Source organism: Meriones unguiculatus, chromosome 7, assembly GCF_030254825.1.
Source record: "Meriones unguiculatus strain TT.TT164.6M chromosome 7, Bangor_MerUng_6.1, whole genome shotgun sequence".
In the NCBI taxonomy this organism is placed as follows: domain Eukaryota; kingdom Metazoa; phylum Chordata; class Mammalia; order Rodentia; family Muridae; genus Meriones; species Meriones unguiculatus.
The window spans coordinates 83,973,858-84,044,611 of NC_083355.1; the positions used below are offsets into that span (position 1 = coordinate 83,973,858).

General features: G+C 47.1%; 1 protein-coding gene and 3 long non-coding RNA genes across 6 annotated transcripts in view; 1 reads left to right on the forward strand and 3 right to left on the reverse strand.

Annotated features, from left to right (window-relative positions):
• The window catches only part of LOC132655258 (uncharacterized), a 3,482-nt gene extending 2,628 nt beyond the window's left edge, over positions 1–854 (reverse strand). Inside the window, exons 1-2 of one of the 2 annotated variants that reach the window (XR_009593005.1) lie at positions 727–854; positions 1–69 (exon numbers count right to left, since the gene is read on the reverse strand). The exon at positions 1–69 is cut by the window's left edge and continues 1,217 nt beyond it. This is a non-coding gene — a long non-coding RNA (uncharacterized LOC132655258). The other variant, XR_009593004.1, reaches the window with a different exon arrangement.
• Positions 855–27,574: 26,720 nt separating this feature from the next.
• Positions 27,575–29,892, reverse strand: LOC132655437 (uncharacterized). Its single transcript, XM_060388447.1, has 4 exons — positions 29,723–29,892; positions 29,409–29,545; positions 27,964–28,472; positions 27,575–27,730 (listed from the first exon to the last, which is right to left on the reverse strand). Exons 1-4 carry the CDS (start codon positions 29,766–29,768, stop codon positions 27,712–27,714), a joined length of 711 nt encoding a protein of 236 aa, XP_060244430.1. The 5' UTR covers positions 29,769–29,892; the 3' UTR covers positions 27,575–27,711.
• An 8,206-nt stretch (positions 29,893–38,098) lies between these two features.
• LOC110547772 (uncharacterized) lies at positions 38,099–40,369 on the forward strand. 2 transcript variants are annotated; one of them, XR_002476365.2, is made up of 3 exons: positions 38,099–38,212; positions 39,347–39,525; positions 40,276–40,369. It is a non-coding gene; the product is annotated as an uncharacterized LOC110547772 (long non-coding RNA). The 2 variants fall into 2 exon arrangements; XR_009593006.1 differs by having other exon boundaries at positions 38,103–38,203.
• Positions 40,370–44,804: 4,435 nt separating this feature from the next.
• Positions 44,805–58,539, reverse strand: LOC132655259 (uncharacterized). The gene is made up of 2 exons (XR_009593007.1): positions 58,434–58,539; positions 44,805–44,908 (listed from the first exon to the last, which is right to left on the reverse strand). It is a non-coding gene; the product is annotated as an uncharacterized LOC132655259 (long non-coding RNA).
• Positions 58,540–70,754: the final 12,215 nt, after the last annotated feature.

Genomic DNA, 70,754 nt, shown 5'->3' on the forward strand with positions numbered 1-70,754 from the left:
CTAGGCTGTTGTGTCCCCAAGAGGTTCGTGACGCTGTGAGCGGAGTGAGACAGATGTATGTGAAACAATCTGAAAACAGCGAAGCACAGGGTGTTACCATTAGGTGCTAACATCCCACTCAGCCACTAGTGAATGCTGACTCACGCAGGGGCCCTTCTGCGCATCTCATTTTTACCTCACAACCAGCCTCCGAGGTGGGGCCTACCGCCCCTATTTTACACATCAGCAAACTGAGTCGAAAACAACTTGATTGGCCCAAGGTCTCAAGGCCAGTAAGACAAGCCGGATCTGTTAACCCCACTCCACACTTCCTATTTCTCATTATTATTCTGTTTTGCCTCATTGGGGATCGAACCCAGGGCCGCATGCCTTTCCGGCGGGCGCTCTGCCGCTGGGCTAATGTCCCTAGGCCCCCAATTGAAGCTCTCTATACAACCCCTGCTTTTACAAGCTCCGTGAAAGTGGAAGCTGGGTCTCTTTTTCCAGAGACCAGTCCTGGAAGCCACGCCGCACCTTTTACAGACAGGAGGCTCGACAGAAAAAGCTAGACCCCCTTCTTCAAGAGTCAGAGTGGGCGGGGCCCTTGACAGGTCCACGGGGTTGTTTCAGCTCGGTCGCCCCCAGCGGGGGAGGGGAGGGGTTTGGCCGCGAAAGAACAGAAAAAGGAAAGGAAGAGACACAGACGAGGCAACAAAGAACCCCCCCCACACACACACACACGACAACCTGAGCAGCAGATAGCTTAGTGCGACTGTTGTCTCTGAGGTCTCAAATCCAGTCTTGACAGGTACTCGCTACGGCCCAACACCCAAGCTGGCCTGCTTTCCTGCACGAAGTCTGAGTCTCCCACAGCCGAGGGCCCCAGAGAACAAAGGTCGGCTTTACCCTAGTTTTGCAACCCCCCCCCCCCCCAGGTGAGCTGCTCCTCCGCAGCCAGTGTTCATTAGAGTGAATTGAAATTAGGAAGTGTCCCTTGCTGCTCTCCTTCCTCTCTTCTCTGTGGGTTTTTTTTTTTTTTGGGGGGGGGATGGCTATGATACAGGAAGAAAGAGCGGTGGAGAAGCCCCTTGATTGTTTGCTATAAGCAGAAATGTCAAAGTCCTAGATTATATTCTTATTCTTTAAAAGAAAGAAAGGAAGAAAGGAAGACTCGAGGCGACCTCTTTCTTTGAGGCAGCCTGGGGGATATGCTTCAAAGGGGACTGAGGGGGAAATGTTCAGTTTTACCCAGGGCCCTTCTCTCCAGGACACTGTTTAGTTCGCCGCCGAGTGAAGCAGAAGATGAAGACCAGGTGAGCAGCCGGCTGTGTAAAGCTTTAATGGGCCTGGCACCCCTTTGGGAATGAGGCAAGGCTCTTGTGGGCGCTCGTTCTCCGCATCTCTTTCAGTTCAGCGGGCTTTGTTTTCACAGTGGGGATTTAACTCCCTCGGGTGGCCCCGGAGATGGAGGAATAGCTGTGCATCAAGAGGAATATCCATCCAGACGGAGCCACAACAGCTTCCAAGGGAACCAGAGCCGCTGCTCCCACAGGGACCCTGGGCTGATGCGGAGCGGGGGACCTGGAAATTGTAAATCCCTCCTGGGTTGGAGGGTTGGCCTGTCCTATGACTTGGGAGAGAGTCGGGCTGGGACTAGCTCCGGTTTCCCAGCGCAGCAGCTGGGACTTTCCCAGAATGCGTGGGGTTCTGTGCTTGTGTGGATCTGGAAGGCCTAGGGCGCTCTAGAGCAGTGCCTCGCGTGGAAACAACGGGCAACAGCTCCTTAAAGCTTTTGGGCTTCCTGGTGCAGCGTAGAAAGTCAGTCCTGGGGATGGCGACCGCTGGGATGACAGGAGAGTATCCCTATGTAATAGTAATAATGAGGGAACAGGCCGGAAGGTGGGCGTTCCTCATTGGCTCTGCACCAGTCACGTCCTAGGTGCCCTATTTAGTTTTGTGCTCTTTCTCGCCAACTCTGGTCCTATGCTTTTAAAAACAGAGAATCTTGGGGGCTTGGGAGAAAGCCCAGTGGGTAAAAGTCCTTAGGGGGCAAGTCTGATAACCTGAGCTTTCCACCCCCAGAACCCATGTAAAAAGCTGGCTGTAGCAGCTCAAGTGTCTGTCATCACAGCGGGGTCCCTGCATGGGATGGAAGGCAGAGACAGGAGACACTCCCAAAGATGTCCAGCCAGTTAGCCTGGCATATGCAGCTGCCGAGAGAGTCTGCCTCAGAGGAGGAGGGAAGATGAAGACCAGCAAGGGAAGGCTGTCCCCTGACCTCTGCATGTGCATTATGGCACATGTGAACACACACAAACACACACACACACACACACACACACACACACACACACACACACACACGAAGCTAAAAATGAAGGAGCTGCCGAAAGGATATAGAGAGGGCAGGGTGTGAGGAGGATCATGCCTGGGCAGCTGCAGAGTCCTCCCTTGTTGTGGACAATGCTGGTAGGGAGCAAGGTACCGTGAAAAGGTAACGATGGGAGATGAACTTCCTTGGAGTTGACCTACGTAAACAGATACGGGAGTGAAAAGCTGAAGACCTGTGGGTTGGGAGTCAGGTGAAGTGCAGGGCACTGGTTAAATCTGCATTTCCCTTTAGACAGCGCATAACTCCTGTAGGACACAAGTAACTTGTCAGTGCAAGGATTTTTTTAAAATAAGTATGATCCAAATATTATACAGGATATATTTATACTAGAAAATGTTATATATCTGGAATTCAAATTTACTTATTCTTTTATACTGCCTGTTTTATTTTTATTTTTATTTTTCTAAATCTGGCAAGTCTAGCATGTAAAATCTCACGGGGTTTGTACCAGAGTAGTTGGTGGGTGGGGCCAAGGGAACTGGATAAAAGAAGAAATGATATTTGATAAATGTTATGTGTTAGAAGCTATATTGTTGGGGGCTGGGAAATAAAGTGCTTGCTGTGTAAGCAATAATCCCGGGTCTGGAGAGGCAGAGACAGGAGCATTTCTTTTCTTTTCTTTTAAATAATTCTATTTTATGTGCACTGATGTTTTGCCTGAAAGTGCATCTGTGTGGAGGTGCTGGAATTCCTGGAGCTGGAGTTACAGACAGTGGTGAGCTACCTTGTGGGTCCTGGAAGTTGAACCTGGGCCCTTTGGAAAAGCAGCCAGTGCTCTTAACCACTGAGCCATCTCTCTAGCTTCAACAGGTGGCTCTTGAGTCTAGCTGAGTTAGTAAGCTCCAGGTTCTGTGAGGGCCCTTGCCTCAAAAACTAAGAGGAAGGAAGAAGAAAGACTGTAAGAGTCAAAGGGGTGATCAATGACTCCAAGGAAATAGTGTCTTCCAGACACAACGGGACTGATGTGCATGCTGAGTCCTCCCCAGGATTCCTTTCAGATAGCCTGTTGTTGCCGTATGTCATGGAGATCCTGCAGCGTCAGTTCTGCAGGACTGGCCCTGTCACGTGCTCTAGCAGTTTGTGGAGTAGATGTTGGCGTGGGCCGGCTCAAAGCCCTGGATCTGGGCCTGGGTGGAAGCGGAGTTATTCAGCCCAAGCCATCAGGGCCAGCTCTTCTGCCCTCATGCCACGGGGCGGGAGCAGCTCTCCTGCACCACACTGCCCAGGCTGAGGGCAAGGGCCAGCTCTCCCAAGGGCTGTAGGTGGTGAGGGGTGGGGCCAGTTCTATGCAGCCCCAGGTGGCAGCCCAGAGCAGGGATGTCTGCATGGCCTCTGGTGGGAGCATGGGCCATGGACATCACAGCCCCCTGCTGCTACAGGGCCATAAACCCAGACATGGCTCTCAGCAGCAGCCCTGGCTGGGGCCTCACCATGGCCTCGGGTGGCAGAGCAGGCTACTCGCATCAGGCTGTTCCTCAGCACCCTCGAATTTTCAGTTCTTCCTCTCTTCCTAGTGCACACATCGTTTTGTTTCTCTTTCTTTCCCATCTCTCCTCCACGCGCTTGCTCATGATAGTGGCGCCCACGCACTGCTGTGTGGCTGTGGGCATTGTTTATCTATTCATTCATTTGTTTGTTTGTTTATTACATCCTGACTGCAGTTTTCCCTCCCTCCTCTCTTCCCAGCTCCTCCCAGCTCTCTCTCTCTCTCTCAAGGAGAATGAGACCATAAAGTTGAATGGGTTGGAAGGCGAGGAGGCTCTGGGAGAAGTTGGGGGAGAGGAAAACATGGTCAAAATATATTGTAGAAAAAAATTTTTTAATTAAAAATAACTAAGAGGAAGAACAATGGAGGAAAATACCTGCTGATGACTTCTGGCCTTCACAAGCACAGGAACCGGTGAGCATGACTGTAGACACACTGTGTGTGCACACTTATACACACACACACTTAATAAAATACAAGGATTGCCAGGCATGTTAGCTTACACCTCTAATCCCAGGACTTGGGACCACCTCAGATTTGAGGCCCCTATAGAATGAGAACCTATATACAAACAAACAAACAACCATACAAGAAATAAATAAAAAACCCAAACAGGTTGGATTTTCTTTATGACTTTTGAGTAGAAGACATTGCGAGTTATGCTTGATTTTTAGAAATGTTTTTCTCAGAGGTAACCCTATGCAGGGACTGGGCGGCATAAACGCTGGTTTATGGCTGGGGTACTTACTTTTACATTGTGTCATATTCCTCACAATGCAAGGTAAATGACATAATGCTTGCTTTACAGACAAGGAAATTTAAATTCAGAGAGGCTGAATAATTTTGCAAGGTCAAACAGGGAGAGCGGAGCTGGGTCCCGAGTCCGAGTTCATTTAATCTCTTGTGCTGTAAAGCTGAAGTCTAAAGAGCTCTTGTCAGACTGAATTGTAATTCCACAGAGCTAAATGCCATCGGTATTTTTAAAAGCAACATAAGAACATCTAGAATAGACTCTGATTGTCAGCATTCCTTCTTCTTCAGAAGAAACAAACACCAGGCGTCAAGGCTCACGTAGACGGGCAGTTAGCAGCAGAGCCAACATGAGAACCCGGATCCATCGAGAAAACAAGAACAAGCAAGATCCCAGGAGACAGTTACTACATGTAAAGCAGGTAAAGCCAGATGGGCCTTTATCTGCCTCTTTCTCAGATCCGCCCATCCCCTCTCCTCCTCCACCCTTCTTCGCCAGATATTGAGCTGGCCCCGCGTCTACGCTCTGAGCCAGCCGTTATAATCCCTGCAAGGTGTTAGCTGATAATAGGCTATGGAGGACCATAAATGTTAGCCCATTGGAGGACATCAAGAGCTAAAGAAGTCTGAGAGCTTGTGTGCGCTGAGGTGGTGCCAGAGGGCCTGGCCACCAGGGGGCTGTGCATGGTGGAATTTACCTGTGGCATTTACCTTGAGGCATCTGGTCATCCTCTGGTTCCCCGGACTGTCCGCAACCCGGAAAGCCCAGACACTGTTTCCTGATGCTCCAGATGCGACTGGATACCGAGATGATGATTCATAGTAACAAGCTCTGAGCAAAAGGCAAACAAAAAAGCTGCCTGATTACCTCACTGTCAGATGCAAGCCGGCAGAGCTGGCTTCAGCTGCAGTGGAGCCTTTCTGTGGTGGAACTGGAATGTGTGAGAGGAGGTGCTGCTGGTGTTCAGGGCTCCTGGAATCAGTGCAGGAAGCGCTGGCTTTGAAGAGAAAAGCAGGGGCTGGGGAGATGGGTCAGCAGTTAGGAGCACTTGCTGCTCTTCCGGAGGACCCGAGTTTGGTTCCCAGCATCCACATCTGAAGGACTTACAACTGCCTATATCACCAGCACCAGGAAGGAGATCAGATGCCTCTGGCCTCCACGGGGAACTGGATGACTCGTGTGGCATATCATCCCCTCTGCTCCCATACATACATGAGAGAGAGAGAGAACACACTTGAACTCTTGGGTCTGATCTGTCCCCTTTCCCACAGAGGGTGACAGGCCCAAGAAGGAAGTAAATGGCACTCAACCTGGAAAAGCAATTGGAGAGAGCATAAGGATTCTTTCCAAATGTATTTCCAAATCCACAAGGGATACTGAAACAGCCCTAACCTAGCAGCCCTGGCTCAGCAGCTGCGGGGGCATTACTCTATCAAGAGCAAAAGGAGGAAACAGTTGCCAGAACTTGGGGACAGCTACAGCCACGGTGTAAATTTAGCAGTGCATTTACACAGGAGCTACTTCTTCTCTGGTGGCTCTGACAAAGCATAGTTTAGCAGGGAGGGGACCTGAGGAAGAAGCACCTTTGCTCAGCTGTTGTCCTCTGACCACGCTTGGCTGCACGCAAGCTAGAGCCAGAGGGCTCAGCTAGCATAGTCAGCAGATGCCGGCTGCTACCATTTTAGCCAGGGTAGAGGAGTGGAAAGGTCCTGCCTGGAGGAGCAAACAGACATCTGGCTTGGGGGTCTCTAAGCCTTGTGCTCCTCATTCTAGGCTTTCGTGCCAGGCCTCCTTCCCCCTGCTTAAGGGCTTGCAGTCTAGAGACTCGGAAGATTCTGTGGCCTCTCTCTAAAGCGACTCTAAGCATCTCTGTTTTGATCAGTTAAGTGATAGGGTCTCATGTATCTCAGGCTGTCCTGTAACTCACTCAGTAGCTGACGGTGACCTTGAACTACTGGTCCTTCTCCTCCATCTCCTGAGTGCTGTGATCATAGGTGTGTGTCACCACACCAAATTTATACCGTGCTGGGATCTAACCCAAGGCTGCATGCATGTCAGGCAAGCACCCCATCAGGTGAGCGATGACACCAGCCTGCCTCTCTTTCTCTTTCTTTTCCTCTTTTCTCTCTCTCACTTTTAGAGTCAGGGTCTCTAGATGTAGCACCACTGACCTTGAACTCACATTCTTCCTGCCTTACCCTTCCAGGCATTACAGGCCTGCACTACCATAAGTGGCTTTAATATAATCTTACCACTGCATTTTTTTTCTCACTCTCTCATGGTTTGTTGGGCTAGAGCAGGGCACTGCACGCATAAGGGCCTTCCCCAGTCAGCTTAACTCAGCCTCATGTCAGAAGAATCAAAGATAATGGAGCCCATGAGTGAGCTAAGACTCTCAAATACTCTCTTGGCATTAGCTTCACCAGGAGCACTTGTTCCCCATCTCCTACTCCCTGATTCTGGGGATCGAAGTCATGGACTCACGCATGTTAGACAAATGATGCTCTACCCCTGAGCTACAACTTCAGCCCCAAGCATGTAAAAACAAACAAACAAACAAACAAACAAACAACTTAAATATGGGACATATAGGACCCAAAGGAATGCCTCCCAAATGGAAGGCCTTAGTTTAATAGTGAAGAGCTGTGAGCATCTAGATAATGCTCCCCTCAGTGTGTGCACATCTTGGGCCCCAGAACCTGACTGTGTTGACTTGCGTGGGAAAAGGGACCACATTTATGTGATTATTAGGGATCTTGACACATGGAGGTTACTTTGCGTTTTGGGTTTGAGTGCAGGCTCTTGGGTCGTTAGAGCAAGGCAGGAGAGTTGGAACAGAGAGCTGATGTGATGACAGATGCTGGGGCTGACTGACACACTGTGGCGTGGAAGGGAAGGAGCCCAGATCTAGGAAATCCAGCAGGGCTCTAGAATAGCGATTTCCAACCTGTAGGTCATGACCAACGCCTCTTTCACAGAGGTCACCTAAGACCATCAGAAAACACAGGTATTTACATTACAGCTCATAGAACAGTACCAAAATTATAGTTATGAAATAGAAATGAAAATAATTTTATGGTTTGGGGGTCACCACAACATGAGGAACTGTATTAAAGGGCCACAGCATTAGGACGGTTCAGAGCCACTGTAGAAGATAGAAAAGGCAATGTGACGGTTCGCTCTAGAGCCTCCAGAATGACATGGCCTTTAAGATCTAATAGACCCGTTCTAGACATTTCACCTCTGTTAGATCTTCTATTTGTGTCATTTTTAGATGCTTGATTTGTAACAGAAAGCCTAGGGAATTTAGCGGGAAGATATCTGGAAGAGAGAACAACTGTTAATCTCCAAGGCGGGGGAGGGGCACACTAAGATCTTGCCCTGGGCTTTTCAATAGTTTGAGGGTGTGGTGGTATGACTGAAAATGGCCTCAATAGGCTCTAAGGGAGCGGCAGTGAATGAAAGGCTCGGGAGGTGTAACCTCGTTGGAGTGGGTGTGGCTTTATTGGAGGAAGTGCATCACTGGGGGTGGGCTTTGAAGTTTCAGAAACTCAAGCCAGGCCCAGTAATTTGATCTATTTTCCTGCTGCCTGGGGATCCAGTAGAACTCTCGGCTCCTTCTCCAGCACCATGTCTGCCTGCGTGCCACCATGTTTCCCGTCATGATGATGATGGACTAAACCTCTGAATCTGTAAGCCAGCCCCAGTTAAATGTTTTCTTACATAAGAGCTGCAGTGGTCACGGTGTCTCTTCACAGCATAGGGTTCTGGAGATATCAACAGACTGGCATCCTAAGCACAAAAGCTCCCTTCGTTACCTGCCTCATAACAGGGTCAGTGTGTGCCAAAGCGGATCTCTGCATTACTGCGTTCTCAGACTGCTCTTTGCTGCCCCATGGCTCAGGCCTGACTGAGGCCTGACCAGAAGGCCCTGAACTCCTAAAAAGGCAAGCAGGGTCCAAGGGAGGCTTCTCCAGACCAGACAGGGGCAGTTCTTGAAAAAAACAAAACAAAACAAACCAAGGCGTGGCACCAAGGATGCCCATCCTGGGCCTTCAGTGCAGAGCCCAAGGAAAGAGCTCACAGTTGGTTTTGCACTGGAATTAAAATTCTTAAACAAAGATTATATATATATATGTGTGTGTGTATGTGTGTGTGTGTGTTATGTGTAATATATATGAATGCATACACATATATAATGTGTTATGTGTGTTTAAATTTTCTATGTGCACCTACATGTAGGTGCCAACAGAAACCAAAAGAGGGGTCAGATCCTGAGAACTGGAGTTGCAGATAGCTGTTAGTGACTCAGTGATGGCTAACTGCTGAGCCATCTCTCCAGCCCTGCACTGGAACCAAACACACCAGACCACATGAGCTTTTCAAGCTTTAGCAACTTTTCTTTAGTTCTGCCCACCCCAGCAGTGGAGGGGTCCCCCCCCCAAAGCTGTTTGCATTCTCCTCCAATTAAGTCCAAGCCACTAAATGGAAATGAAGAGGACATCCCTTGAAATGCACCTTTCCAATGAAATGGGATATGAAAAGACTGCAATCCATTTCCGAGACAGCCTCTTCTGCCAGGAATCAATAGAGCCCTTTCACTCCACCGTGTGCCAGTTCATAAAGTGAGAACGGCTCGAACTCTCCATTTAACATTTTCAAAGCTGATATTAAATTCCAGATTTTATATCTGTTGTTGCCCGTTTAGGGCTGAGTTATAAATCTGAAGTCTCTCCCTGGCTCATGAGTTTGACAGGGCTCGATAGAAACTTTTATAATCAAACTCAATAAGGAATCACAAATCTCCACCTTGTGAGTTTAGCTTACAACAACCTTTGTAAATAACGTCTTCCAGCCTTGATGTTTGTCAATATTTGTCATTTTTAAAAAGGGGCAAAGTAGAAATACTCTGGAAACTCTCACCTCCTGGATGGAATTCAGTGAAGGCTAGATATGGCGATACATGTTCATCATCCCAACACTTGGGAGGCTGAGGCAGGAGGATCCCCACAAATTCAAGAGCATGTGGATGTGCCTAGTGAGTTTCAGGCCAGCCAGGGATACATATTGAAATCCTGGCTCAAAAACCAGAATGCAGTTAGATGTCTTCATTGTGGCAGCTATAAAGAACAACTGTGAAGACCAGAGGGTGGGCGGTGATGTCTGTGGTCAGCTACCATCACCACGGACAGGGAAACAGAACCCAGGCCGTCGTCTGGAAATCTTAAAAAACAATTTCCTCTTTGTCCATCAGCATTTACCTCAGTGCTGAAATGGAAACCCAGGCCCCATCTCTCTCTAAATTACCCTCAGGCTAGAAACAGAGGAGTCAGTTTCAGCTCCAAGCCTCCTTTCTATGAGTTCCTTCCACAGAGCTAGAATTTTTTTTTTTTTTAGTGTTAAAAGATATATATATTTTTTTCCAAGCAAGCTGGATTCTGGGTTCTTTGCTTTTCTAGCTTTTAAAAGGGACCAGAAACAACACTCCATGTGTATCCAGCTGTCACTTGAGCTCTGTAGCTAATTTGTGCCAAAATCCCTTGAGGACACCCAGATCTCCAAATTTAAAGACCCGTGGGCCCCTATGTAAAAGGTCATAGGATCTATCTGTAAACTACACAGTCCCCTTGTGTGCTTTAAGCCAACTCTGGGCTATTTGTAATACTTAATGTGCAGTAAATGCTCTGAAAGTAGTTGTTCTGCATACTATAGGGAATAATGATAAGAGATAAGTATATATATTAAGAACAGATAAAAAAAATTCAATCTGAAGTTGTTTGAATCTGTGGGCACAGAGCCCACACATACAGAGGACCAACTGTATGTTTGTGTGTATATATATATATATATATATATATGCCATATCACATACATATTATATACAATACATATCTATACTGAAATATGTGGGGGGATGGTAGAGATCATGTTCAGGACAATGATCTTTCTTTCTGAGGACGAGAAAGGTGATATGAGAAATAGGATACCCAGAAAGTATAAAGGAAATGTTTTTTGTTTGTTTTGTTTTGTTTTTGAGACAGGGTTCTCTGTGTAGTCCTGGCTGTCCTGGAACTCACCTTTGTAGACCAGGCTGGCCTCAGAGATCCGCCTGCCTCTGCCGTCCAAGTGCTGGGATTAAAGGCACAGCACAGTCAAAATGTGTTTTTATTTTGTCAAACTGAACAGAAATTTTTTGTGGCTTAAAAAAAAGATTTATTATTCTATGTTCATGAATGTTCTGCCTGCCTCTATGTATGTATGTATGTATGTATGTATGTATGTATGTATGTATGTGCACTGCATGCACGCCTGGTGCCTGCAGAAGCCGGGAGAGGGTGACAGATTCCCTGGCACTGTCATAGAGTTGCATACCATTGTATGGGTCCTGGGAACCAAACTTGGGTCCTTTGTAGGAACAGCAAGTGCTCCTAATCACCGAACAATCCCTCCATCCCTGTCAGGACAAAGTTGAAAACAGGGCCTAAAGTTGGCACATCAGAGAAATGGGAAATGATATGACATGTCTGCATGTCATTCAAATTCCACATGGGCCCACCACTAGGTGTGGTACCATGAACTCACACTTTTAGTTCCAGGACTCAGGAGGCCAGCGTCAGGGCATTGCCATTAGTTTCAGGTCAATGTAGGCTATAAAGAAAAAGAGAGAGATAGAGAGAGAGAGAGTGAGAGAAAAAAGGAGAGAGAGAGAGAGAGAGAGAGGTAGACAGGTCTCTATGAGTTTGAGGCCAGCCTGGTCTACACAGTTCTAGTCCAGTCAAGACTCCATAAAGAGATCCTTCCTCAAAAAAACAAAAACAAAACACTCAAAATCAAACAAAACAAAACAAAAACCTCCCAAACGAACCCAAATCAAACCAACCAAACTCCAACAAAATTATACAAAACAAAACAAAAAAAAAACCCAACCCTACATATTGAAGATGGTTCTTTCACTGTCCTCAGAGTTGCTCTGGGGCTCACTGTGGGGACAAGAAGTATGGCCGACAGTGAAAGGCAGAGAGAATGTTGCCTTGCGCCAGCTTCTGAAAACCGATGATTACATTTACAGGAGTTTTGTAAGCCAATTTTTAAACACCCATTATTAAAAATTAAAGTATATACATTTACAACTAACTGCATTATATTAAAAAGGTAATGAGCACTTAAAACTCCTCACACCCCAATTACTTAACCACTGCATTATTCATACCTTTAGCTGCTGATACTAAAACAAAACAAAACAAAACCTGAGTGAAAGTAACTTAAGGGAGGGAAGATCTATCTGGGCTTGTGGTTCCCAAGGGTGTTGAGGATTGGTTTGGTGCTCTGTATTCAAATAATGATTTCAGTGTCTTGAGATCTGGTTATCGCCCTGGTATGGATATTGTTACAGTATTGAACTATCTCCTGTAACCCTGTATTGAGAAGGATTGTTCCCCAATTATTCCTGATTGGTTGGTTAAAAGGCCTACACTTGGGCAGGGCAGAAAGAGGTAGGTGTGACTAAGGTTCCTGGGCTTCGGGGGACAGGAGAATCATCAGAAGGAGACAGGAAGATGGGAAGAGAGGGCTAGGTGGAGAAAGAGCCATGTGGGCGGTGATGAAGGACTCCAAGAATGGCGTGGAAAGGAGTGATCCAGATGAAAAATACAAGCAAGTATCTTGGGATTATGGACAGGAGGCAGCCCAGATAGGAATGATTAAATCAGATGGAAAGGAATGTGGGCTGGGAGATATGAGATGGCATAGGTGGAATTATCTGCCCAGCCCAAGGTATCGTAAGGCAATGATAAACTCTAACAGGTGTCTGTGTCTTATTGAGTATACAGCAGGTTAGTTAATGCCGCCATGATGACTATACAGGGCTAATAATAAACAGATTTAGCGTGACACCCTTTTATTTCCAACAATACCAGGGTCTGTACATCATGGTGAGGAGGGTGCGCAAAGGTATGGCAGGGCAGTACAGCCCACATCGTAGTAGGCAGGAAACAGGAGAGGGAGCGAGAGAGGACAAATGAGAACAAGAGGAAGAAAGGTAAAGAACACGCCTGAAATTGGCCACTGTGGAAGTATTCGCACCATGGAGATGTGCAGGGAGCTCCTCCCCAGCTCCCCGTTCCCTGTCCTCTTGAGCACCTCTTGTTAGACGTCATTAGCACACACCGGCCAGAACACAGCTTCTTCAGTGATTCCTAGATGCCACCTTCATTTGAAGCTTTCCGAATTGCCAAGAGAAACTCCCCCTTCTATTTCAGTTAGAAGACTTCTGGAACCCCAGCTGGACAGGTACGGGAAGCAGTAGGCAGCTGGGCAGAATCTTCAAGAGAGAGTATTCTGTGTCCCTCAGACCTCAAAGCATCAGTGTTTCTCATTGTCCCCAGGCAAGCGTGCATCTGCCTCTTGGGCTGTTCTAACCCTGGATGGCACCGCATTGTCTTTGGAGATCTCAGCTCTTATTTTTCACTTTTGGTCAGTCCTTGCCATCTTCAGCTGGCAACTCTCTGGAGGGTTGAGACCTTGACTTATCCAATATGAGGTAAAGGAGTGGGGTGCTGGCCTACAGAACCTCGGACACACACACACACACACACACACTTTTGTTTGCTGGCCAAATTCCTTGCCAATTGGAAACCACTGCTCTTTTGGGTTGTGTCCCTGTTCTGGCAGCCCCTAGCTGTCTGGAGCTCAGCCAGAGCAAGTAGAGGCTTGTCTGGGGCAAGTAGAGGCTGGCATAAGATGGGACTTTCTGTCCCGAACTTCAGTAGTTCCCTGGGGTAAAGGTCTTGGTCACTGTTGTAGAATGCAGTCATCCAAACAAGGCAGCCATCATCTTTGTCAGCTGTGCCTACTTGAAAGAGCTGCTGAATTCCTGAAGAGAGGAGGTAGGGAGAGAGTGTCACTGCATCTATAGATGAGTGCTGGGACTCCCTTCTGTGCCTCCCAGCCATTGCTATACAGCTCTGCCCTAATGGCAAGTGACTTCTGAATCTTGGGGCTGCATACATGCTACAAGACTGGGGAAGACTGACTGAAGGAGACTCCATCCATGCATCTGTGGGGAAGCCATGCTACAGGAAGACTTTTCTGCAGGACAGCTTCCATGAACCCCTGCTCCTGTAACCAGGCAACCCCTCGCTTTGGCTCTGTAAGCAAACCCAATAAACTCATTGTTTTCCCAGACTGACCTTCGGTGGACTCAGACTGTGGTGAGTCTTTGGGACCGTATAAGGAAGGAGTAGGTGTCATCTCAGTCTCCTCAGGGAGGAAATTCGACACAGCCACAGTCAAAGGACAGCCTCAGTTCTGGAGGGGAGGCTGTTCTTGTTCCAGGGAGAGAAGATGGAAATTATTCTAGGAGGCCAGAGACATGCTCCTAAAGCTGTCACAATAGTGTGTCAGGTCTTGAAGATGGTGTGTTTTTTTTTTCTCTCTCTCTCTCTCCCAGATATTCTCCAAGCATTTAAAAAATAAGCTCCATGGAAAACCCCATGCTAAATATCCAGTAGCAGGAGCTAGATTAAACTTGCTCTATTTTAAGAAGGAAAAGTATAGATCAATAAAATTTATCTTTTGTTTTGAATCATGTACCATAATAATGTAACCACCACCTCCTCTTCCTCCATCTCCACCATGAACACCTTCTCCATCACCACCACCACTACCTCCTCCACCATCACTACCTCCTCCTCCACCCCACATCCCATTACCACCTTCTCTTCCTTCATCAACACCACCACCAACCTGAACTGCAAGGAGTTAAGTTGCAAAGGTCACGTGGTCTATGAGAAAATTCCCTTCTCTGATTTCCTGCTATAATGAAAAGAAGAGCTGGTTTATTCTAGATAAATCAACTCTTCTTCTTGTGGTTTAGAATAAAAACAGCAAATAGATTTTGTGAATCTGCAGTGCTGCTTTTGAAATAGTTTAGACAGGGAGGGAAGGTGACATGCTCCAGAAAACTGTGAGAAGACCTGTCACAGTGGTCTGAAGATGACCTGACATTGATGCGGAAGACATGGAGAGAGTCTGAATGCATGACGTCCTGCTGTGAAAGCGGAGAACTGCCTCTACCTTGGTCTCCTGTTTCACAGAGCGCACAGTTTTAAAGATGTCTGCTCTGAAAAGAAAGCAGAGTTCAAGTTGAAAAACATGTTTTAGAACAGCAGTGACACAGAAAAGAAAAGGTCAGGGCAACTGGAAATCAGTACAAAATTTTTTGGTATATAAAGAATATTCAACCGTAGGTATAAGCATGTGTAAAATAAGGATATGGAAGGAAACCCATTAAAAATAATCTGAGAGGTTAAATTTGGATCTGAGATTACTAGCAGCTTCTATTTTCTTTATTGGGCATTTCTTCATTTACACATTATGCCTTAATCTTCTTTATGTCTTCAAAACCTTATACAATGAATTGTCTCTAGGACAAGGAAATGAGCCCTCATTTAATTTTATCGACTAATTGATTGTGCTGCAGATTTAACTGTGGGCTTATTCACACTAATTGCACACTCTACCACTGAGCTACCCTAGCCTCAAGGCACCTTAACTTTAAAAACTAGATCTGCACATCCCATAGATAAATGATTAAAGAAGTCTGGTGAAGTGCACGCTGGAGATCTCAGCACTTGGGAGGCTGAGGCCCATGGATTACAAGTTTAGCAAGGGCCAGGGCCTGAATGCTAGAATTGTCTATCTGCACCAAATTCTTTTTCTTTTTAAATAACTTATTTATTATTATTTTATGTGCATTGGTGTTTTGCCTGAATGTATGTCTGTGTAAGGATCCCCTGGAACTGAAGTTACAGGCAGTTGTGACCTGCCACGTGGGTACTGGGAATTGAACCAGGTCCTCTGGAAGAGCAGTCAGTGCTCTTGACCACTGATCCACCTCCCCAGTGCACTCTCTAATCCTTTGTTGTGATTATCCGTAGGTATCAGGAGTGGAGGCTGCTGGGATGTAATCAGGTCACAGGTCAGACAGAAACCTGGTGAAAGGAGTTGGTACTTTTACAAAAGAGGCCGGACAGCTGCCTTATCCTTTTTTTCTAGGTGAGGACACCATCAGAAGATGCCTCACGCGCTGGAATGTGGGCTATCACCAGACAGCCAATCTCTTAGCACACTGACCTTAGACTTCCCGGCAACCGGAAGAGCAAGAAACATTTGTAGTGTTTAGATGCCATCCTGTCTATGTTATTTTGTTACAGCAGCCTGCGCTGACCACCGTACTATTTGATTTCACTTGATATGACCACCGGTGGTCGCAGGATCCTTTTTATTCCACTCCCATGCACCAGTATTAATCTCAGGTCACACCATTTACCTGTGTGACCTGATTGTATATAATGTGGGTATACATATTTGCTACAGAATAACAACAGACGTGTTAAAGGGGCTACAGGTTCAGAGACGCTTTCCCGAAGGCTAGAAAGGAGAGCGGATACAAGCAGAGTCGCTGCAGGTAGTTAAGGCGTTAGTGAACCTAGAGACAGAGCTGTTGGAGTTGGGCAAGGATGGGCATAGAGCTTGCCCCAGGCACAAAGCTAGGTCAGGACAAACGGCTGTTGAGAGCAGGTCACGTCAATAGGTGGAGCGTGTTGAGCTGCAGCTCTGAGAACTGGTGGTCTGGGTGGGTGCCGTGTCCCAGCGTGAGGTGTTCGTGATGGGGGTTGTGTGTGCACGGATTGTTGGGTTGTTGTGGGTTTTTTTTATCTCCTGACATGGTTTGGATCTGCCCATGTGTCCACGTGTTCCTAATTCGGTTTGACCAGCATGTGCAAATGGGGGTTTCCATCTGTACCATGGTCTGTGCTGGACAGATGGTGACTGATTGTCCACTTGTGTAAATGAGATGTAGCATCCTTCTGTCTCAGAGCTTGCACTCAAAATGGAGCACGCTGAAATCACCCAGGGCCTGAAAGCTGCAGTTTCATACCATACAGGGTAAGTCAGAGCAGGGCATGGACTGATCTCGGCAGTCTCTTAGGATGGGCGTCCCTCAACAAGCTGAACTCGGAAATGGCACAGTTTAATAAACAGTAGCAAAAAACCCACCATTACCGTCACTATCATGAAATGCCGGAGGCAGGCTACTTTATAATGAAAAGAGGTTAATTTTGAACCATGGTTCTGGGAGTGCAAGGCCAAGGCGTTGTATTATCTTGTGACTGTATTTTTCTTTTCTGAGACAGGTTCTCAAGTAGCCCAGGCTAGCCCTGAAATCCCTACGTAGCTGAAGATGATTTTTGAACTCTTGACCCTCTTGCCTCCACCTGGGTCCTGAGAACGCAAGCTTGTGTCACTGTATCTTGTGTCGCTTACATCTTCGTGATCACCTTTTGGCCCACACGGTGGTGAGTTCAGCAAGGCACATTGCTGGAAACCACAGTGCGTCTTCGTGGCTGGGGCGCCCCCTAGAGCCAGGAAGAGGAAGTGCCTCTAGGATGAGGGTGGGACTAGCCTGCTAGCCTTCCGATTGCAAAGGACTCCCTCCAACCTTCACTCCGAAGAAGAGAGGGAGGTGAAGGCTACCAAACACGCCAGGGGGTGGGCTTGGCGCCAATGAATCGAGGGGATAAGGCAGCAGAGGCCAGGGTGTCTGCTAGCCGGGTGGGCTGGCATGAGGAGGTCTCCACCCTGCTTTCTGTTTGGGCAGCTGCTCTCTTGGGATCCTGTGCGGCTTGGCCTCAGCTGGACGGCTTCTCCCAGGTTTGGCTGGCAAGGGCTCTCTTCCGAGCTGCTGGCTTGGGGAGGAACCCTGGGGCAGCTGCCTGGGCCGGAGATGCTCTCCCCGCTCTTCCTTGCAGAGAGAGGCTGTCTGGCTTTCTCCTCCTTCACCTCCACACACCGCTCGGGCGAGAAACCGGGTGGGAGAAACTGAGACCAGAGAGAAAGAAAGTGTGAAGCGCAGACCGCTCATGTGGAACCAGGAGGACGGTCCAGAAGAGGATGCGAGAATGCGCTGTGTGTGCTGTGCCAGCGCCAGCTCAAGCGTTTGTTTTTTTCTACTCTTTCACACAGCTGGGCCTGGCTCCAGTTCGGAGACTGGTTCCAGTTCACTCGTTTTCACTTAATTTGGGTTAACCTCTGTGATGGTTAAACCCTAACCCAGACGGTGGCTCAGCCTGCTTTTGACTGAAGGATGAGGATGAAGGGGCCAGCGGTGCAGCTCGGTGCTTGCCTTGCCTGTGTGAGGTCCAGCGTTTGCTCCCTAGCACTACAAACACACCGGCCCCCCAGCCCCCACTCTCCGCATGCCAAATGCTGCGCTATTGCGCTCTTTCCTTCTAAATGAAAAGAGGAGTAGAATGCCTCCTTCAGAACATTTTGACCCCGGGGCACACGACGCTGGGCACGGAGGCTGGTGCCCTGTGTCCCATAACCGACTTTGATATTGACAGTTATGACCTTATTTCCCAGACTCTAAGATGTGCCATTAATTTAATAACTACTTCTGAGAGGAGAGAAAAACCTGGCTACAACATATCTTGACTGAAACACCTATCTGGGACCATTAAAATGAAGACATATAGTGTGTCTAAAAACCTCCAATATAGTTCTTTTCAAAAAAAGGAGCAGAATTGGGTTGGAGAAATGGCTCAGTGCTTAAGGGCACCTGCTGCTCTTCCTGAGGTCCTGGGGTTTAGTTTCCAGCACCCGCGTTGGACAGCTCACAACTGAATGTATCTCTAGGACCCTCTCTGGGCTCTAAGGGGCAGCTAAACTTGCACGCGCACCTTCCCACACATAGATATGCATGCGCACGCAATTAAAAATAAACCTTAGGCCCACACAGGCACAATGGAACGAGATCAAACAAAACCAATAGTTTCTGCCCATCACCATGGCAGAAGGCAACGCTGAGTGGGCCCAAGGCAAAAGTAGCATGTTGGAATCTGCCTCCTCCTCCTGCCCCATGTAAAGCCTTTGTTTCTGCCACCCGCCATTTTCTTTGGTGTAAAAACTATTACGTTGGCTGAATTCAAGGTACCATCTGCTGGGTGTGTAACAGTTGCCTCTGGAGCTGGTCTGACTCGGCCACCGTGTACCTCTGGCTAAGGACCATTGTTCAAACCAATGAGCATTTTGGGGCAGGAGTGGGTTTTGTACATTTTTAAGTGAAGCCTGCAGCATACCGGTGAACCAGCAGGTGTGTGCAGAGTTTGGGAGAGAGCTCGCCCTCTGTTTCTCCACCTACTAGGAGAATGAACCCTTTGCTGCACCCCAGAGGCAGAACGCATGCTGCTCTCCCCTCCCCTCCCTGACCTCTCTGAGGGTCACAGAAGAGGCAAAGACCAAGGTGCCGCTTCAAAGAGGCGAGGCTGCCTGACTCCTGCTCAGAGGGACCCTTAGTGGCGGTGGTGAAACCATAAGATGGAAAGGGAGAAAAAAACTCTCCAGTTAAACATGAGTGAAGAGAGATGAAAAGGATTTCTGAAGTGAGTTGAGGGGCCAGGAAAAGCTGGAGAGAGAAATACCTAAAAAGTGAAAGGACTGGGAAACATGCAATCATTTTGTCGGACAGGCCAGGAAACAGTTATAAAGCAGGGGCTACAAACTCAGGTACCTATGCGAGCCAAGCAGGCAGCTTCAGTGGGCATTTAGACATGGTGAGAGAGAACAAGACTAGTGGAGACTGTGGGAAAGTGGAGGTTCAAACCCTGCAGGAAGACACTGCATGCCCTCTCTCTTTCTTCTTTCCCTTCCTTCCTTCCTTCCTTCCTTCCTTCCTTCCTTCCTTCCTTCCTTCCTCCCTCCCTCCCTCCCTCCCTCCCTCCCTCCCTCCCTCCCTCCCTTCCTTCCTTCCTTCCTTCCTTCCTTCTTCTTCCTTCCTTCCTCTTTCCTTCCTTCCTTCCTTTTTTTCTTTCTTTCTTTCTTCCTTTCCCCTGTCTCATGAAGCTCTCCAACTTACTATGTAGCCAAGGATGACCTTGAACTTACGATCTGTTTCTATCTTCACAGTTCTGATTATAGGTATCATTTGACAGATCCGGTCTGAAGGGCTTTTTTTTTTTTTTAAGTTTCGTTTTTCAACATTGGAAGTGAAATGAATAGGTCTGTCTGCCGTCTGGATGCAGGCCTCTGCTTTGTGAATGGTCACGAAGTGTCTGCTCAAAGGGTCTTGATTTAAAAAAAAAAATTAGGGAGTATGAAACAGCATTTCACTTGGTAGCCCTGGGTGGCTCTCTAACTTGAGTTCCTTCTGCATCAGCCTCTGGATGCTGGGGTTAAAGTTGTGTATTTGCACGCCTGTGCCTAGCTTCCTTTGAAGGCCCTTGAAGGTTGGTTCCCATGTAAGCTTATAGCACCTGTCCCTCTTCTCTGAGGCACCATGGTACAATGGATTCGTTTGTCTTAGGCACAGGCGGTGAGGGATGAGTTGTCTACACCAAAATTTAAAACAATAATCCAACTAAGTTCAGCACACACCCCTCCCTCAGTCTTGTTATGTAGAAGAGGCCAGCCTTGAACTCACGGTTTTTCTGCTTGGGCTTTTAAATCCTGGGATTACTGGTCTGCACCACTGTGCCTGGCTCAATATGCTTTTTATTATCACCATGTGCTTCCAATTCTGATCAAAATATGCCTTCTTGGTAAAACAAAACAGAAAACATCTGTCGCTGGTCTAAGTTCTAAGTAATTGCCGCCGCTGCTGCTGAGCCTCAGCAGCGCACACGCACGCGTACTTCTATGCGTCTTGAATGAATCCATTTAAATAATGGTGTGAACTAACAGTGTTTTCTACACAGAGGTTAATTTGGAGAATTAACCCCCGATTCAAGTGTTTCACCGCAGCCTTTGTTTCCAGAGTTAGAAGCTAATGAAATGGATCCCCTCAGTTCCGAGCCCCGGGGAACCCCGACTCTAGCATTTACTCAGCAGATTCCAAATGAACAATGCTTGCCTGTGATTGTATGTGGGGAAATGGGTTCCCTGTTGCCCTCAGTTGTGTTGTTCCGTGTGGCCATTGCCAGAACTCAAAAGCGACGTCTGAAACGCCGTGTTTTCAGCAGGAACTGGATGTCTGTTCAAATCAACATACCCAACTTGGCATGGCGGTGCAAGACTCAGGAGGCAGGAGAATCAAGAGTTCAAGGCCAGCCTTGGCTACCTGCTGAATTCCCAGTGAGTTCTCCTGAGATCTTGTCTTAAACAGAACAGCAAAAGACAAGAGTGCTGGATAGTAGGCTCAGCCGCGCTTACTGCTCTCGCAGAGATCTGAGCTTGGTTCCTGGAGCCCACGTGGCGCCCAGCAGTCACCTGCAACTCCATTTTTAGGGGATATGGCCTCCATGGAGTCCTGCACTCCCACGGTGCGCACGCATTTGCAAGCAAACACAAAACAGAAAGAGAATAAATAATAAAGGAACCTTAAAGAGCAGCAACAACAAAATCAAATACGCCGTGTCCAATCACACCAGCGTTTACGGCCACAGCCATTTTCTCCGTTACTGCGGGAGAATCTCAGAAGTTTACACATGACAATAGAAATTTACAGTGTTCTGGGGAAGTTACATTAGCCCGAATTTCTGACTGTGGAGATATTTCAGTGAATACAGCTAGCCGCGCTAAACTGTTGACGGAACATCAATATGCTAAGATCAGTTTTGACACAGTCACTCACACATTCACTTAGAGACTCAAGAATAGAAATTTTGGCAGTGTTATTACGGTGGGCGGATTCCAATAGGTGGGTGGGCTCCAGTTTCGAAAAGTACTTAAGTAATTGAAACACAGGAATCCATCCCTGCCATTTTTTTGGTGTGTGTTTTAACACTAATTCATTTTTACTGGCTTGAATATATACATATATACACATATACATAGAGCACAAGAAAAGAAAACATGCTGTGTCCTCTCCCAGCCATTGTTGTTCCAATGGCTGACAGTTGTCCTGAAGAGGAAGGGAAGTTAAGGGGCCTCTCTGTTCAATGTCTCCGGTGTACTCTACCCCCAGCCTACCTCAGTCTCTCAGGCAGGGACCCCAGTAACTGGAGCTCCTGGACCGCTAGTGTGTGTATATCATGCTGGCAAACGGTCCCCGCCACTTCATTTAAAACTTAACCTGCTGCAGAGATGGTTTGGGAAGCCGGCCCCAACTGCCCAACGGCCTGGTGTGGGAGTCCTTTGGGCTTTGCAGGGACGGTGGAATTCTCGGTTTTACAAGTGTGAGCTTGTGGTCAAGAAGTGATTGGGGCTTACACTCACTTGAGCATGAAAGCATCCAGGGGTTTTTTCAGTCCCCTGCCTACATGGGTGACTCTTGTTTCCAAAGGCCTGACATTGGCTTTGCTCCTCTGCTGGTTCCTGGTCCTTGCCAGAGCATGTCATTGCTGGCTCCGCACTGGGCACACTTTACACAATAAGAAGGTGAAGAGTCTCAGGGTTTCTGTGATGAAACATTGTGACCAAAACAACTTGGGGAGGAAATGGTTTATGTGGCTTCTACAGCACTGCTTATCATTGAAGGAATTCAGGACAGGAACTCAAGCAGGGCAGGAACGAGGAGGCAGGAGCTGATGCAGAGGCCATGGAGGGGTACTGTTTACTGGCTTGCTCCCATGGCTTGCTCAGCCTGCTTTCTTATAGAATCCAGGACCACCGGCCCAGGGATGGCTCCACCCACCATGGGCTGGGCCCTCCCCCATCAAGCACTAATTAAGGAAATGCCCCACAGGCTCTCGCACAGCCCAGTCTAACGGAGACAGTTACTCCATCGAGGTTTCCTCTTCTCAGATGACTGCATCTGTGTCAAGTTGACATAAAACTAGCTAGTATGTCGAGGCAGTACAGCCTGAGCAGGAATGGAGTGAAGTCAACGAGGATGAGCCCCTAAGACAGACAGACAGACAGACAGCCAGGGCAAGGTTTATTTCTAATGCCACCAGCCCTGGGAGGGTCGGATGGTGACTCTCTGTTGTGTAGTAATATAAATAAAGATGCCACTCACAACGGATCTGGAATGAAGAGATTTAACGTGCAGGGGTGGGGTGGGGTGGGGAGTGAGGAGACAGAGACATAGATACAGAGGGATAGAGACAGTGGGAGAGCATAGGAGAAGAAAGAGAGGGGGATGGGTGAGGCATCTCAGAGAGAAAGAGAATAAGCAGGGAGGGTAAGAGGGGAGGGAGAGGAAAAAAGAGAGAAGTAACAGGCAGGGGTCCTTTTATCCTGGGCCGCTGTGACCAATGATGACATCACAGGTTGCTCAGCAACCTGGGAGTGGGCTCTAGTGCATCGATTTGTGAACTGACCTGTTGGACCTCCTCCCCTCAAGGCATGAAATTCTCACCACTGCAGTCCCCCTACCTATAGGTTATGAGCTCTGTCATGGCTGCTTCAATTTTAATCTGCCTCCTAGACAGCCTTACAGACACAGACGTGCTAAAAGGCTCTCACAATGGCAGGGAAGACACCTCACTAGCCAGTCTGGTTAGCTGAGGCCCTGAAAGCCAGGGATACAGAGCAGGGCGGGGAATGGCAAGACTTGGGCAGGAAGAGATCTAGGACGGATGGACAGAAGGGCTCTGTCAGGGACAAAGGCCTGAGCTGTCTACGTGGAGTGGGGCATCCAGAGATGGCCCAGGGGTTTTGGTTATCACCTCTTTGCCGTGCTCTGTCCGGTGTCTAAAGTCATCCTGTGGCTGGGATAGCAGGCAGCAGCATGGAGACACTCCAACAGCAACGGATCTCTTGGAAGCCGTTAAAGTTATTGATTTAAGTCATGACAGGCTCAAGGGCACTAAGAGAGTCTCTCGAAGAGAAATCAAAGTGTTTCCCCAGGTGACTCCTGCTTTTTATTTAGGCAGAGGTCTAAATCTATTGAGGTGAATGCAACAGGGTCTCACCTCTGGGGCAATCCGGAGAGACCTATAAAGTTTATTGATTTGACTTACTTAACTTAACCGGCTAATACTAAAACAACCAGGCCCATCAATCACACCCCAGACCCCTCAAGAGAATGATTACAGAGTGGATTGATTCCTTCTTGGAGGTGACAGTTAATGGGGAGCTCTCCAAGGGTGTCGGGACAGTAAGTACTGCCTTGAGCTAGGGCTTGGCTGTCCCTTTGCCTAGCACAGTGACCTTCTAGAGGAGCGCGCCAGGGAAGCCACCTCTCTGGAAGGCAGCCAGGAGTTCTCTGAGAACAGGCTGCCGTGGCCTCTCACAGTTGCATCGGGAGGGCTGTGGGAAGCTGCCAGGTTCCTCTTGCCAGGCAAAAAGAAGAAGAAAGTCGCCACAGGGTGAGAAGGAGGGTGGTTTCAGAGGGACAGCCAGCGAAGGTGACTGGGCAGTGCAATGGCCTTGAAGTCCAGAGCGGGCCTGCCAGAGGACACGCTGCTGATACGCGTTAGTGCCAACACGAGGGACCTGCAACGCCGGGCATTCCCTGCTTCACCGTGTTTTCTTGCTTCAAGAAGCAAGGTTACCCTCAGACTGGGTGGAGGGACCACCACAGTTTTCCATTTGAATGACACATGAACTGACTCCTTGGATGATAAGATGCTGGTTAGTGGCTTGGTAAGTGTGGGGGGGAGTCAGGAGGAAGGGCACCCTGTGAGAACTCAAAGGCTAGCGAAGGTGTCAGAGAGATCAAACCTGAAGTAGGCTTCCCTAGTTCAAGAAGAACATAGGGGAGTTGATGAGTAAATCCATCTCCTTGAAACATGGCATTCAAGCCGGGCAGGACAATACACACCTGCTTGTAATCCTGGCCCTTGGGATGATGAGGGAGGAGGATCAAACGTCCGTGGGAAGCCTGGGCCCTGTCTAAATGGAGGAAGAAGGCAGGAGATGATTACTGTATAATTTGCATAAAAATACCTAAAGATGAGGGCTGGGAGCACTTGGAAGTGTGCTCTCCTTGCACCATGAAGCCCTAGGTTCCATTCTCAGTGTCACACAGTCTCGGTGGTAACACCTATAATCCCAGTGCTGGGTGAGGTACAGGCAGGAGACTCAGAAGTTCACGGTCATTCTTAACTGCATAGGGAGTTTGAGGCCAGCCTGGGCTACGTGAACTCCTATCTCAAAAACAGACAGACAGAAGAAATACGTAAGACCTGTTATATAATGTACAGACTGGTTAGTCATGGGAGCTTTGGAGCCAGGGTTGGGGTTTAAACATTGTCTCCACCAATCGCTATCTATGCGAGCAAGTAACTTAATGCCTGTAGTACTTAAACTCCTCACTGCCAAATGGGACAGAGATTGTACCTAATAATGCTGTCTAACACTTTTTCCCTTCTTTTGTCAACTTGAGGCAAGCTAGAGTCATCTGGGAAGAGGAACACAAAGGAGAAAAATGCCTTCGTCGGATTGGCCAGCAGGCAAGTCTATCGGTGAATGATTGCTGCGTAGGGGCCCAGCATACAAGGGGCAGACCCCTGGGCTGGGGTCCTGAGTTGTCTAAGAAAGCTTTGAAGAGCAAGCTAGTTAGCAGCACCCATCCCAGGCTGATGCTTTGGTCCCGAGATCTGAGTTCCTGCCCTGACATCCCCCAGCGAAGTCAGAGTGTGACCTTGAGGGCTGTAAGGCGAAATGAAATCTTTCCTCGCAAAGTTGCTTCCGGTCACAGCGTTCATCACAGCAACGGAAACTAACCAGAATAAACTGGACTAAATAACACTAGTGCTGGTATAGCAATGCCAGCGGCAGTGGCGGTGGCAGCTAAGAATAGAGCCTGCACTGAAGAGTAGTGTGATTCTTGAATGAGTCTAGTGCTTATAGAGCCCTTGGCACAGCATCTGGCACTGCGGAAGCGGTCAGCAGATGCTAGTCACTGCCGGGACTGGCATTCCTGTGAACGGTCATACAGACAGTTTTCACATTATTACCAAGCTGGGGGGAAGTGCTAGCTCCTCAGAGACTACCTGAAGAATGGACGGAGGGCAAGAAGAGAGTCCTTGTCCTGAGGGAGAGCACAAAGGGAATGATTTCCAGTGTCTCGAAGATGCTCCGTGGACTTCTACGCTCTATGTTTTCTCAGGCCTGGGGCACTCTCCCTCCCCTTCTTCCTTTTGGAGTTCATCCAAGGTCCACTCCTCACGGGGGCTTTCCTTATAGCTTCAGCCGCAGGGCACTTTTGTCCACTTAACCTCGTTACCCTTGCTTCTCCTTAGGCCACAAATGAGAGGGCTGACTCCTGCACGGCTTGAATCTCCGTTAGGGTAGGCCGTGTTTCTCTCCTAGTCGTGTGTGCATTTCTCACAAGTAGGGTCAGAGTCTGGCACACACTCTGTGGGTGACTGGAAGTTCTCTGCTGCCTCAGGCCTGTGCTTGTTGCTCACTTCCCGGAACCCAGGAGTCTGGGCTCTTTTGACCTCTGTGTTCTTCCCCTGGGTGCTCAGGAGTGAGGCACTCCCTGGGTGGGAATGGTGCCAGAGGGGAAGGCTGGGCTTCATGGATGAAGGAAGGGGAATAGCCAGCCACCTCTAGGCCCATACTAGGATCAATTTCTGGCCTCCTCAGGCTGCTCCCAAAGAGGTGCTACCCTGGTGCCAAAGAGTAAGTTTCCATTTGAGAAATCTGAGTCCCAGTCAAACCTGATAGCTGAGACAGATTGGGATCTGTGCTGGGAGGCAGAAAAGAACACTCCTTATCCTCCTCTTGTGGTTTTCCTCAGGGTTGGGAGTTCCATCTAAATCATTTGTGTGTGTGTCCTTGTTTCTTTTTTTTTTTTTTTCAAAGTCACCTGTCGGAAGCAGAGCATCAGAACCATATTTGTCCCTCCCACTGCTTAGCTAGATCTCCAAAGTGTGGGTACAGGAGAGATTAGCCCAGAGATATATTGCCAGAAGGTTAGAGAGGCCTCAGCTCTGAGGAAGGAGCCGGCCGCAGGGGTGGGAAACACATCCAGAACAAGTCATCCATAAATATACATCTAGTCCTGTTAGGGAGAGCAAACATGGGGGTTGTCCCATGGGGGAGTGTTTGCTGTGCGGAGGAGACACTGGCTACCACGTGGTAGCGATGACTCTCTCTCTGTAGGCTGCTGTCCTGGTTGACAGATGCTTTTCTGAATTACACATGTGGCCTCTGCCTAGAAACCAAGAGGCCCAGGAGAGCTCGGAGGACAGGGGTATGTCAGTCATAGCCAATCCTCTTTGCACCTGCAGGCACGAGATAGCATTCCTCTGACTTTCAGGGCCTCCAGTGACAATGAGACCCGCCCAAGGACACCGTGGTGTGCTCAGTGGCACATGTGTGGGGGTGAGGATATAACTGCAGCCTGAAGCCTTGAAATAGCCTGAAGAATAAAAAGACTGAAGAGCGGCAGAAAAGGCAGTCCCTCCGGGCCTATCTGACCCCACGGACTCTGCACAGCAAGAGTTCACAAAGGGACCACGGACCCTCTGTGACGTGAAAAACAAACCCTTCTCTATGTAATGCCCGAGTACCTTGGATGATAGCTGCAACCATCCTCTGAGCTGGACAAGGAGCCAGGGTCCCTCACTCACTGCTCACCAGTGCCCTTTCACACTCCCTGTGCAGAAAAAGGCTACAGCCCCCAGAATTGGAATTTATGGGTGGATGGGTGGAGCGGTAGAAGTAGGAGTTCTTTATCTGAGCTGGCGAGACTTGGTTGGGGTGTCAGAGATCAAGAATGGCAAGGACTGCTTCCATGTTTTTAACCTGTAAAAATTATTTTATTATGTGTATAGGTGTTTCGCCTGCATGTATGTCTATGCACCACACATGTCCCCCAGTGCCTGTGAAGTTCAGAAGAAGGTACCACATCCTGTGGAGCAAGAGTTGCTGATAGTTGGGAGCCATCATGAGGATGCTGGGAATCAGACCCAGGTCTGCCAGTGCTCTTAGCCACTGTGCCATTTCTAAGCCTCTGTTTTCATTTTTAAAGAAAAGGAGAGTTAATATAATAATAGAAATACGATATTTTTTGAACTTTGTACTTCACAGCCAGCTACATTTTATCACCAAAGGCAAACTGAACTATTCATAAGACAATAACAGGACATTTATTTATTTTTTTGAGAGGAAGTCTCACTCCATAGCCAGGGTGGTCTGTAACTCTGATCTTCTTTCCCAAGGCTCTCAAGCGTTGAGATTACAGGTGTGTGCTACCGTCTTCAGCTTTCAGACAAAGAGCGTAATACTAATGGGGGGGAAAAACAAAACAAGAACAGCTGTTCATCATGACATTTTCATACATGTAGCTTTAGAAAATCATGTGCCCCACAACAGCCTCACTTCGTGATGGAGACGCATGTTCCCACACGCGTGCATGCACACACACACACACACACACACACACACACACACACACTGCCAAAGATTTCATCTCCACCTGTTTATCAGACACCCCTGAGAATCACCTTGGAGGCTCACCTATTACTCCAGTTCTCTGGCTCTGTGTAGGGAGAACTCCAAGTGACACTGTGGCTGGGGACCGTCGTGGTATTACACTCGGGGGACAGAGGTATCATGGGAAGCTCTTTGACCTGTAGCATGTGGAGCAGTGGGAACAGGGTCCATGCCTTTGCGCTGAGATGTTTGCACACAGGATTGGACACTGCATCGGCTGTGGATGCGGCTAGCTCAGCAGCACAGCTCTGCATTGGCTCTTTTCCAGCCTCTGCCCTCCCAGCTGGCTCACTTCCGCTCCCAGGAGCACATTCTCCATGAAAAAGGGCTTCAGAGCTCTTATCTCCAGCCATAATTGCGATGAGCAGTGTCCCAGTTGTCTGTTCTGCTGTCCCAGGCTCCTGCTTCCCGGAAACCCGAATCTCTTTCCTTGTAGGAACCGAGGTACGCTTGGCCTTCCCAGGCTGTTCTTTTGCAGTTGGTTTTTTTAGTCCAAATTGCAGACTATGACACTGAGACGTGTTACCTGCCATCTGTGGGAATGTTTACAAAGTTCTGCAGGTGCCATTTATCAGTGCGAGCTGCCCTTCTTAGCCTTGAGTTATCTACAGATTTGCCCGTTAATTTATTGGCTGTTTAAAAAAGGCCATCAGTGTAACCTTACCCCTCATTCTGGCCCCCCTGATTGCTTCATGCTTACAAGGCTCACCTCTTCACTGGCACCAAGGGCCAAGCCTTCACCCCGAGGAGGGGCCATGTTGTTATTCTTTCCGTGTGAAATCCCCTTTCCAGAGGCCCCTTCACACGAACACCTTTTCGTTCCACATGAAAGCTCAGGCTGACATGCAGCTCAGTTGGTAGGGAGCTTACCCAGCATGGACAAAGCCCCTAGTTCTATACCCAGCACTATAATAAACCAGGTGTGCACTCCCATAATCCCCAAATCCAGGAGGTGGAGACAGAAGGATTCGGAAGTTCAAGGTCAGTCTCCTCTGTACAGTGGGTTTGAGGCTAGCCTGGGCTACATGAGATCCTAACTCAGTCAATCCTCCAAACCCTCCAAAATGCAAGTCAGCTTAAAATAAATGTCTCAAAGACACTGCCATAACAGGTATCCCGAGCCACAGGTGTCACGCTGCAGGACCAACTTGCATACTTTTTTGGTCTGTTTCCTTAATGAGAACCACATGTTCAGGACAGTAGGAATGTCATCTCTTTTTCCCACTGTGATACTCCAGCACCTAGTCCAGCACCCAGCACTTGGCAGGAGCCTATCTGACCCATCCTCTCTCCTCACGGGTGAGCTGGATGCCAGGGCCTTTCCCCATTCAAGGGCATCTTTCTACCAAATTCTCTTCTCGTTCCTACTCCTGCCTCAGCATCCTTTCCCCTTCTTTCCAGAGCCATCGCCCCCGGCAGCCAAACCGCTGTATTTTTCTCCCCTCGAGCAAAGCAAACAAACAAGTTACCTCCCTCTGCCTGTGACCTGGTTCAGCTGTCCTACGTGTTTTATTTATGCGCCGTCTCCTCTCACGGAGAAGCATCTCCAGGAGGGAAGAGCTTACGTCTGCTGTGTCTGTTGCTGGTTCCTTCTCATCCAAAGTTTCTGGCACAGAGCGAACAATAAAACATGTGTCAAACCTGTGAGTCATTTTGTGGAGTGGATGAACAGAGTAGCGGAGCCAGAGAAAACAGCAGCCTATAGCTTGAGCAATGTCTAAAATAATATTTACCAAAGAAATGAGTACGATGGCCCTGTAGGGGACGGGAGATGGTTACTCACCCTGTAGATTCATGGATATAAAGCTCTTCCGTCCTCCATGCTCCATTGAACAGGAAAAACTCAACAGTGCTGATTCAAAAGAGGCAAATTTGAGGCCCCGAGACGGGCACCCTTCTCAAACACTGTTGTTCTCCCTGCTAACAGCCTACGGTACAAAAACCCAGATTTAGAATTTGAGTTTACTTCCTTTCTGGGATTGGGCATGCAATAAGAGTGTCTGCCAGGAGGTGGCGATGCTTCTCTCTCTTCTCTCTCTCTCTCTCTCTCTCTCTCTCTCTCTCTCTCTCTCTCTCTCTCTCTCTCTCTCTCTCTCTCTCGAGGACTACACTCTAGGCAGATTAAAGGACACAGAGAAAAAAAGGTTGGGAGCTGGCCTGATCAGCCAGGGGCCCTGGAGGAAGGAGGGCCAAGAAAACAGGGCTTTGCCTCAGAATACCTCATCCCTGTTGGCTGGGTTTCAAAGCTGAAAAAGCATCGCTGAAAAAGCCACATTTTGAAGGCGTCAGATGTGTGAACAGCTACAAACCCAGTATGGCTGGCAAGCCTACACTCCGGATTTTTATCACACATTCAAGGACTCTGAAAATTTAGGCCAGCAATTTGGCAACCTAGTGCTGACAGAGCTTTTGTTCGACTTTCCCTAGGCTTGGGCGATAGCCTCTGAGAACCAAGAAGGTTTTCTTCAGGATGCAGACTCTGCTCAGACAACATTTTACTGCAGAACTACGACCTGCCCTCAGGCAGCCACCAAACCTTCCTCATGCTGCGACCCTTTAACACAGTTTCTCCGGTTGTGGTGGCCGCCCCTCCTCCAACCACCAAATTGTTTTCGTTGCTACTTCATAATTGCAACTTCGCTGCTTTTATGAATCATCATGTAAACATCGCGCTTTCCGCTGGCCATAGGTGACCCTTGTGAATGGGTCACTCGACCCCCAAGTTGAGAACCCTAGCTCTCTGTGTATAATAACATTGTGGACCAGAGTTGGAGGTACTTGAGTGACAGGTACACAGGTACGCATACTTCCTGGAGTGAAGGCTTTTTTTTTTTTTTCTTTCTGTTTGTCTGGGGACTCCAATGACTCAAAACACACTGGGGACCCAAGTTATGGGGTGGGGTGTACCTTAGCGCTGGAGCACTTGCCTAGCAAAGAGAGTGAGTCCACCGTCTAGCACAGAAAAGCTAAGGGAAGAAGGGAAGGCCAGCCGGCCACGCCCATTTCCTAGGAGGCCTCATTAATTTCTCTCTTTAATCCCAAGTGGTTCCCAGAGGCGGTCCTATTCTTCAGTTTTCATTCAGGAGCCTCTTAGTCAGCGCCTGCCCGGTGGCAGGAAATATTGTCAGGTATTTGAACAGAGAGGGCACAGGCTGTATTGATGAGAATGAAGCTGTTAACTGCAGCAGGACTCCACTCTGAGTGCTAGGCGTAGGGAGGGCTGGGCTTCAGTAAAATGTAAAACCCCTGACTCCGAGGCTGCTCTCTCTGAGCTGGAGAGGGGTTTGTGGAACACGGGGGGGGGGGGGGGGGGGGGAGGCATTCTACCAGTGCTGGGAATTTAAACTGCCCTTAAGGGAGCGCTCACTGCAGGGCCAAGAAAGGAGGCTAAGGTGACCCTGGCAGGAGCAGACAGGATGGAACCAGTCCTTCCTTCCTCCGCCTGGCACAGTCTCACCGTGGAGAAGATGTCCCAGGGAGCCAGCTGGCAAAGCAAAATTGTGGTTGGCAGAGTCTGGGCTCCGGTAGCACCCAGGCTCGGCTTGGAGCAGAGAGACTGGAGATTATGAAGGTCTCCCTGAACTTTCTGTTTACTGAACCGTTCACCACCACTCTCCAGTCTTTTCGTGTGGCTCATCGGGCAGACTCTGTAACGCAGCAGATGGATTTTCAGTAGAGTTTGGTACTTCCAACGATCAGTAGTAACAGCTTTAAAGGTCTTATAGCAGAGAATCTTATTTCCAGTTTTATGTCAGATTCTCCTCTAATTTGGGTGGGGAGCAGTGGGGACTTCCAGATTATGGCTAATGGACGCTGTGGGCACTGGTCTATTTAGGTAGCTGGTCTTAATACCTCTACTGAAGTCCGCTGGGACCCTGACTCAGAAGCCATAGTCCACTCTCTCTGGACACTAGTATATCTCCCAGTATTGGAAATGCAGCTTCTCATCATGCTGGACAAACATGACTCAGCAAATACAATTAAAAAGCAGAATTGTTTTGGTTCCCCACCGTTTTCTTTTCTCTCCTCTGCTCAAGGCAGTAAAGTGAGAGCAAGCTCCGTGATGTTCTGGTTCTACTAACAGCATTAAACTACACACTATAAATTTAACAGTTAAACTACCCCGTCCGTGCTGTAGTTTGAGCGTGACCTTCCAAGGCACCGTCTTCCAGGTGGTGATTGATAAAGTTGCAGGTGAGCCAGAGAAGGAGAAGGAGCCAGGAGATTAGAGTAGGTTGCCAAACAGGACAATTCAGAGGCCGAGAGAAAAGCCAGGTTGTGAATAAGTCAGCTGGGAGAGGAGTTTGAGCCAGAACAGCTGAGTTGAACCAGTCAGCCCAGAGCTCAGTAAGACAAGAAAGGGTGAGTTAAGTCTCAGAGGCTGAAAATGTTCTAACTCGTTCTAGGCCTAAGTTAGATTGTATGGAGGCTAGAAGGTTCCAGAACTAGGCCTAGCTTAACAGACAGAGGCAGTAAGCCCCGGAGACTGCAATTACCTCAGGAGAATAAAAGTTACCTTTACAGTGGGTCTTAGAGAGAAAATACAGGGCTGGTTCTTTCCCACACTCTGGCTTCCTGCCTCCTAACTGATCTCTCTCTGGTGCACATGCTCCATAATAATGTGTTGTGGCTAAGGGAGTCCTTGCCAGAGCCAGCACTATGCTGTTTGGATGTCTACTTTCCTAAATTGTGAACTAAATAAGAATTTTTTTTTTCTTTATAAAACACCCAGCCTTGGGTATTTTGTTATTGAAATGGAAAATGAGCAAAAACGCTCATAACTTTTTACTTGAAAATTGGTTTCTCTCTTGTCTCCTAACTCAGGAGAGATGGTTAGAAGGGGGCTTGGAGGAGGGGTACAAGGTCAGCTGCAAATAATTCTCTATTATCTATAAGTCCCAACTCTGAACATAACTATCATGCCGCCACTTGGGAAACTGGGGGCAGAGAATCCAGCTTCTAAGGCCAGCCTTGGCTGCGTAGAGAGGTCTTCTCTCAGAACAAAACAGAGAAATAGAAAACAAAGTTGGATTTCCAGCTATGAGAAGTGGCGTGAGGGCTGAGGGCTTGCTTTCTTGACTGTTTCATGTTCTTTCTTTGGACTTCACAAATGTTAAAAGTTGCTTTTCTGAGTCCCTTTGTGCTGGTCTTCCCTTCTTCTGAGGATGTCCTCCTCATAGCTTGCTCCCTGGGACGAATCCCTCTGTCCTAGCTGCTGTTCAGCCTCTAGGAATCCCATGAGTCCTGGAACCTCTTTCTGGGGTCTGTCTATCCCTCAGCCCAACCCTAGGGACAGATCTGAGACTCTCTTTCCTTAGACATGGCTCACACTTGCACACACACTTGCACACCCTCAGTTGGGGTGAATTTGGGAAGTGGGTGTTCCTAGTCCCCTTCCCCTTGACCTCTTTTTATTCCAGTAAAAAGCTCCTCCCCTTTAAAAAAAAAAACACAAAAGAAACCCAAAACTGTAGTCAAAGCCATGGTCAGCCTCTTATTTGCTCCTTAGATTTTTCTAGATGGAAACTGGCCCCATGTATTTCCTAAACTTCACAAGGAATGCGTATTAAGTTCCCACAATGGATGACTTGAGGCCCCTTTTCGTAAGCTTTCTAAAGTAGCTACACTGTCCCGTCACTCCCATAGAACACCAGAAACTATCCACAAATCTTCCTCATTTATCTCCAAACTCAGAGCCCTTTTATCGCCGTGAGCGAGTAGTTGGAGTCACAAATCTAGTATCCTCTCTTGTCCTTTCTCCTAGATTCTGCAGGATGGTTTGAGGCCTCATCCTGGAGTGTGAGTTCTGGTGTCTTTGCACCTTAGCAGAATTTTCTATTTTAGTGTCTTGTTACATGTGTGTGTGCTGAGCAAAGAAAAAAGTGTCAAGGAGCTGGGTTGCTTTACTCTAAAAGCAACAGCATTCTGAAAGCATCCAAACACAAAAACAACGGCCAGAACAGGGCTCTTCATGCTTCAGAGGGCTTGCTGAGGTAAAGGGAAGATGCCGTAGAGTTTCCCCCAGGGTCTCGGAATCTACACAACTGAAATCACCAAACTGTTTATAATCTTGTTTAGAATGCTTGAAAGCTGTAGGAGAAACCTGCTCTGGAGGGCTGCCTTTTGCCTTGCTGCTCTGCTGTGGGGGATTAAATATCACACACACACACACACACACACACACACACACACACACACGCACACGCACCCTCTCTCTCTCTCTTTTGTAACCATGTCTATTGGAGGCTTGCACAGACATATGTGGGATCGTCATGACCACAGGGACCCCGTGGAGTTGTTGAGTACTGGCTTTTTTGTGTTTGGGTGTTTGGTGCTGGGTTTGAACCGAGGGCCTTGTGTATGCTAAACATGTACCATGCCACTGAGCTACACCCCAGCCTGGTTATACAGAAATCCTGAAGCTGCTGGTAATCTGGCATTTACAGCTCCAAGAGGAAATTTTACTCTTCATCGCTAGATCCAGGGCAAACAATTGGGCAGCTTGGCGAAAAGGGAGAGTGCGTGGAGTGGGAGGTGATTGTAGCTGTCAGTTGGAGTTCCACCCCTCATAGTGGCCCACCCACTCCCAGGTCACTTAGCTGCTCCTGCCCGTCTAAGTATGTGCTGTGCTGGGTTCTTTGAAGAGCTTGTCCCAGGAGTGATGCATGGCCATAGCTGCAGGGCTCTCAAAGACCGTTCTGAGGAGTGTGTCAAAAAGGCATTTACAGGCTAGCAAGATGGCTCTGCAGTTAAGAGCGCTGGCTGCTCTCCCAAGCGGACCTGGTGCAGCTAGGTAGTACAGCACCTGTCAACATCCACGTGGCAGCTTACAACTGTAACTGCATCTCCAGCCGGCGGATCCAATGTGCTCTTGTGGCCTCTCAGGCATTGCACATACATGGCACACAGACACGCGTGCAGGCAAAACGCCCATACATACGAAGTTAAAATAAAACAGAAAGACAAATTGACAGGAATTTTTCCCCCCCAGGCTTTTTCTCTTTTTGAGACAGGTCTCCTATATCCCTGGCTGGTTTTGATCATCAGCCAGCCTTCACCTCCTGATTTCTGGGATTACAGGTGTGTGCTAACACAAACCATTTATGTGGTGCCGGGGATGGGACGCAGGGCCTTACACGCAGAGAGGTTTGTGCAAGGTCTCTGGATTTGTAAGTGTTTTGAATCCAAGCCTCTAAGTCTTACCTCTACGCTTGTTCTACTATCCCTGTCCACCTCAGCAGTCCCCGAGGCAGGCCTCTTAAAAACCACACAGGGAACAATGCAAAGCTCCTTGGGCTAAAGGCCAAGCCCTAATTTAGAGCTCTTAATTTGGCTTTATCTGTGGTTCCGGAACCAGCTAATGCTTCGCTCAGCCAAATAAAATATGTGTGCCAATGAGCCAAGCAGTAGAGTTTAATTTTATGGGTATAAAAGCACTGGGGAAAAAAAAAGCTAGAAGAAGAAGAAGAAAAGGAGGAGGGGGAAGAGAAGGGGGAAGGGGAAAGGGGGCAGGACGAGCAGGACGGGGAGCAGCAGTAGCAGCAGAATATACTAGTCATTTCAAAGGTACTTTCCTGGTAAGAGGGGGAGTACAGAGATTAAACCAATACAAGAAAGTTAACTTTTTTGGTGATCTGCCCCTCCCCCCTGAGTCCAGATAACAGCTTAGTTTTGGTTTAGTGATGGAGGACTTCAGTTTGACTTCAGTTTTCCTTCTGGTCTGTTGGGTCAGTCCAGGGCTTATAGTTCAGAACAGCTGCCTCCTGGGATGTTCGTGTAACATTTCTGTCCCTGCCTCCCTTTCCGAATTCTCTCACCGAGCTTTCTGGGATCACTGACCAAGGCAGCTTCTGTCCTCAGACCTTTGCTCCAGTGTCTACCTTGCGTGCGGTGGCTTAAGGAGTGAAGTCTGGAGAGCCTGTCTCTAACAGGAAAACATAAACTCTGCCGGCTGAAACCAGTACTCCTCTGTAAGTCCAGCTATTGGTGACAGCAGAAATCCTTAACAACTTCCGTTCGCTGACAGCTTCCTTGATAGAGAGTGTGACTCCAGCGCCTTCGGCAGCACCCCATTCACAGCGGTCTTAGGGGTCACACTGTGTCCCTTATCTTCTGGTTGAGGAGATGAAGACATTGAGGCAAAGGCACATGAGTTGCTGGTGCCACAGTTGATATCTGACCTTGGCAGTTTGCTTCTGGAGCTCAAATTCTTGACCACTTCCCACGCTTTATAGACTATTGACTAGAAAGGAGTAAAGGGCTGGGGAGAGAGGTCTGCACAGTTCATTGTGTGGTTTTGGGAGGCCTCTGGGGGATGGCTGAGATGGTAAGACAGATGTAGGGTTAAGAATTAGAAGCCTACATTAAGAATTCAAACTGTCTACAAACCCAAGGGTCAAACCACTTCTCTGCACTGATGGAAGCCACTCCATCACAGCACAGCAGTCTGGTTTACGTTCAAATCCCACACATCTTACCAAAGAAAAAGATGAAGATAGCAGAAGCCATCAAGGAGCATTATAACAGCATCAAAATATGTCCGCAGCAGTGGATGTGTACGGAGACTGTACTTACAAACAAAAAAGAGAGTGCTTCCGAATCTCAGATCGAACAAAGTCAGTGCGCGTTGGGGGTGTGGAGTGTGGGGTGATGTCCTCAGCTGAAGAAGAGATGGGGAGACTAGTTAGACCTTGTGTAGAGGTGCAGGCAAGGGGTGGGTCAAGAAACAGGGAGGAGTGGGGAGAAGTGGGGGGAGTAACAGCCTTCAACACTGTTACAGGGGGCTGAGGAACTGATTCTCCACCCTGCCCCACCCAGGGGCTCATGGGAAGGAGCCTGAAATGCTTAGGAGGGTCTTATAAGTGCCTTTTGGAAACTCAGCACTTGTTAACTTGTCACCGCAGAAAGGCAGGAGAGAAGCTTGACATGTTTTTCTGACGCCTGAAAGGGAAAGAAAAAAGGGTTCTTACTTTCACGGCCACATCCTGAATGACAGGGGTCAGTGTGTGCAACCGATCCGTGTGGGCGCAGGCTTCTAATTATTTCCTGGATAACCTGTTATCTATTATCCATCAGGCTCCTTGCCAGAATATGCTAACGTCCCCAGAGTTCCTGCTCTGGAGTCTGAGGAACGGTTTGCTTTCATTTTTAAAGGGGACGTAGGAGTTGAGCGACAGACAGCAGTTGAGTGTCTACTGTAGAAAGGCTGGCTGGCCTCTGTTGGGCCTCTGCCTGAGCTGATGGGAAGCAAAGGCCGCAGGCCCAAGCCCCGGGCCTGGCCACAAACAAAACCTTTCCTCCTCGGGACTCCTTTCCTCCAGCTTCTTTGGGAGACTTGGCAGAATCAGACATGTCTGGAAAATTTTCTGAGAAAGTTGTGTTTTCTTGGGCTGAAGTCATTTGCTTGACAGACAAGGAAACTCTTCAAATAGCCTTCTGCTGGGAGTTAGGGAAGGGAGGATGTCAGGTTTCAATAGTCAGAACCTGGCTGTCACCCAGGTGAGCTGGTATCATCAACTATCAGACACACCCTGGCCTATATTTGTACTAAGGCACAATGAAATGTCACTCAGTGGGAGGGGACCACAAATATGGGACATTGTTCTGTTTTCTAAAGATAGCGCCTGCTCATTTATTTAAAAAATTGGAAAGTCCAGAAGAAAAACAAAAAGGCTCAAAGTTGATTTCTCAGAGGTTGTATTGTCATTGGTAACATGTTTGGGGTTATTGTACTGTGTACTCCCTCCCGACATGCTAATTTATGCCGACCCGTGGAATCCAGGGCTTTTAAGCTAAAAATACAATGCTTCCCTTTCATCCTCTGGAGGCACGGGGAGGGTAATGTGTCTTTCAGCACTAAGTTTGAGGTCAGAGCTCTGCAGCCCTCAGGAGGCCCATGTTGCCAGGTTAAGGGTGAGCGGGGCTCACTGGCCAGCAGGGTCCGGGGTGGCGGAAATCCAGGGCCTTTTTGTTTCAGGCAGAGCAGGAGGATTGAAAGAGCGTTCCAGTTATCAAGAGCCAGCAGATGTGGGACCAGCCCTCCGTGGAAGCTTCTAGAAAACTAGAGCAAGGTGGAACAAGGCTTTCGAAGGTTCAGAAATTTGCTGAAAAAGGACAGATGAGGTAAATTAGTTACTAGATGGTCCCAGATTTCTGCCTTCAAGCAAATTCCAGATCAGAGCTCAGGCATGGAAAAGCAAGCAGAATTCTCAGCGGAGGACACAGGCCAGGAGAAGCCTGGTGGTTGGGATTCGCCTAGCAGAATGTAAGGGAGGTAGGAATTACACAAAGACATCTCAAAGGTTTGACAGGAATATTCTGCTGAGCACCTGGCTATATGTGCACAGAATCATAGGAAAGGCTCCATGAAACTGGGTAAAAAACAGTTCTAGAGGCATGTACAAAAGTTATATATATATATATATTTTCAGATTAGGTTCTGATTTTTTTTTAAAAAAAAGATTTTATTATGTATGTGAGTGTTTTGCCTACGTGTATGTGTATTTTATTATGTATGTGTATGTGTGTATGCCGCTTGAGTGTTTGGTGCCTTCAAAGGTCAGAAGAGGGTCTCAGGTGCCCTGGAACAGGAGTTACAGATTGTTGTGGGTCACTGTGTGGCTCTCTCTAGCCCTAATTATGTTCCTTTGAACAGAAGGGACAGAAATAGTTGTTAAACAAGGCACAGAGTTGCTGGGTGGGTGACTAAGCAGGCTAGAGAGGAACCCTCTGTGGTGTGTCTTAAACATGGTGCTCACAGGAGTCTCCCAACCTTGTGCAGACTCCTTGAGGCCGTTAGAGTGTCTGTGAGGTAAAACTGATTAGCATGTATCCTCCTTATTAGAAAGAAAAGTGAGACTTTTTTTTTACAGTATTTATTTTAAAAATCCATTTAAGAAGAGCAACAAACCCACTGAATTATCAATGCAGTGATGGTCTTGGTTTTAGACTGTCTCACTGTGCAGCCCAGGCTTTCCTCAGACGCGTAATCCGCCTGTCTCAGTCTCCTAAGTGCTGGAATTACAGGGTGTGTACCCCCAGGCCCAGCACTGATGACACGTTTTAAATTAACAAGACATAATAATAATATGCAAATGTTAATGTGATAGCCACATTAATAGTTTTGCAAATCTCTTTAATATCTGGCTTAATAGAATAGAAGAGCTGAATTGTTGTGTCTGTTTTGTTCTTAATACGAAGGGACATGTTGTTTTAGGAGAAATTTATGGGAAAAAAAAAACCCTACTCTCACCCACATCTATTAAGAGGAAAAGGATAAGTAGAGGCTACAGAAATGGTTCACTGGGGAAGAGTACTCACTGTCCGAGCAGAAAGATTTGAGTTCTGGTCCCAGGGCCCACATAAAAGGAATGAACGGCCAGGTATGCCTGTAATCCCCGGATTGCAGGGTGGAGACAGGCAGAGGCTGGGCAGCCGTCAGCCTGAATGGAGAGTTTCAAGAGCAGTGAGAGACCCTACTTCAAGGTGGAGAACCAATGGAGGAAGACACCTGTCCTCTTCTGGCCTTTGCACACACAGGTGTTCACAGATGTATATGCCCTCCACCCCACACACGTGCACTAAAAGGTAAAAAGGGAAAAGGAAACGGGGGGGGGGCATCTTAATAGCCCTACCTGATATTTACAAGTTTCCTTTGCTAACATGTGAAAACAGATCATGTGGTAGTTTATCCTTGAGTCTGTCCATTGTGTGGAATTTGAACAGGTCTACAAAAGCTTTTAAGAACCAGTGACGTCAAAGTCTCATAACTTCTGTGTGTGTGTGTGTGTTTGTCTGTCTCAGGTAGTCTAGGCTACTCTCGAGCTTACTGTGTAGCTAAGGATGACCTTAAATCTACCATCTTCCTGCTTCTTCCTCCTAAGTGCTGGGATTACGGGCCTGTGCCAGCAGCAGGTCTAGTTTATGCGGTCCTGGGATTGACCTGGGTTTGGTGCATGCTGGAGGCAATCTACAGTGGAGCTAAATCCTTAATCTCCTCTCTTAAGAGGCTTAAGAAAAATGTACCTCAAATATATAACCAGCTCGTGCTGATTCATTCTTATGGGCAACCTGATTGGATTAGCAAGTGCCAGGGGATTGAAAAAATGCACATCTCTGAGTGTCGCTGTGAGGGTGTGGATGAGGAAACCTGCCCTGAATGTGGCTGTACAATCCATTCTGCTGTCTGTCTGTCTGTCTCCCTCTCTGCTTCCATGCTGTGATCTGCTGTGTCCTCCCGTACCTTCCTTGCTAAGATGGAACTGATGCCTTGGAAACCGTGAGCTCAGATAAACAATTGCCCCACCTAAGTTGTTCATGTCAGGTGTTTTGTCACAGGAAAGGAAGATGTCCCTAATACTCTGCTGTCTGAGGTCTCCTGGCAGCAGCAGAGGAAAGAGCTACCATGCCAGCAGCTGAGGGAATGAGAGGAGGCGGCACAGATGACTAGAACTTGAGAACCCGAGGAAGGGACCTATGGAGCTGGCAACCCTGAGATGCAGCGCTGGGGAGGGCTGCCAGCTGGCTGACACCGTGGCACTTGCCGTGTGAAGAGCCTGGTTTTCTAAGTGTTGAAGAAACCGAAAGATGTGTTCCACTGTTTCTGGGGGAAAGGAGCCTTGGCTGTTAGGGTGAAGAAGCATGGTTGGGGTGAGACTCAGCCAGAGATGCCAACAGGAAGGAATTGGTCCTTCCTCCCTCCTCCAGCCTCGCTGTTTTCCTGTCCTTGGTCACGTTTGGAGAACACAGCAGAGAAAGCAGGGAAGCATGGCCTGTGCAGCCTTGGCTTAAGCTTCCCGAAAGACGTTATGAAGGGGTAGCCTTGGAACCAGGTGTCACTCACAGGAATGTGCGTATTTATGTACTCTTGTTTGCAATAATAATAAAGAGCCCCTTGCCCTCTTATTTAAGGGAGCACATTAACATGCTTCCAGAGAATCAAAACCATACAAAAACGTGTCTCCTGAGAAAGTCCCTCGTTCCTGAATCCTTCCAGCCAGTTTCCCCACTGTTATTTTCTCATCCGTCCTTTTGTATCTTTCAGAATGAGACAGATCCTCTTTTATATTTTACACAGAAGTATGTTGCGTTAGCCAGCTTTCTTTTACTGTAACGGACCACCTCAGGTAAATAAACTTAGAAAGAGAAAAGGTTTGCTCACAGTGTTGAAAGGGTCAATCTGTGCCTGGTTGGCCCTGCTGCTTTTGGTCTAGGGGAGCAGCGTTTTTATGGTGGGGATACTGTTAGCAAAGTGTTCACCTTATACCAGTCAGGAAGCTAAAAGAGACAAAGAGAGCAACATCCCGCAAGGCACGGGCCCGTGTTTCCAGGTCCAAAGTTATGCAAGAATTCCTAGGAAGCCCCGCTGCTTGAAAGTTCTGCTGTTCGGACAGTGCCCAACTGGCATGCTCCAGATCCAAACAATAGCTCATTTCTGTGAGCTATAATCATCTTAATTTTGAATTAAAAATTCTTTTTCATTTATTAATTAAGTGTGTGAGTGTGTGTGCATGTGCCATTGTGTATTTGTGAATGTCAGAAGACATTTGCTGGAGTCAGTTCTCCCACCAGGCAGAGCCCAGAAATTTGTGCTGGGGTAGGACATCGCAGAGTCTCCTCTCCAGGTTTGACTAGAATCTGATCTCCTTGATGGAGAACTTCATCATGGAAAACTACTCAACTCTGTTCTAGGAATCAAAGGTCAGGGTGTCATAGCTAACTTAAGCCTTTGTTAAAACTGCCTCTTCCTGTGGAACCTCCTCCAGATAAAGCCTTTGTCTTAGCTTCTGGTGGTGGCATACCCCTTTAATCCCAGGATTTGGGAGGCAGGGACCGGAGGATCTCCGTGAGTCTTAGGCCATGCCTGGTCTACAGAGAAAGTTTCAGGGTAACCAGGGCTACACAGAGAAACCCTGTCTCGAAAGACCAAACTAAACCAAAACTGTTTGCTTCAGACTGCTTACTCTGCCAAGCCCTTCTTGGCAGCTGCCAGAAGAGATGCCTGGCTGTCTCTGCCCTTAGAAACCCCATGGTGGTGCAGGCCAGCACTCGGAAAGTAGAGACAGGAGAATCTCTGTGAGTTAGAGTCCATCATGCTCTGCAGAGTCCAGGACAGCCAAGAGCTCTGCTACATAGAGAAGCCCTGTCTCTAAAAACCAGTAACAGACAAACAAACAAAAACAAAACCCCTAGGGCCACACCCAGGTCTTCCTCCCTGAACCCCCAACACTTGGGTGTGGTCCCAGCTGGCTGGAATAAAGGCATTGGGTGTCTGAGTGGTCTCTCAGGTGAGCTGAGGCTGAACTTAGGTCTTCACCTTTGACAGCAAGCTCTTTCACACGCTGAGCCATCTTGCTAGCACCTCGTTTAGAGTTTCTCAACATATTCTGGAAAATCAATTGATAAAGATCTTTTCCAGTCTTAAAAAAATATGATTTCAGCCAGAGTCCATCAGTTTACCCAGCCAATCATCCTCTCTCTCAAGAAAGGAGTCTTACACAGTTCAGGCCGGCTTTGATCTCACTCCATAGCCAGGCTGGCTTCTAATTGGCAATCCTCCTGCCTCTTGAATGCTAGAATTACAGGCGAGTACCATCATGACCATCTGCAGATCTATCCGCCCGCGCCCCCCCCCCCCCAACTCCAAATAATGCTGTAAGAACAGCCTGGCACATGAGTATTTTTGAATTGTTGGAGGTGCGTCCTCACGGGACCTTTCTAGATGTGGGACCACTGGGCTCTCTGAGGCTTTGCCAGACACTGCCAAATTCCTCTCTGTCAGGCTTGTAACCACCTTTCCTTACACTGGTAATGTGTAATGCTAGTCTCCAGTCCCGCCAGCACACTCTGCTTTCAAGATTCTGAACTTTCGCCAGTCTGATAAGTAAAGCAAACCCTGTCTCACCATAGTTTCACGAGACTTTTATGTAGGGCCGCCTGTGCCGAGGAGGCTCGTGGAATAGCTTTAATTTGCATCTTTCTGGTGAGGAGTGAGCTGAACAGTTGACTCATGTTTTAAGTGTCAGTTTTACATTTGTTGTTAATTTTCATATCTTCGCTTGTTTCTCTAGAAAACTTTTGGCACTTACCCTAAAAATATTTAAGATTATTTATAAGCTGGGAGTGGTGGTGCACAGCTTTAGTCCGAGCACTCAAGAGCCTGAAGTAGGAGGATTCTTTTTTTTTTTTTTTTTAAAGGAGGTGGGTGGGTATTGGAGAGATGGCTTCGCTTTGAGCACTGCAATGGCACAGGACCAGAGTTTGGTTCCCAGCATCCGTATGGGGCAGCTCATAACTTCCTGTAACCCCAGCTCCAGGGCAGCTGCATGCATGTGTTCATAACACACACACTTACACACACACACACACACACACACACACACACACACACTCACTCACTCACACTCATATACTTTCCCTCAAACACATCTGCTTTAAAATAAATCTTAAAAAAAAGAAAAGGTTTTTGTATGTTAGGAATTTTAGTGCTTTTTCATTTCTTCTTTCATTCATCATTCATTCATTCATTCTTTCTTTCTTTCTTTATCTTTTTGTCATGTTTGGTGTGCATAGAAGTCCATGTATGCATATGCAGAGGCCATTCAAAAACATTGGGTGATTTCATCTGTTACTTTTGGTTTATCACTTTCAGACAGTCTCTTGATGAAGAGGAAGCCTGTGGTTTAAGTGGCTGCCTGTGAGCTACTGGGGTCTGTTTGTCTCCCTGTAACACTAGGGCTACAGGTAGACACAGCCATACCAGGCTTTTAGCTGGGTGCTAGAATTTGAACTCACACCCTCATCCTTGCAGAGCAAACTTTTTTTTTTTTAACCCACTGAACCATTCTGCCTAGCCCCAATTTTGGTCTTTTGTCCTATAATACATGTTGTAAATATTTCATCTTATTCTACCATATGTCTTTTGACTTTGTTCAAGGAGGTCTTGCTCTACAAAAGCTTAAACAATTTTAAAGCCAGTTAAATGTATCAACATTTTATCTTTGTGAGCCTTCATTTTGAGGCATAATTAGGACGTTCTCCTCAGACCCAGTTTATGGAGGACTTTAGCCATATTTTCTTTCAATACTCCGCCTCCTTTAGTTCTCTGATCCATTTGGAACCTGTGGTACCTTTCTAGATGCTGTTTTTGTTATCCACTGCTGTATGACGAAAGTCTAGTGGCTTGAGAGCCCATCCATTTCGTTGTTTCTTGTAGTCAGTGCAGGGTGAGCTCAGCCAGCTGGGGTTGCTGGGGCCACTCAGAGCCTCGATGTGGGTTTTGGGGTAGCAGGGGCTTTCTCCTTCCCACCTGAAGGCCATGGCCTCTGTTTTGTGTGGCCTCTCTGTGTATCTTCCTAGCGGGGCAGCTACACTGCTCTCCTCCCTCCCCTTCCTTCCTCTCTCTGTTATCGTTCTGTTTTATTTCTATGTTTCATTGTGATAAACTTAACATACCATAAACCCCACCTATTTAAAGCCTACCGTTTCAGCTGGGCGCGGTGGTGCTGTTCTTTAGTCCCAGCATTCATGAGCCAGAGGCAGGTAGATCTCTGTGACTCTACATGGTGAGTTCTGGTCCAGCTAAGGCTATATATACAGTGAAACCTAGTCTCAACTGATCAGCCACTCACTCAATCAATACATAGTTTATACACTTCAGTGTTCTTAGTATATTCACAAAATGCAACCATCTTCACAAGCTAATCTTAGAACATTTTTAACATTCCCTTGTATTTATTGACGTTTATTTTCCCTTTCTACTGGATCCCTCAAACCTGTCCAAGCCTCAGGCCACCACAATCTACTTCCCAGCTCTATAACAACTTGTAGAGGATGTACATTCCATGTAAACAGAGTCATACAATATATAGACTTAAAAAAAACTTTTTATTTGATTCTTTGTGAATTTCACATCGTGCACCCCAATCCCACTCATCTCCTCATTCCTTCATGTCATCCTTGCAGTCTATCCCTAAAAAAAAACAAAGCAAAACATCTCATTATGGACGTGGTAATGTGTCACAGTTTGTCTCACACATCTTTACTCGTAAATGTTTATTGTAATGAGTCATTGGTCTGGTATGGGGCCTCTGGCTTCTGCCACACCATCAATATTGGATCCTCGATGGAACTCCTCTCAGACATCCTGCTGCTTCCCTGATTCACGGAGATCCCCGCAGCTTTGGATCTGCAGGACTGGACCCTTCACGAGCTCCAGCAGCTCATAGATGGCATAGATATTGGGGTGGGCCAACTCAAAGCCCTGGATCTGGGCCTGGGTGGTAGCTCAGTGGTCAGTCCACCAGCTCTCCCCACCCACACCACCAGGGCGAGCTCTGCAGCACTGTCCCAGTTAGCTTAGCCAATGCTACAGTTGACAAGGGGCAGGGCCAGCTATTCTTCTCTCATGCCCTTGGGCCAGCTCACCTGTGCCCTCGCCACCAGGGGCAGCTCTACTGTGCTGCTCAGATGAGGTACAGAGCCTGCTCTTCCGTGTACTGCAGCCTGTGAGGGGTAAGGCCGGCTCTGTGAATGCCACAGCCAGGGAGGGGCAGGGACAGCTCTTGCACAGTCCTTGGACATCAACATGGTCCCAGGCAGCAGCCCAGACCAGGGACATTGCATGGTCTTTGGTGGTCATATGAGCTATGGATGTCAACACAGACCCCTGTTGCTCCATGGTCACAGGCCCTAATGATGCTCCAGCTATTTGGCTTCTGTTTCTCTCCCATCTCTCCACCATATACTTGTATATAGAAGTGGCAGTGGGTGGGCCTCTCAATATATAGACTTTTTTTGAATGACTTGTTTTACTTGTTTCATAATGGCATCAAGGTTTAACCAAATTGTGATGTGTATTAGGTCTTTATTCCCTTTACTTACACACCAGAGTAATGCATCGTGCGGGTAGCCAGTCCATGGTTGTTTATCTGCTTATCTATTTGGGCATATTTAGCTTGTTTCCATCTTGGCGCTATTAGTAATAATGTTTCTTAGAACTTTTTGTATGAGTCTTTGTGTGAATATAGCATTGTGTCCCTTGTTATCTAGGGCTATCGACACAATCAATTTATAAAATTTATTTTGCCTCCAAGCTTGAAGGTTCCAGTCTGTGCTCGGCTGGCTTCCGGCTTTGGGCCTGTGTGAGGCAACAGTCATGGCCGCAGCAGCAACAATAGAGCGAAACTGCTCGCCTTATCGCCGTGAAGCCAAAGAGAGGAAGCAGCTGACAGTCCGTGTCATCCTCTTCAAGGGCACGCTCTCCACCCAGAGACTTCCCACAGGCCCTCCCAAAGGTGCAGCCCCTCTCAGTTCTGCTACCCACTAATCAAGCATTTAACCCTTGGACCAGTTATCCAAATGACAGACAGCAACCCCCACAGCTGCTCAACTTCCTTACGCGAAATGACGTGTTTACACATATATAATCTACACGTCCCCTCCTGTATACTCTAAATCACCTCTGGGTGGGTTATTTATTTGTTTATTTTTATACTTTCTAAGATGGGGGATAATGAGAGTAAAACAACTCCTCCCGTGTGTATCTACTTTAAGACAGGCTGGCTTCAAGCTCACTGTGTAGCTGAATGGCCGGCCTTGAACTTCCGGTACTTCTGCCTCCACTTCCCAAGGTCAGGGACAGTAGACAAGAATATTAAGGACGGCTGTTAATTCAGACTCTTGTGTGAATGTAGGTTTAATATTAGTTATGTGGTGTGTAAAATTTCTCCACAGTGTAGTGGTTAGGATGTAGGGATAGAGAACTGGGATGTGTGTGTTAAGGCACATACATATCAAGGAGAGTGTGATGGGAATGGCGATGGAATCACAAACAGTTCTACAATTAAATTAATAGACAGCGGAGGGCTAAATTTGGTAGGTTAGTTATGACCCATCAAGCTGTTAGTTAGAGTAAAGTAGATTGAGGCCCTGTTGCAAGTTACTGTGATCAGTCATGGGGTTTATTTTAAAATATACCATCAATTTTGCAGTTGTTTGCAGAACCCCCGAATGAAGAGAGTTGGCTATATTTTATATCGTTTTCTTCTGAAGTATATAGCTAGACGTAGAAATGCTGAGTCAGGATGTATTTTTATGTATATGTACATATATTTTAAAAGAACTGCCAAACAGTTTTCCAAAGTGGTTGCACGTTGTCCTCAAAGGCTTTATTGTTTAAAGTGCAGCCACCATCAGCCCAGCAATGTAAGGGATTTCTTTTTCTTTCTTTTTTTAAAATTTATTTATTGTTTTTTTTTTAAATTATAGTTTATTCACTTTGTATCCCAGCTGTAGCCCCCTCCCTAAACCCCTCCCAATCCCACCCGCCCTCCCTGCCCCTCCCCCCAGTCCACTGATAGGGGAGGTCCTCCTCCCCTTCCATCTGACCCTAGCCTATCAAGTCTCATCAGGACTGGCTGCATTGTCTTCCTCTGTGGCCTGGCAAGGCTGCTCCTCCACCAGGGGAAGGAGATCAAAGAGCCAGCCGCTGAGTTCATGTCAGAGACAGAGCCTTCGTTTTCTTTTTTAAAAAACAGTTTAAGATTATGTTTATCTACTTTTTATTGGCTTATGTGCGCTTACGTGTATGTGTGATCACATGTCCTGTGTGCTTGCAGCTCTAGTTGGCGGTGTGAACCTGGGGGTGGGGGCAGGGCCTAAGAGTCTGGTGGATTAGAGTCTCATTGGCCAATTTGTGCTCTGAAGGTTAAGAGAAGTCACATGATTAAGGTGTTCAATCACAATGACAAGCATCACATGGCAAAAACACGTTTCCATAGAAGCATATGAATAACAACAGCTGAAGCAAACTCACTCCTATCCTCTGCTCCTGGGAGGAACACAAAAACAAAACAAAACAAAACAAAACAAAAAAGCCACATTCCAAGAACTGCATTCTGAAAAAATTGAGGTCACGAGACTCACGTCTTCTTTTCTTGGGGTTTTCTCACAAGCACTCAGAATCCCCCTGAATGACTATTCCTGGACTGTGTCCCAACACTGTGGAACCCACAGGGAGGTCAAAGGACAACCTCTGGGAGCTGGTTCTCCCCTTTACCATGTTGGTCCTGGCTATTGAATTCAGATTGTTGGGTTTGACAGCAAGGACCTTTGCTCACTGAGCCATCTCAGGAAAGGAAAGCCACCTTTCCTTCCCCTGCCTTTCCTCCATCCCCCTCCATCCCTCCTTCCCTCTCTTCCACTCTCTTCCTCTCTCCCTGCACCTCTGCCTTCTCTCCCTCTCCTACTTTAGCTTCCCAAGAGCTGGGGTCACAAGCATGCAGCACTACACTCTGCTTTATGGCTTTCTTAGTATCAGAGTATTTCCCCTTCCTCGTGCCTTAGTTACAGCTCCTATTGCTGTAGGATAAACCCTGAGACCAAAAGCACCTTGGGAAGAAAAGACTCATTTGGCTTTCAGTCCCACACAGTGTCCTTCACTGAAGGAAATCAGGGCAGGAACTCAAACAGGGCAGAAACCTGGAGGAAGGAGTGATGCCTCCTGTCACAGCTTGCTCTGCCTGCTTTCTTACAGCACCCAGGACCCACCAGCCCAGGAGCCATACCACCCACGTGGGCTGAACGCTCCCACATCAGTCATCAACCAAGAAAATCCACCCCGGGACTGCCCAAAGGTTAATCTGGGAAGCATTGTCTGAAGTGAGGTTTCCTTCCTCCAAAATGACCCCAGCTTGTGTCAAGTTGACGTAAAACTAGCCAGCACACTTAGTGTCTTTCCTAATGAGCTATTTCTTAGCAGTCTCTCTGAGTTCCGGGTTTTTGTTTTTTAATCTGTAGACTATGGATAATAATAGCATGCGCCTCGAAGAGGTGTGAATATGTAATGAGATAATGAATACAAAGTGCCTTTCGCAGAGTTCAGGATATAGCAGATCCTCAATAAATGTTGGCTGTATTTTACTATTTATACCAGCAGCTCTCCCCTAAATCTAATATCTGTCCCAGCCACCAAAGTCTGAACCAACTAAATTTCTGTGCGGAGCACTATGCCTAGCCGTTAGACATGAATCAAAATACCGGGTTCTCCACGTACCAACTCTGTGTCTTTTCATGTGCTTCAATTAACTACTTGGAGCTTCGCTTCCGTTACCTAGAGAACAGGGCTGTGACCATCTGGTTCAGTCCCCTAGGGCGTGAGTTCATCAAGGCAATTTACGAACAGCACTTGATGTGCAGTAATGTGGCTTGCATATATAATATACGTATGTATGGAACATGGTCTGTCTATGGTGTCACAACATACCATCAGCTAGACCTCAAAGGGAAGAATGTTGGTAGAAGAAAGATGGTCCACGAGTTGGCAATAAGTGGACGATCTGGTGCTGTCACACTACAAGTGTGACTGAGTAATTTATGAAGAGTAAGAAATTTGTTTGGCTCCCGGTTTGGAGGTCCAAGGCTGGAAGGCCGGATCGCTAGTGAACCTTGTGCTGTGCCCAGCCTTAGGGAAAGCAGGACAAGGGGGTGTGAGCAGGAGGGGTGGGCTTGAGTTGCTGGGTTTACCTCATGTCAACTTGCGCTTGTCATAAGTAACCCTGTCTCACGAGAACAGCATCAACCTGACGATTTCTTAAAGGTCCCACCACCTCTCAACACCGTCACACCGGGGAACCAAATTTCAACAAGAGTTTTGGAATAAACCACATTCCAAGTTCAAGCCTTAACACCGGCCCATGTAAGAAAACCATTTGCCGGAGAAAAAACATCTCCTCTCTGCTCTTCTCTCAAAAGCAGTAATAAATTTTGATAACAGAAAAAGCAAGCAGTGTGGACAGAGCGCTGAATGGAGAGACGAGAGACCAGGTTTCTGGTCCTGGTTATCTCATGATCTGCTGCTTGGCTTTGGCCAAGTCACACTATAAGAAGATCAGCAGTTTGCAAAATTATAATTGTATCTTGAAATAAATTTTTTCCATGATCTCTACTTTTATACACACACATATATATATGTATGTATATTAACATGATTCATAATGTAACACTTCTCACTATTTGAGTATTGAGTTAATTTTATAAATTATAATTAATTATAAAAATGACTACAAATATAATTGGTGAAAACAACACACATTATCTTCTAGTTTTCACAGGTCAGGGCTCTAAGTAGAACTAACAGGTACTTGTCTCAGAGTCTTCAAGGCTGCGGTCAAGGTATCTGCTAAACTATGGTCTCTTCCCAGGCTCAGGGCCCTAGTTTCTGCTTGTTGGCATGATCTTCCTCCTCTTCCTTCTGGCTCATGATTTGAGTCAATACTGCCCATCGTAGCAAGGAACAGCCCATACTCAAGAGTGGGGGATGGTTTAAATCGTTGGAGACGTTTTCATTATTCTGCCTGTTTGGCTAGGGCAATGGGGTAGACCATTGCCTCGCAAGAGACCACCTAATATGAGAGATAAACTTACTAACAAGGTCCGACCTCCAGGAGGGGTCTGACTGCTGGAGGAGGGGAGTGTTCATAAGGTGCATACGTGGGTCCAGAAATCCTTTACAAAAGGACCACAGGCTGTGTGTACAAACCAGTTGCAGCTTGGAAGCTCTAAGTGGTAGCTGGCCGGACCAAGAGTACTTGTCTTCTCTACAATGCTCCTTCCTATACTGGATAAGGTAAGGAGGGAGGGGAGCATTGTAGGTTAGGTTATATAGACTGTGACATCATTATCTTTTAGCTTCTCTAGTTCCCGGTGTACTTGAGAGAAGTATTCTGGGTTATCTGAGCGTTCTGGTCTTGATCTGCCTTCTTCCATTGCTCACTCAGTATCGGGAAGAGAGAGGACCATTTCAGAGACATGGCATTAGGTGTCCTGCACTTCTTAGGGATAATACGGGTCATTTCAAAAATCGGTGTCCCCTGGTATTTTTGTTCTCCTTCCCATCACAGAAAGCAGAATTTGCTGCCGAGTGTTGTTTTTCTCACTGCTACAATCAAATACATACAGGGCAAGAACAGCTTAAAAGAGAGAGGGTTTATGTTGGTTTAACGTTTAGGGGTGGGGCAGGCACTCTGGGAGGAGCAGGCCCGTAGAACAGGGCTATTTGCTCCCGCCTGAGTAGATCAGCAACAGAAAGGGACACACTAGCATTCAGGCCACTTTCTTCTTTTTCGGTTTTATTCTGCGGTGAACCCAGCCTGCGGGATGGCGCTGATTCCTGGAGCTAATCCTCTATGCAAGTGCAACCCAAAGATGTGTCTCCCAGGGCGTTTTAAATCTAATCAGGTTGACAATGAAGGTGTCCCATCACAGCTGTCTAAATAACTGAGTACCCCAACAGCTGGAAAACACTGGACCGAGTGACTTTCCGTTGCCAAGAATCTAAGCTTTCAACACAGACCAGACCCCTGGACTCTCAGGGTCTCTCTGTTTATCCAGGCAATGGAACAATTGTACTGACAACTGGGCTGATTTCTTTTGTCATCATTGTGGCCCAATAGCTGTCAGAACAATTTAAATGTGAGGAATTATTCATTACTTGTGGCCTTTCTAGGCGGACATTTCATGTGCCTGGCATCCCTAATACCCCAGGATTTCTACTGCAGCATAGAGCTCACTCTTATAATTCCGATTCTGGGTCTGTACAAGGGATCTGACCTGCTATGCATTGTGTGGCTCCCAGGAGCTTCCTTTGAAAGTGATCCAAGTCTCCGTGATGCCAAAACTCTTGTGTTTTGCATGTGTGCAAACCCAGCATTTCACGGCAATGCTAAGGTCTGCCTCAGCAGCTGGGCACCCTTAGGTTGTAGTTTCAGTGGCCTTTGAGGGCCTGGATAGCTAACTTGATTAAACAAGTCACGGGAAACAATGTAAAAGCCAGGTTGACCCAGAGGTATTCTCTTCTCAAGGAAAAATGTTGCCTGTTACCAAATAGCTGGAATTGGGGTGGGAGGGCTGGGTGGAGGAACACAGACAGTTGGGAACCGACCAGGACGTGGGAGGCAGGGAACGATGATGACGATACAGACACACTGCTTGAGTCCAGGAGTCCAAGGTCAACCTGGGAAATACAGCAAGACTTTGTGAGCGAAATCCCTTTGCTTGAGGAGCTATAAACAAGGCCCACCCCTCTTCTCAAGTTCCCAACAACACACGGCCCTGAAATGTGGGGCCTTCCCTCCCATAGGGGGCGTTTGAGGAGACCCAGACACAAGCCCCTTAAATGGATGGGAGTAATATATACACTGTTGGAAAATATTTAGACACAGCAGGAGGGTGTGGTTTTGAAGAAGAAAGTTTCTTTGGGAATGTAGGCCAGTTGGTAGAATGTTTGCCTGGTGTGCAGAAAGTCCCTGGTTCAATCCCCAGCACAGCATACCCTGGGAGTGGTGGCACAAGCTCTGTGATCCCTGCCTTCAGGAAGTAGAGGCAGAAGAACCAGTTGTTCAGGGTCACCCTTGGCTAGATAGTGAGCTCAGTGGAGGCTGGTCTAGACTGCAGGAGACCCTGTTTGTCAGAAAAAGAGAAAAGAAAGGAAAAGAAAGAGAGAGAGAGAGCTAGATAGATAGACAGACAGATGTGTGTGTGTTGTGGGGAGAGAGACAGAATCTTGTGTAATCTCACATTTTCAGAAGCAGTTTCTGGTAACAGTTTGGTGTGTATTTTCAGACTTTTACAAATGAATTTGTGAAATCTCATCATGTTGTAATGGACTCACCCCTCAGGGCCAATCTCATGGCACTGTGGGCCCAGGTGGCCGCCATGGTCCCATCCCCATCCTTTTCCCCCCTGTTCTAGCTGCTCCAATCTCCTTGCTCCTAGAACCCACTGCGCAGGCCACTACCACAGGCTACACGAAGACCAGAATATTCTTCCTCTAAATAGACACTTGGCTTCTTCCATTTGCCACTCGGGTGTCTGTTCAACTGTCACCATATCACAAAAACTTTTCCTGTTTACTTTCCTAAAACATCACATCTCATAATTCTGTTTTATAGCAATTACTATTGTCTGTTTGCTGCTTATCACCCACCTAGAAAACTCTAGGAGGCAAAGATGTTGCCTTGTTCTTGCATATCCTTAGTATGTGCAATAGAAAATGGCAGATAGATAGATAGATAGATAGCTGAGGACATAGCTGAGCAGTACCTATTGACATGTAATAGATGCTCAATAAATAAGTGGATAATTAAGATTAATGTTGGGGTTGAGGAGAAGTCTCAGCGGTTAAGAGCACTGGCTGCTCTTCCAAAGGACCCGGGTTCAATTCCCAGCACCTACACGGCAGCTCAAAACTTTTTATAACTCCTGGGACTCCAATACCCTCACACATACATAAATAAAAAAGATTAATGTGAACTCTACGCATACTTCTGAAAGTTTGTTGGTAGAAACTGAGTTTATTAATAGACAATAACCAGTATTTTTTATGCCTATATGTATTTGAAACACAGATTATATGTAATCTGTTGCTCAACATATGCATGTAATTAACTTCGGAATCAAAGGAAAAAAAAACAGGCAAAAAAGAGTTCTATGTATTTATACAGATGGAACCAACTGTTCGACCCAACAGTATATCAACAGTGCTCATCCCAGCGTACGGATCTTTCTAGTGTTTTTATGACTGCTTGACACAATCGTGGCTTGTTTGTGTTCTCTCTCCTTTTGGACCTCTTGTAGCCCAGGCTGGGTTTGAACCGATGCTTTTACTGCCTTCACCTCCTGGATGCTGGGATTGCAGGCAGGCACTGCCACACCCAGCATCCGATTCTCTTTTGATAAACAGCTGGATTATCTTTCATACTTTGACACTGAAGACAGAAGCACATCTTTATTCATATTTCTTTGCATATTTTATGTTCTTTATAGGAAATGATTTTTTAAAAGCTCTAAAAAAATAGTATGTATCCTGATGTTGGGAAAGTAAGCTTAGATCTAAAAGGTACAACTCATCATTGAAGTCATCCAAATCAATGAAACTTAAAAAAAAAAATAGAAGCTGAGTGTAACTCAGAGGCATGAACCATGAGTAATGTCTGCAGCCAGAGGACAAGAGAAAGAGGGTAAGAAATGACCTGCTCACTCAGCAGGTGTTTGGTTTTGAAGAGAGTGTCTCACTGTGCAACCAGGCTGAACCACCAACTGGTCTTCCTTATTCCCCGAGTGCTGGGCTTACAACTACTTTTAGTCGGTAGTTTACTCAAGTTAGAAACACGATAGCATGCCATGAGAACAGTAGAACATGTGCCTGCCTCCCGGTGGATTGGAGGAGAGAGGCAGAGAAGGAGAAACCAAGTCAGGTGGACACAGTAGGGTGGTTAACGCCAGGGAATGACTCACTCTACAGCTTTTACAGAACAAAAGCTGGAAAATGTTTATGCTGGGTCCGGAGTCTAGAGAGATTAGCTGGGGAAGGGGTTGGAAGCTGGGAGTGTCCAGGCCGAGGGGACAGCGCTTCTGAAGGCCCAGAGCAAGAGAGAGTGTGACACGTGGGGGTCACTGGGAGAAAAGCGGGTAGTGAGCTAGGAGAATAAGGGAGGGAAAGGCAGTGGGGGACATAGTCCTCTGGGTATGTTAAGGAGCTTGCTTTTATTTTTAAAGGCAAGTGTGGTGGTTTGAATAAGAATGGCCCCCATGGGCTTATATATTTGAATGCTTAGTCACCAAGGAGTGAAACTCTTTGATAGAATTAGAAGGATCAGGAGGTGTGGCCTTATTGGAGGAGGTGGGTCACTGGGGTGGACATAGGGTTTCAAAGGCCCATGATGGACCCAGGCTCTCTTTCTGCCTATGGATCAAGATGTAGAACTCTCAGCTACTTGGCCAGCACCATGTCTGCCTGTGTGCCATGATGTCCCCACCATGGCGATGATGGACTAAGTTCTGAAACTGTAAACCAGCCCCCAATTAAATGCTTTCTTTTCAAGAGTTGCCTTAGTCACGGTGCCTCTTCACAGCAATAGGACAGTGACTAAGAAAGGCACTAACTCAGAAAAGTGCCATGGGGCATGCCTTTAACACCAGCACTCAGGGAGATAGAAGCAGCCAGATCACCGTGAGTTTGAGGCCAGTCTGGTCTGCAAAGTGAGTCCAGGACACCAAGGCTACACAGAGAAACTCTGTCTCGAAAAAACAAAAACAAAAAATAAGACAAATAAAAAGAAAAGAAGAAAAGAGAGGCAGTGAAGAGTTCTTGGCAGGGAGGTCTTATGATCAGATGGTTCGATTAGAACATTATTGAGTGCGGTATGGTCTGTCAGAGAGACGGGGTGGAGAAGTCAGAATAACTAGAGGGATCACCTTTAAAAAGGCAAGAGAAAAAACACGGGTCCAAATTACAGGCACAGTACTGGGCATGGAGAGCTCTGGGTGGTCCAGAGATGGGTAGGAGGTCGAGACACTCTAGACGCAGGTGTGTGTTTGTGTGTGGTGGTGGAAGTGAATATGAACACAGATGAAGAATATCTCCTGGAATGGATGACTGAGATAGGAAGAGAATTTGAAAGAAGGAAGGACAGAAGGGTGAGGGGAAACAGGACACAGCCAGCTGACAATGCTGCCAGTGCTGTTGAACAAGTCAAAGGAAGTCATCGGTGACTTGTAGGAGAGTGTTCTTACTGGCACATTGGAAGAAAAGCCACATTTCACAGAGCTGAGTAGCCAGAGAGGGTCTAAGGAGAAAGAAGGCCATGCTAACTCCTTCAGGAAGATTGATTGTGAAGCAGGTGAAAAAGAAGTGAAGATAAGATAGCACAGTGATGTATACCTGTAATCCCTGGACTGAGTGGGTGGAGGAAGGAGGATCAAAAATTCAAAGGCCAGCCTGAGCTATACAGTGATATATAGTTCAAAAACCCAATGGCTGGGGAAATTGCTCAGTGGTTGAGTGCTTGCTTAGCATGTGAGAGAACCTGCCTGGGTCTGATCTCCAGCAACACACACACACACACACACACACACACACACACACACACACACACTCCAGTTACGAAGGGAAAATAAGGCTATGTTATTGGAGGTAGGTGTGGAAAATGGCAGGTTGATTAAACTGTAGAGGATACTGAAGGATGTGGAACAGCTAAGGACAGTATGAGAACAACGCTGGAGAATCTGACTCCATGCGTTCAAACTTACCAGGAAGCCACAGCAATTATTAGAGTCAGTTGGGATAATTTTGTGATCAGAACTGAATACCGAGATGGGAAATAGAGTCACATTCCTTATCACATATGGTTTTATAGTGTTGTCTATGCCCTGCACTGGGAAAATGATAGGCTTTTCAACAAATGATGCTGGGACTCTACAGCATTTTTATATTCTAAAAAAGTGACATTTGGGGGCTAAAGAGATGTGTCGGCTGTTAAGAACACTTGACAGGCAACCACAAGGACCAGAACTCGGCTCCTAGAACCCATGCAAACACCTGCGCTTCTAGATTCAAGGGATCGGACAGCGCCATACAAGCTTTTGCACACGCACAGGCAAGCATACCTGCACGCATGTGTGTGAACACCCCCTTACACACGTGTGTATACACACAGGCATACATACATACATACATGGGATGTGCATATGTGTGCACATCCAAGCTGGCATACATGTGTGTACACACAGGAAGGCACCCGCACAAATAAAAATAAAAATAAAATAAAATTTAAAAAGGCACTAAGAAATGGGCCTTTGCTCTTACTCCTCACCACTCACTAAAATTGATTTGAAATTGATCGTAGACCTGAATGTGAAAACTATGCTCTAGAGCTTCTGGAACAGGAAAGTATCTCTCTCACCTCAGAGTCAGTCAAGACTTTTTTCATAGGTTAAAGAAAACAACAACCACAAAAATTCAACAAATCCTATTTCGTCAAAGTTAAAAAGTCTGTGTACTTTTAAGAAAATGAATAGCCAAGTCCCAGCATGGGAAGGCACGCTCGCAATACAAAGATGTAATCAGTAAAACAGAAAGCAAGCCCATAGCTGAGTAAGAAGAAAACCAACACTGTTTAAATCAGCAAACACGTCTCACAAGAGAAAGCATGTGAAATGTCTGGTAAGCATGTGGAAAAATAGCCCGTGTTATTTTGGCAGGGAAATGCAAATGAAAATGATTGTCCGTGAATGGAAATAGCTAAACTTAAGTTACAGATGACAGCAAATGTTGTTGAGATTGCGGAGCGACTGGGACCCTCACACTAATTTTGAAAGACAGTCTGGCAGCTTCTCCTAGTCAGATGCGCACACACTGTGACCAGCAACTTAATGACAGGTATTGCCCAAGAGAAAGAGAAACATATTTCCACTAAAAGACTTGTGGAAAAGTGTTCCGACTCTGTGGTAGAAGCGGCTGCTTGTTTAACTGGTTAAGGTTTTCCAGAAAAACAGAACTACCGGTATCTATAGGCTTCTGTCCCTCTCCTCATCGTGTCGTGTATCTAGACAGATATAAAAACAGGACTTGGTTCACACGATTATGGAGAACGGAAAGCCCCAACAACAACAGTTTTTCATGAGCCTGAGACTCTGGAGGGTAGAGAGTGTAGGTCCAGTCCGAGTTACACTCCGAGAAGGCTGATGTCCCGCCCTGAAGAGAGTCCAGCTGAGGAGCAAATTCTCCCTCAGTCTTTGTTACTTAAACTTCCAATGGACTGGCTGAGGGCAGTCTGCTGGACTCACAGTAACAGTTCAAATGCTGATGTCACCCAGAAACACCACAAAGATATGTTCAGTATAATGTTTAACCAACGATTTCATCACTTCCTGACCCAGGAGAAAGGACACATAAAGTCAGTTATTACTGGCCCACCCTTTGTCACACTTGACACCTGGATGTATCTTAAATCACGCTTCATCTTCAAATAAAGATGATAACCAGGTTAGAATTTTTACTAGCACCACACAAATACCCTGCATAAAAGCAAAAGCAAAACCAAACAAACAAAACTATTAACCTCCCTTCCCCAGAAGAAAAACTAAAGGCCTTGTGGGATATTTACTTTCTCCATGATATGCTGTAACTGAACTATTATGACATAAAATTAATGATGTGTAAATACTATGATATAAAGTCAATACATATTCTGTTACATGGTGAGGGACTATGATAGGGGAAAAGGAGGATGGATATATATACAGATAAATAGGAAGATAAGTTAACATCCATCATCTCTCTCTATGCAGATTAATAACAGAACACAGAGGAAATACCCATGATAATTACAGCCATCCTTTGTAGAGTTGGTCACATGGTCTTGTTCAGCTTCCCCATTTTCTTAGTCTGTATTCTCCTGTCCTTCAACAACCGCATCAGTTTGTCCTCGTTCTTTCCCTGGTAAAATTACCCAGACGTGGAGGTCTGAGCCATTCATAGTTCTGGCTTCATTGAACTATAGTTTTTCTATTGTTTTGCATCACAGACCTTGGTGAAAGAATCGTGCACACTCACAGGCACACCGACACATTCTCTTTTTAGGGTTTTACTGCTGTGAAGAGACACCATGACCACGATAAATCTTATAAAGTAAAACATTTAATTGGGGGTGGCTTACAGTTTCAGAGGCTTAGTCCATTATTGTCGTAGGGGAAGCATGGTGGCATGCAGGTGGACGTGGTGGTAGAGAAGGACCTGAGAGGTCTACATCCAGATTGGCAGGCAGCAGGAAGTGAACTGAGACACACTTCCTCCACCAAGAGCACACTTTCTCCAACAAAGCCACACCTCCTAATAGTGCACTCTATGGACTTGTGGGGGCCATTTTTTATTCAAACCACCACACACACATTCTCTCTCTCTCTACGTGTGTGTGTCCTTATTTCATTGTAGAGCAGGAATTTCCCTTTGGTAATCAGCATAAACCATCTTCAGCCATCCAAGAAAGTATCTTTTCTTTGTCTTTGATTCCTGAGCGTAATGAACCCCAAGGAGACAGGGGCAGTTTTAACTTCCAGTAGAGTAGGGTCATTGTTATGTCTCCTGGTGGAAGTAGCTAAGACTGCAAGGGAGCTGAGCATAAGATTGTGGGATTAGGAAGCTAAAGCTTCATTCACTGGTCATATTATCCAGTGGCACCACTCACATCTCTACTCCACAGCTTCTGGAAGCTTGAACCCTTCCTTAAGGTACACAGCACCACACAATGGAGCACTGGCTGCAGACCTGTAAGGTATTGGCATCTGGAAAAGGAGGAGATCTGGGACCTACAATCTCCATCAAGGTCATGGCCCCAATTGTTGTGGATGTAAACATTTTAATCCCAGGTGTGGGATGGGAAACAGGTAGTCTGCAGCAACAAACTGCCTCATGCAGGCTCTGAGAGGGGCTCTTTGCCAGCTGCAGATAGTTTAAATCTGAGGACTCTGGAGAGAGAATAAATGTCGGAGCCCAGGGTGTGTGGAGGAGCTCCGAGAAAGAACAAGGCTGCTGCTGCTTCCCCCTTTCTGCTCCTGATTGTTGCTGTGAGACAAGAAGTTGGAGATCTCCTGAAACGAGGATTGGACGGGCTCCAAGGAACCCTATGACCCTAGCCAGCAGGAAGCAGCTAAGAGAACTGCGCCCTCTCACCCGCTAACCTTTTCTTTCTTCTAACTGGTGTTGGGTGTTGGAAGGGATTGGGGTGGAGTAGGGAGAAAGAGATATATAAAAGAGTTAAAAAAAAGAAAAAGTACACCAACACCCAATGTTCTAAAATGTCCCAATAGGCCTCATCTGCCCCCCCCCCCCACAGGGTTTCTCTGTGTAGCCCTGGGATCAAAAGCGTGCACCACCATGCCTGACAGGCCTCAACTCTTAAAATTCCTACCACTTCCCAATAACGCCACCCTCCTCTCGTTTTCTTTTAGCATTTGTAACAGTAAAGTGAACAGTGAGTTTCACCCTGCATTCCATCCATCATAATGCATTGCCCATGTAGGCCCAGAAGCCATGGAGTTGGTAAGTTATAGACTGTGACAAACAAGTGCTTTGCCATTGAGCTGTATACCCAGCCTCTGGATGGAAATTATGAACGTAAGTAAACCTATCCTTTTTTTTTTTTTCTTTTTTCTGTTACAGTATCAGGAAACTTACCATGTCAGCATCTGGAAGTAGCCAGCGGAATGGACTTCGGAGGATTCTGTTACATGGGACAAGCCAGGAATGAATTACAGTGTCCATTGTCAGGTTGGCTTCTGGATTGCTGGAACCAGGCATACTTTCTATCTCTGATACCACTTTGTTCATGAGTCCATTGGGAGATGCTAAGAGTGGCTGGGGATAGAGGCTCCCTGGCATTCACAGTATTACCTTTCAAATAATTTTACTACTAAAACCCTCCTTTGTGAAGGTCACCCTTTAGTTATTATTCACACGGATGTGAATATCTTTATGTCTCATGTCCACAAGAGAGCTGTATCTACAACCTCTACCCAAGTTTCCTTGACGCCAATTTTGCAGTCCTATTCTCTCTCAGTTCCTGGCCATTCTCCCAAACGATTGGTCACAGACAATGAATCTGTATATAACCACACACCTGGCCGCTTTCCTTTTCAAACAAGGTGATCAGCCAGGCAAGATGTCTGTAAGTTCTGGCCACTAGGAAGATTTCCCTTCACCAGTCCTTCCCAGGTGTCTCAGAGAGGTACTGTGGGGCTACTTCTGGGTGCTGTGTGACCATCTGTGAGTCAGGCCTGGAGAGAAGTCCTCCACTGTCAAGGGATAAGCTGGGAGAGTGAAGGTAGTGAGCAGAAGTGGGAACTGTTGTCCTTTGGGCCACTCCTTTTTACTCCTTTTTCTCTTTTCAGTTTGGGGGTCAAACCTGTGGCCCTGTATGTGCTAAGTGTCTGTTCTACCCCTGGGCTGAATCTCAGTCCTCCCTCCCTTTGTTTTTTTTTTTTTTTTTTTTTTTTTACAGAGGGTCTCACTATGCAGCTCACACTGAACTGCACGATCCTCCTGCCGCTCAAGTGCCAGGACTATAGATGTGTACCATCACATCTGGTGCCAGGCCACTGCTTCATGTGATGGCTTTCCGTCTTCAGGACCTGTTCAGACCTGACACGTATCATTTTCATCTGATGATGATGGAGTCTTGAAGTGTGCGCTCTGCTCATGGCTTGATATGTCCAATGACACTCTTAATGGTGGCCAGCATGGGAACCTAGAAGCCCTCAGACAATCAGTCATTGAGTTTCTGCTAAGTCCTACTCGCAAACCAAGAGATACCTCTCAAAAAGAGAGACGCTATCTGTAGACAACAGCAGAGCCTTGCTTAAAAACCCTAGGCTTGTATTGCATTTCACCAATGGGATCCTTTGAAAGGCTCCAAACAGCTTGTCGTGTGCTGCTGGCTATGCAGGCACCATTAGATTAGCTGGTCATATGACCAACTGGCAGAACAGTTTTTACAACCACATGGAGCTATTTCAGATCATTTTCTTTTTTCTGGCTCCACTGAAAACTACCAACTTTTCAGGCCACTTGGGGCAGAGTTATATTCCCAGATGAGGGATGTATTGTCTCGCGAATCCCAAGGGGTCAACTGAGCCCTGTGCCTCACTTGTGACTGCAGGAGAGGTCAGGTGGAAAAGCTTACCTTTCTCCTTTGAAGAAGTGGCTTGTCGTACCTCACATCATCGGGCGTCTAGAAATTTTATGGGATGAACTGTATTAGTAATGAATCTTCCTCAGTAATGAGACCACACCTGACACGGGAGCTGCGACTGGAGTCGCCTCCCGCTTAAGTTTATGATCCACTGTCATTCTCCAAGATCCGCCTGTCTTCTGTAAAAGCCGTACGGGTATGCGGGATGGAAACGTGGTGGGAATTACCACCTCTGCACCCCGTCCTTCCTTCCTTCCTTCCTTCCTTCCTTCCTTCCTTCCTTCCTTCCTTCCTTCCTTCCTTCTCCTTCTCTTCTTCACTCTCTCGCTTTCATTTGAATATTTAAATTTATTCTCATCATTCATGTGTATATGAGGTATGTGTATGGGGACACATAGCATGATGTATATGCAAAGATCAGAGGACAACTTTGTGGCAGAGACAGTTCTTTCCATTCCATCTACCTTTACATGGATGGATCTTGGGGATCAAACTCAGGTCACCAGGTTTGCACTTTTATCTGCTAAGCTCTCTCTCTCATTTCTTGGCCTCCCTTCCCCTGCCCTCTCCTCCCCTTCTCTGTCCTCCCCTCTCCTCATCTCTCCTTTCCTCTCTGTCCTCTTCTCTCTTCTCCTCTCCTCTTTTCTCCTTTCCTCTCCTCTCTTTTCCTCTCCTCTTCTCTATTCTCCTCCCCTTCCCTCCCCTCCTTTCCTCTCTCTCCTCTTTATTGCTTTCTCTCTAATGTTACAAGTTGAACCCACAACCTCATACAGATCACTACTCTACCCCGAGGTGTACCTCTGCTTTCTTCCTCAGAGTGTGTGTTTGTGGGCTGCCTCCTTTAAGTCTTCATAGCCACAGACATTAATCTCTGTAACCCTCCTAGGAACTCTAAGCTGCCTTTGCCTACAGAGGCTATAACAATGGCTTCTACTTTACCATCTTCGGCCCAATAGCCACCTTTCCTCTTGGCCTTTCTGTCCTGGCTGTAATAAAATTCCCGAGGCTGAGGAACTTTATAAAGAAAAGAGGTTATTTAGCTCAGAGTTCCGAAGACTCAAAGGCATGCTACTGTCAGTCAACAGCTTGGCACCGGTGAAGACTTCCTGGTGGATCTTACCTCAGTGACTGGTGTGCTAATGACGGCGTGAGAATGAATCACTTAGACAGAAGCCAGTGAAGCTGGGGTATGACCAAGCTCCTATGGTTTAGATTCTATGGTAATGTCCTTGTGAGAATTAGTTTGGGGTCCCATAAGAACTAACTACCTGAAAGAAAGCTGGGAATGGGGGTGCCCCCAAAACTGTCCACTGAGACAGACAGGAGAAGGCTTCTGGGAAGTTTTCAAGTTTCAAATGGGCAGACGCGGGAAGAGAGCCAGATGCTCTTTCTGGTAACCGGAAGTTACCAATGCTGTTCGAAAACCCACCATTTCTGTATTTCAAAGGAAGCTAGAAAATAGAAATGGATACAGGGAAAATGGATTTATTTACAGTGTGCCCAAACCAGGGTCGGAAAGATTCGCAGCTCCTCTTCCCCTTTCCTATAGAGTGTCACAACTTTATAGAAAGGATTAAACGAAAGTAGAGGAAATGAGGACAGGCATATGTTAACTACATTGAGACCTAACTGTCAAAAATGTGTGAGACCCCCCCCCCCCGGGAGGCCAGCTCTTCCCCTGGTGCTAATGATGGAACTTTATAGGTAGCTCGGGTAGGGACCTAGAAAACCGGCAATCTGTCGTGGCTCAGAGCCAGGGTGTTCTTGGTTCTGTCACAGCTTTGTCCTGGCCAAAGGCCAAAGGCCAGAAGTGTTTAGGGGAAGCCGGTTTGCGTTCTGGGTTTTCTGCTTTTGTCTCACTTTTCCTTCTCTATGAGCATCCCAGTGAGCACAGCGGCCAGGAGGCTGTGTGTGATCAGACGCTTGGGTGGCCCTTGAAGGTGAGGACTGGGATGGAGGTGCAGGGGTACGCTGTGGGGACCTGTGGGCGGGCCAGTTGGACTGACTAACCCCCCTCCCTTTACCTCAGCCCAGTAAAGCCTTACTGGTCTCTTTAAAAAAAGACCCTTTGTGTGGCTGCCTCCTACAGGGTTTCCTTCTTTCTTCTGTAATGAAGCTTCTTTCTAAAAGTCGCTGTTCTGTGAAATTCATTCATTATGTCTGTAAGGCAGAGGACCTGGAAGCCACCAGATCACGGTGGCCTTGGTGGCCTTGGTGGCCTTGGTGGCTGTGGATTGTCCAGCACCATAGCCCTCTCCACAACCCAGTTACACCACCTGAGATGAATGTCCATCACAGCCAATCTCACCCACAGCCTGCTTCTGCCCATCATACCATGGCTTAACCTTTTCTTACCCCAGAATGGGATTCCTGGAGAAATTTTTATTCTTTAGAGTCGCTATTTTCAGTATTTTCCTTCCCCTGGACATTATTGTGTCTTACTGAGACATTTTTTTAACTTATTTTTCTTCCATGTGCATTGCTGTTTTGCCTGCATTTGTGTCTGTGTGAGGGTGTTGGAGTCTCTGGAATTGGAGTTACAGACAGTCATAAAATGCCATTTGGGTACTGTGAATTGAACCCATGTTCTCTGGAAGAGCAGCCAGTGCTCTTAACCACTGAACCATCTCTCTAGACTCTGGAGACATCTTTTTGCAACAGAGAGAGAGAGAGAGAAAAAAAAGCATCTGCAAGACAAAAATCAAAATCTCAAGGACAGGAGAGAGGTGAAGATGGAGGGGTGAAAGTGAAGGGTCACAGAAGTAACTGTCAGGAGAGAGATTCACGGGGGGGGGCAGAGGGGGAGGACCACAGGGACACCCAGGAGGGAAATCAAGGGAGAGTAATTACTCAGCGCTTCAAGGAGGGCTGGAAGCTCAGTGATGCTCCTCTGTAAGGGATAGAAGAGTAGGGAAATAAATGGAACAGAGACCAAAAAAGTGGTTTGTAAACGGTTTTCTGGAAGTTGAGTGGGTCCGAGAGACAGAACAGCTTGTGGAAGGTAAGGGTGGAATTGCAGAGCGGACAAAGGTTATCTTATTATGCAAATAGAGTCCACTTTCAACCCTCAGTCTGTCAGCTGCTCTCAGAATTGATGAAATGTCTGTCTGGGTCTCGGTGACAATTTATAGTTTTTTCTCAAGTGGATAATCTTCCCTGGTTGTTTAATGAGATTCCTAGGGAGGGGGCGGTTAACAAGATTTTATTTCTTTTGTAAGTCAGAGACGGGAAACTTCAGGGAAAGGGGATCAAGGGGCTGGTGGAGGAGAAGGTCAGAGAGACCTTGGCTCTAAGACTGCTATTTTCAGCTCAGCGCTGCCAAAGCAAGGCTTTCCACAACATTGTTTTCTAAGCATCTCGAGCCATTGGTTTCACACCTGTACCTACCACTTCCAGGCTTACTGTGTCGGAGACAGCACAAGCCTGGATGTGTTTGAACCTGGAATTTCAGAAACTTGGGACTAAAGCATCCTAATGAGCAGAATTCAAGGCTGGGTTTCCGGAGCCAGCTGGTAGGAGCTCACTGTTGGTTTGACTTGAGATATAAGGAGATGCACCTGGCATTTTCATAAGCTGGTGCAGCAAAGACAATGGGAGTCTTCATTTTTCACATGTCAGCAGTGACTCAGTTGCTGAGGAACCAGCAACTTTAAAAAATTATTGTTATTATTATTTTTTGAGACAGCATCCCATGCTGTAGCCCAGGCTAGCCTGGCATTCTCTATGAAACCCAGGCTGGCTTAAAAGTAAAGGTTATCCTGACTCAGGCTTCAAAGTCTAGAATCATAAGCGTGGCTACCATGCTTGGCTTTCAGTCACCAATGCTGAACGTCTGCATTTCTGTTTGAATCTCTTTGTTCCTGTTTCTTTCAAAAATCAAAGTGAAACTGACTCTGAGCCTCCACCAAACCTTGTTGGTCTGTTTATACTTTATTTGTCTGGGGGAGCACACAGTCTCATGTTTCCCAGACTAGGCTCAAAGTTGCTATGTAGCCAAAAGTACTATGGGACTTCAGATCTGCTTACCTCTACCTCCTAAATGATGGCGCTGCAGGCAGCTACTACCATACTCAGTTCTGTGCCGGAGAGAAAACCCAGGGCTTTGTGGGTATGAACGTGCCCTTAACCAGCTCTACCCCCACCCCGCCCCCTGCTGCCCCAGTTCACACTGCCAGCCCTGTTTAGTGGGCAGATTATCAATCTACCATTCCACAGGCGCAGTATCCCTGAAAAGGCTGTGCCCAGCTCGTCAAAGTGTGGGGTCTATCACAAAGTCATTAGTCGAGGGCCACAATATAAGTGTCCCTGCCACCTCTAATCCTCTCCTGTTTGGCCATCTTGCTGTTTCTGAGCCGGAGACTCTTTGGTGGCATTGGAAACCCAGTCTTACCACAGTCGATCTCTATTTCCTTCTGATGTTCTGGCCTCCAAGCTTCTTTTTGTTTCTTCCAAGGCTCTCCTCTCTCCAGTGTTTTCCTCCCTCTCCCTCTGTGTCTGCTTGTATCAAAGACAGGAAGCCCCTATTAAGCAGCTCTGCTTCCCATCTCAAAAGAATTGCTGGCGGGAAGGAAAGTAGGAGCACCTCCTTTGGATGGAGAAGGCGATGGAAAAATACAGGAAAAAAAAATGTAATATGTTGTTTCATCACAGGTACCTCAGAGTAGATGAAATGTCTGTCTGTGTCTTGATGACAATGCACAGTTTTTCTCAAGTGGGATAATATTTCCTGGTTGTTTAATGAGATTCCTAGGGAGGAGGATTTGACAAAATTTTATTTCATTTGTGAGTCAGAGAAGAGAAACTTCAGGGGAAGAGGATCAAGGGAAGGTCAGAGAGACCTTGGTCAGAGGTGCCTGAAGAGAACTCAGCCCCATGAAAGAGCTGGCCCTGTGTTGGGCAGCAGCCAGCCAACCAATGATCATGTGACAAAGAGGGTGTCATTCCAAAGAATTTTCCAGGAAGCCCATGTGGCCGCTCAAGACCATGGGCCATGTCCTAGCTTTAGTCCTAAGGTGCCGTTAAAAGTATCCCTCCTTTTTCATAAGCATTGTCTTGGCTGTCTGTGTGGTCACGTGGTTGCTGTAACTACTTCACGAATGATGGGAACGATGAGATGCGATCATGTCTGTGAAAGGTCTTTGATTGCCTGAGGGAGGAAGGCTGTGGCTGCCACACAGGGACAGAGCCTGTCCTCTCATCCTCCTTCTCTGTGGGTCATCCTTCTAACAGCTGCAGCCTGTACCTGCCGAGACACGGGCTCTTCTGGCCTTTCCTCTCAGGTAAACCATCGTGGCAGATGTCCATAGTTTGAATTTCTGCAGTTTCCCACTCAGAACTGAGAGGACCTTTGAGACAGTTCCTGCTGACTCCCAACCTGCAAACATAGCCAGGCTCGGAGGAGCTGGGGAAACTGGCTACTGACACACGTGTGGACGCGCTCAGGTGCACTTCTTACTCTCCGCCTTCTCAGACCCCGAGTCTTTCCCTTCATTCTTATCGTTTCCTCGGCCCTTGGGGATGATTTACCTGCATTATCTTACTGCTGCCTCTGAGGCCAGCATGCTGGACCCATCCTGCTGACTCCCGCTCTTTCCAGTCTGTTGGGCTGTGAGATTATTAACCCAAGGACAATGAATGCTTGTAGAACTCACGGGACTCAAATCTTGGCCTGGGTTTTGCTCACATCCACCATCCATCATTTGTAGAACACCTTTGAAGGGGATGGAGATTGGGTCTTTCAGAAAGAAGCCTTGGTTATTTTCCAGCTACACACACATACACACACACACACACACACACACACACACACACACTGTGGCTCTCCTTTTGTAGCTGGAAATAGAAGCATAAACCAAGAAACCAATATTTCTACTGCAGGTATGTTTTGGACATGTTCAAGTGTGAATTTCTGAACCATTTCAGCTTAGAGATGACCTTAAATCAAATCGGGCACCAAGCAATTCTAAGGCCTTTTCCCCCCATGGCTTTGAGTAGCTTAATTAATAATTATTGGCAATATTCTAAAGTTGTCTTAAAATCCTCACTATGCTAAGTGGTGGTGCATAAGTGTAACCCCAGCGCTCTCTCTCTCTCTCTCTCTCTCTCTCTCTCTCTCTATGTCTCTGGTTTTCCACCAAGCACAGACTGGTCACATGATCTGGAGGATGCAGAGGCAGGAGAATCCCCGGTCAAGGCCAACCTGGGCTATGTAATCAAAGCCCCATCTCAAACAACCATAAAAATCCTCAGCTGTGTCCACACACAGCATTCTATAATTCAGATTATGAGCTGTCTGTGTTTTGTCCCCCTTTCTTGGGTATGGAAGCTGAACGGGCCACGTTAGATGACCTGCAGTAGCCAGCCACTTTTAGAAGGAAGAAGCAGGACCACAACCAAAACCACACGCTGGATTGTCTCTGCTTTTCCACCGGGCACAGACTGGTCACGTGATCTGCGGGGCAGCTGTGGTGGCTGGCTGTGGTGCAGGGTAGCCTCTCTGGTGAGCTGCCTGTCTTGGTAGAAGCCTCATGAAATATTTGGAGCTTTGGCGGCAGACTGGAAAGCGCTTTGGTAGAAGGGTGCCTACATTTCCACAGTTTACCCTGGGCTCCCCACCTCCAATTCCCACTTTTTTTCTTCTCTGTTCCGGTTCTGCTTTAGATTGTGTTTGCCATGGCACAGCAGGAGACACAGTTCCGTGCTGTCACCCGCAGCAGCCTAGGTGTTCTGCTCTCCGGTGAAGCCAGATCCTTGGCTGTACCAGAGATAAGAACTTTCAGGATTGAAGTCATTTCAGGTGAGCCCGTATGAAGCAGAGTTGTTCTTTAATTAATTCGTTGATTAATTAATTAATTTTGTGTGTGTGCATGTTGCCAGGTGTGTGTGTGTGTCATATGCATGCATTCGTATGCAGGTGCTTAGGCACATTCTGAGGCCAGAGGAGGAGCTTGCTTGTCTTCCCCTGTTCCTCCCACTGAACCGGGAGCTCATGGCTTTTGGGCTAGGCTGGCAGGCAGCCAGCCCCAGAGATCCTCGTGTTCCTTCCCCTCGGTGCTGGGGCTACACTCCCGGGCCTAGCTTTTTCCGTGGGTACAGGGATCTAAGCTCCAGTCCTTACGCTTGTGCGTTGAGCACTCTTAACCATGCAGCCGTCCCTCCAGCCCCAATTGAGGTTTTAGTGAAGAGATATTTTAAATGTTGATCTTAAGCAAAGGGTTTAATAGAAGGAGATGCTCGGGGAGAAATAGGACACACCCTAGTGTGGGGATGGACTTCTCAGGGAACAGGCAGGCTGAAGTGTCCTGGTGATGACTGGATAGGGGCTTTTGGAGGCGTTTGGAGTTTCACTGATCATTGGATTTCTAAGGGACCCTCCCTTCCTCTGTCTGTATTCCACTTTTGATGACTGAGATTATACAGTAGCCCTGGAGGTGCCAGACGGGATTACAGTCAGATGAAAGGTAAAACCTGTGGCCACTGGGTTTGCAAAAGGGGGGTTAAGACGCGTCCTTTAACTATAAATGGGTTTCTGAGGAGATTCCTGGCAAATTGCAGGTTTAGAGCTAGGGAGGGGTAAAGGCCTTAAGCAAATATGGCTACATCGAAATCCTCGATTCTTAGTGGACAGGAGGCTTTAACCAGACTCCAGGGTGAGGACTCCTTACCGTCCCAGGCCTCATAGTTTTCCTAGCTTTTCTATCCTACTAGATTTTGTGACTTGAGCTCTGGGCCTGAACCAGGACCTAAGCTCCAGTCCTCCGTAAGAGTAGAAGAGTAGCATGTATTCTTTTCTAAAAGATTTTATTTATTTATTTTATGTCTGAGTCCTCTGTCTGCATGTATGCCTGCATGTCAGAAGCGGGCATCAAATTTCAGTATTGATGGCTGTGAGCCATCACATGGTTGCTGGGAATTGAACTCAGGACCTAAGGAAGGACAGACAGTGCTCTTAACCGCTGAGCCATCTCTTCAGCCCTGTAGCATGTGTTTTTAACCAAGCAAACCATCTCCCCGGCCCCCGATTTTTTAAAGTTCTTTAAATATAATAATTTTTGCTAATTTGTTGGAAATGTCATACACAATGGAGGTTAATAAAAGACTGAATTTTTAAAATTCTTATTTTTTCATACAATATATTTTGGTCCTATTCTTTCTCCTCCCCTCAGCTCCATCCAGATCCTCCACCTCCCTATCCACACAACTTCATGTTCTCTCTCTTGCTCTCAGAATACCCCAGCAAAATAATAAAAACAACAAACCCAAAAATCAAAATAAATTACAAACTATCAACAAAACAACAACAGCAACAACAACAAAACAAAAAACAAAATTAAAAAGTATACAACAACAAAAAAATCCTGGGGTGCATTGGTATTGGCAGCTACTCCTGGGCATGGGGCCTTCCCTGGAGCGTGTTTGCTCTACTCAGTGACACTCCATCGGAGAATAAGAAATTTTCCCCAGCAGATATGGATTGCAAATAGTTTCTTCGTCAGGGTTGGGACTCTATGTCCACTTCCCCTTTGCAGTGCTGGTATGTTGTCTGGTCTGAACCTGTGAAAGTCTTGTGTGTGCTGTAACGGCCACCGTGGGTTCATGTGTGTACCAGTCCTGTTGTGTCTGTGCGACATTGCATCCTCCGAAGAATCATCCGTCACCTCTGGCTCTTACAATCTTTCTGCCTCCTCTTCTACATAGATTCCTAGCCTTAAGGAGAAGGCTCTGATGGAGACGTTCCATTTAAGGCCTAGCTCTAAACCTGCAATTTGCCAGGAATCTCCTCAGAAACCCATTTATAGTTAAAGGACGCGTCTTAACCCCCCTTTTGCAAACCCAGTGGCCACAGGTTTTACCTTTCATCTGAGCATTGTCCTGTTAGCTTCTCTGAAGGGTTGGCCTAGGAAGGCTGAATTCTTAATGAACACAGGTAGCCTACACATCAGTGTCCTGGTTTGGGACCCACTGGCTCTGCAAATCTGGGCATAGCTCTCACCTCCCCTAAACTGAGGGCCAGAGTCCTTTGTAGGGTGGTTGTGAAGATTAGATGCAAAGGCGGGATGTGAAACACTTAGCGTAATGGGCATATAATGAGCCCACAACACATGTTCACCGCTGCTGCTGTCGCGATTATTTTAATCATGTCACCAGTCACCTAGACTCATGCTGCTTCAGGGCTCTGCCTAACCGAAAAGATGTGTTAGTTTGAAACCTCTTTTTTTGCTGTCGTTTTAAGTTAGGGTTTCTCTGTGTAGCCCTGGCTGTCCTGGAACTCACTCTGTAGGCCAGACCAGG

Bases quoted from the DNA above. Each gene is read 5' to 3' on its own strand.
- LOC132655437 (XM_060388447.1), bottom strand. From the start codon at position 29,768: ATGGAGCATGGAGGACGGAAGAGCTTTATATCCATGAATCTACAGG. The intron at 29,546-29,722 runs GTGAGTAACCAT...GCTCTGTGCCAG, and splicing joins TATATCCATGAATCTACAGG to AAACTTTGGATGAGAAGGAA. The intron at 28,473-29,408 runs GTAACTTGTTTG...ACATTCCCACAG, and splicing joins CAGGTCACAGGCAGAGGGAG to ATGGCAGGTAACACGTCTCA.